Here is a 72,089-nt window from a genome sequence, read left to right as displayed (position 1 = left end):
AGCCGCCATCACTAAGGTGGACCCGTTCTTTGATTTCCTTGTTATTGTTCTTCTGTTTTTCGATTTTTATGCTTTATGTTATCCATGTTTGTGTCTTATGATCATTAGTGTCTTAGTGTCTATGCCTTAAAGTTATGAATGTCCTATGAATCCATCACCTTTCTTCAATAAAAACGTGCCTAATTGATAAAAGAAAGAATTGCATGAATTTTGAATTTTATAATAGTTTAATTATTTTGATGTGGTGGCAACACTTTTGTTCTCTGAATGTATGCTTAAACAGTGCATATGTCTTTTGAATTTGTGGTTCATGAATGTTGGCTCTTGAAAGAATGATGAAAAAGGAGACATGTTACTGAGGATCTGAAAAATCAATAAAATGATTCTTGAAGCAAGAAAAAGCATTTCAAAAAAAAAAAAAAAGAAAAAAAAAAAAGAGAAAGGAATAAGAGTTGTGATCCAAGGCAATAAGAGTGTGCTTAAGAACCCTGGATACCTCTAATTGGGGACTTTAGCAAAGCTGAGTCACAATCTGAAAAGGTTCACCCAATTATGTGTCTGTGGCATGTATGTATCCGGTGGTAATACTGGAAGACAGAGTGCTTTGGGCCACAGCCAAGACTCAATAAATAGCTATGTTCAAGAATCATCATACTTTACTAAGAGAATCATTAACACCATCTGGATTCTAAGTTCCTAAAGAAGCCAACCATTCTGGATTTCAAAGGATAGAGTGAGATGCCAAAACTGTTTGGAGGCAAAAAGTTAAAAGCCCCGCTCATCTGATTAATACTGATCTTCACAGATGTTTTTGGAATTCATTGCATATTCTCTTCTTTTTATCTTATTTGATTTTCAGTTGCTTGAGGACAAGCAACAATTTAAGTTTGGTGTTGTGATGAGCGGATAATTTGTATACTTTTTGGCATTGTTTTTAGTATGTTTTTTATAGGATATAGTTAGTTTTTAGTATATTTTTATTAGTTTTTAATTAAAATTCACTTTTCTGGACTTTACTATGAGTTTGTGTGTTTTTCTGTGATTTCAGGTATTTTCTGGCTGAAATTGAGGGACCTGAGCAAAAATCTGATCCAGAGACTCAAAAGGACTGCAGATGCTGTTGGATTCTGACCTCCCTGCACTCGAAGTGGATTTTCTGGAGCTACAGAAGCCCAATTGGCGCGCTCTCAACGGCGTTGGAAATTAGACATCCTGGGCTTTCCAGCAATATATAATAGTCCATACTTTGCCCAAGATTTGATGGCCCAAACCGGCGTTCAAAGTCACCTCAAGGAATCCCAGCGTTAAACGCTGGAACTGGCACCCAAATGGGAGTTAAACGCCCAAACTGGCACCAAAGCTGGCGTTTAACTCCAAGAAGAGTCTCTACACGAAATTGCTTCATTACTCAGCCCAAGCACACACCAAGTGGGCCCGGAAGAGGATTTTTATGTCATTTACTCATTTCTGTACACCCTAGGCTACTAGTTTCTTATAAGTAGGACCTTTTACTATTGTATAGAAATCTTTTGATCACTTTTAGATCTCTAGATCATCTTTGGACATTTCAGTTCTTAGATCACTGGGAGGCTGGCCATTCGGCCATGCCTAGACCTTATGCTTATGTATTTTCAACGGTGGAGCTTCTACACACCATAGATTAAGGTGTGGAGCTCTGCTGTACCTCGAGTATTAATGCAATTACTATTGTTCTTTCATTCAAATTCCGCTTGTTCTTTATCCAAGATATCACTTGTTCTTCAACATGATGAAGGTGATGATTGACGCCCATCACCATTCTCACTCATGAACAAGGTGACTGACAACCATTCTTGTTCTACAAGCATCTGAGGCTTAGTGAATATCTCTTGGATTCCTGATTGCACGATGCATGGTTGATCGCCTGACAACCGAGTGCTCGCCTGACAAACGAGCCAACCATTCCGTGAGATCAGAGTCTTCGTGGTATAGGCAAGAACTGATGGCAGCATTCAAGAGAATCCGGAAAGTCTAACCTTGTCTGTGGTATTCTGAGTAGGATTCAATGATTGAATGACTGTGACGTGCTTCAAACCTGTAACCTACTGGGCGTTAGTGACAGACGCAAAAGAGTTATTCTATTCCGGTAGGGGAGGGAACCACACCGGTGATTGGCAGCACTGTGACAGAGTGTGTGCATTAGCTTTCACTGCGAGGATGGGAGGTAGCTGCTGACAACAGTGAGACCCTATACGAGCTTGCCATGGAAAGGAGTAAGAAGGATTGGATGAAGACAGTAGGAAAGCAGAGAGACGGAAGGGAAGGCATCTTCATGCGCTTATCTGAAGTTCCTACCAATGAATTACATAAGTATCACTATCTTTATCTTTTATGTTATTTTCGTTCATCACCATATATATCTGAGTTTGCCTGACTAAGATTTACAAGATGACCATAGCTTGCTTCAATACTAACAATCTCCGTGGGATCGACCCTTACTCACGTAAGGTTTATTACTTGGACGACCCAGTGCACTTGCTGGTTAGTTGTGCGAAGTTGTGTAATGCCATGGTATTGAGCGCACCAAGTTTTTGGAGCCATTACCAGGGATTATGAGAGTTGTGAAAAAGTATAGTTCACAATTTCGCGCACCAAACAGCGACGTGCCATCTTTTGATCTGCCTTTATTGTAGCTATCCCTTCCGCAGTTGGGAATTTCATATATAGATGTGGAGTTGAAACTATTGCGCCGAGTTGATTTAACGTTGTCCGACCTATTAAGGCATTGTAGGCTGAGCTTACATTGACCACGATGTAGTCTATCTTGAGTGTTCTGGATTGGTTCCCCTTTCCGAAGGTTGTATGCAGCGATACGTATCCCAGCGGTTGAACTGGGGCATCTCCTAGTCCAAACAGGCTGTTCAGGTACGCTCTTAGCTCTTTTTCTTCTAGGCCGAGTTTGTCGAAGGCAGTTTTGAATAAGATGTCGGCAGAGCTTCCCTGGTCAATTAGTGTACGGTGAAGGTTGGTGTTTGCCAGTATGATCGTAATGACCATGGGGTCGTTGTGTCCCAAGATGATTCCGGATGCGTCTTCCTTGGTAAACGTGATTGCTGGGATGTCTGGGGTTTCCTTTTTTCCTTCGACGTGGCACACCTCTTTGAGGTGTCGCTTGTGGGATGATTTGGAGATTCCTCCTCCAGCAAATCTGCCGTGTATTACGTGAACGTGTCTTTCCGGTGTGCGAGGTGATCGTTCAGATCGTCCGACATCCTCATCCCTTCTTCTTTTTCTTGGTTCATCATCTCGATTGGCCAAAAACCAATCTAGCTTTCCTTCTCTTACTAGTTTTTCTATGACTTTTTTCAAGTCGAAGCATTCGTTGGTGGAATGCCCTCGAAGTCGGTGATATTCACAGTATTCATTCTGATTTCCTCCTCCTCTTTTGCCTTTAAGTGGCCGAGCTGGGGGGATTTTCTCTGTATGGCAGACTTCTTTGTAAACATCTACCAAGGATACCCTAAGAGGAGTATAGTTATGATATTTTTTGATTTTCTCTCCGGAGCGATTTTCCTTTTTCTTGGATTCTTTATCTCGGTAGGCATAACCAAACCTTGAGGCTTCGCCAAGTCGAGAATTTTCCTCCATGTTGATGTAGTTCTGTGCCCGTTCTTGTACTTCGTCTAAGGATGTCGGGTATCTCTTTGATATAGATTGGCTAAATGGTCCTTCTCGCAGGCCATTTATGAGGCCCATAATGGCAGCTTCTGTTGGTAGACTTTGTATGTCCATGCATGTTTTGTTGAATCTTTCCATGTAGTTGCGAAGGCTCTCCCAATCTCCTTGCTTGATCCCTAGTAGGCTAGGTGCGTGTTTGGCTTTGTCCTTTTGTATGGAGAATCGGGCCAGGAACTTTTTGGCCAGGTCGTCAAAACTCGAGATGGATTTTGGAGGTAAGTTGTCAAACCATTTAATGGCTATCTTGGTGAGAGTTGTTGGAAAGGCTTTGCAGCGAACTGCATCTGAGGGATCAGTGAGGTACATTCTACTTCTGAAGTTGCTGAGATGATGGTTGGGGTCCGAGGTGCCATCATATAGAGTCATATCTGGAAGTTTGAAATCTTTTGGAATTTTGGTCTTCATAATTTCTCTGGTGAATGGATCCTGATCTTTCTGAGAGCTATCCTCTGTGGATGGTCGAGTAGCTTTAGTTTTGAGATCAGCTTCGAGTTTTATAAGCTTATCTTCTAATTCTCGACGCCGCCTTATCTCCCGGCGTAGATCTTCTTCTTTTCAACGTCGATGTTGGGCTTCTTTCTTAAGTTGCTCCAATCGATTTTGAAGTGCTTCTATTACTCCTGGATTTGATGAATTTTTGTCTCCGTTGGTTTCTGAAGTATCTTTGAGTATTGTGTCCGCATTTTTATGCGGCGTTCTGTCTTCCAAACCTGAATCGTGGTCGTTGTCATGGTCATCCGCCATGTTAATGGGATGACTTCCAGGTTCCCCGGCAACGGCGCCAATGTTTCGAGGGTTACCTGAAACTGTAGGTCGATCTCGGACGAGATCTTCTGTGTTGGTCAGAGCCGATGTGTCTGGCAGGTGTACAGCGGCCGGAGCTGGTGTGTCCGACTTGTTGGACTTGGTGGTGGTGCTGATCCTTCGTCCCCGGAGGGTGGGGGGTACCTGCAAGGGACTCCGATGCTTAAGTTAGCAAGGGTATTAAGCAGCTTTATGTAGAATCAGAGTATGAGTTATACCTGGGTGCTCCAGTGCATTTATAATGGTGAGATGTGGCCTCCTGTGGATAAGATAAGTTAGTTATCTTATCTTATCTTTATCTTATCTTTAAGTGAGGTCATCTTTAAGGGAACCGCCTTTATCTCTGTGGGCTTGGGCTGCCTTTGGATTTAGGACGTGTTCCTCTATTTGGGCCCTTTGTTTAGGCTTTTCTGTGACTTGGCCGAGCTCTTTGAGAAGAGGTCGGGTTGTCCTGACCTAAAGAGGTCGGTCGCTTTGTCTGTAGAACATCCCGGGTCGGACAGCTCGACCTAGGGTATGAACAGTTGCTCAACTGAGATATACTCATTTACTCCCATCTTCACCCCAGCATCTTTACATAGCATAGAGATTAAGCTTGGATAAGCCAAATTGGCATCTTTGGAGTTCTTGTTTGCAATTGTGTAAAGTTCACAAGAGATCAGCTGATGGACTTCCACTTCTTTTCCCAACATAATGCAATGGATCATTACTGCTCTTTTGATGGTTACTTTAGAGCGGTTGCTAGTGGGCAGTATAGAACGCCCAATGAAGTCCAGCCAGCCTCTGGCGACTGGTTTGAGATATTCTCTCTTGAGTTGATTTGGGACACCCTTGTGTTGGTTGTCCACTTGGTTCCAGGGAGGCATATGTCCTCTAGAATTTTGTCCAAGCCCTTATTTGTTCTTATCATTCTCCTATTAAAGGAGTCTGGGTCATCTTTCAGCTGAAGTAGCTTGAAGATCTCCCTGATTTTGTCAGGGTGGAGGTGAACAATCTTCCCTCTGACCAAAGTCCGATAGTCATAGAAGACGGTTCCAGCTATTCTCTGCTTGTCTGTTTGCCACATATTAGAGTAGAATTCCTGAACCAAGTTTTTTCCCACCTTTGTTTCAAGATTAGCTAGGATTTCCCAGCTCCTGTTTCGAATTTGCTTTGGATCTTCGGATATTCGTCTTCTTTCAGATCGAATTTAACTTCTGGGATCACTGACCTTAGACCCATTATTTTGTAGTAATGATCTGAATGTTCTTTGGTTAAGAACTTCCCTTGATTCCAAAGTGGTTTTGGAATATTCTCTTTCTTGCCTCTTGGAGTGGTTTGTTTTCCCTTAGGAGCCATGATCTTAGTGGATATTGGTTTAGTGATCATGGATAAACACACCAAACTTAGAGGTTTGCTTGTCCTCAAGAAAAAGAAAGGAAAGGAGACGGATGGATGGAGAGCCAAGTTCGAATTGTGGAGGAGAGGAGGGAGCCGAACGTGGATTTAAAGGAAGGGGGTGGGTTTCGAAAATTTTGAAGAAGATATGATAGAAGATATGATTTGTAAAAGATAAGTATGATAGGAAAAAGATGCAATTTAAAATTGAAAAGATATGAAAGATATTTGAAAAAGGTAAATCTGAATTTTGAAAAGAAGATATGATGAGTTTAAAAAGGTTTGAGAAGAATTTAAAAAGATTTGAAAAAGAATTCAAAAAGATAATTGAGTTTTGAAAAAGATTTGAAAAGAAGTTGAAGAGGATTTAAAAAAAAGATTTATTTTAGAATTAAGATACATTTGATATCTTTGAAAAAGGATTTGAAAAATTAGGATTTGTAATATGTTTATGCAAGAAATTATGGATGGAAACATGAAAATTTGAAAAAAATCAAGTTGGAAACAAAAACTTCCTCCCTTCCACAATCCTGGCGTTAAACGCCCAACTGCTGCATGTTTTGGGCGTTTAACGCCTAGTTGGTGCTTGGTCTGGGCATTTAACGCCCAGCTGTTGCTTCTAGCTGGCGTTAAACGCCAGAAACTCCTTTATCACTGGGCATTTTTCTGAACGCTCAGGATGCTGTAAATCTGGCGTTAAACGCCCAGAAGCTGCTTCTTTTTGGCGTTTAACGCCCAGATGGCTATCTCTACTGGTGTTAAACGCTCAAAATTGCTTTCAAGATAGTGTTTGACTCTCTGTCCATTAACAATGAATTTTTTTTCGAGTCATTATCCTAAAGCTCTACATATCCATATGGTGACACACCTGTAATCACATATGGTCCTCTCCACCGGGATTTCAGTTTTCCGGGAAATAATCTGAGCCTAGAGTTAAATAGTAGAACTTTCTGCCCTGGCTCAAAGACTCTGGATGATAGTTTCTTATCATGCCATCTTTTTGCTTTCTCTTTGTAAATTTTTGCATTTTCGAAAGCATTAAGTCTGAATTCCTCTAGCTCATTTAATTGGAGCAATCGTTTTCTCTAGCTAACTTGGCATCAAGGTTTAGGAATCTGGTTGCCCAGTAGGCCTTGTGTTCCAGTTCCACTGGCAAGTGACATGCCTTTCCATACACAAGCTGCTATGGAGAGGTCCCTATAGGAGTCTTGAATGCTGTTCTGTATGCGCACAGAGCATCATCCAAGCTTCTTGCCCAATCCCTTCTACGGTTAATCACAGTCCATTCCAAGATTCTTTTAAGTTCTCTATTAGAGACTTCAGCTTGCCCATTTGTCTGTGGATGATATGGAGTTGCCATCCTGTGGCTAACTTCATATCGAACCATAGCAGAGTAAAGCTATTTATTGCAGAAATGAGCAACCCCATCACTGATTAGTACTTTAGGGACACCAAATCTGCTGAAGATGTGTTTCTAGAAGAATTTCAGCACTGTCTTAGTATCATTAGTGGGTGTTGCAATAGCCTCCACCCATTTGGACACATAATCTACTGCCACCAGAATATAAGTGTTTGAGTATGATGGTGGGAAAGGTCCCATGAAGTCAATACCCCATACATCAAACAACTCAATATCCAATATCTCTTGTTGAGGCATGGCATAACCTGAGGCAGATTGCCAGATCTTTGGCAACTGTCACAATAACGTACAAACTCTCGGGAGTCTTTATAGAGAGTAGGCCAGCAGAAGCCACATTGGAGGACTCTTGTGGCTGTTCGCCCACTTCCAAAATGTCCTCCATACTGTGATCCATGGCAATGCCAGAGGATCTTCTGTGCTTCTTTTTTAGGCACACATCTACAGATTACTCCGTCTGCACATCTCTTGAAGAGATATGGTTCATCCCATTGATAGTACTTTGCATCCGAGATCAATTTCTTTGATTGCTACCTACTATACTCTTTAGGTATGAATTTCACAGCCTTGTAGTTTGCAATGTCTGCAAACCATGGTACTTCCTGGATGGCAAAGAGTTGCTCATCCAGAAAGTTTTTAGAGATCTCAATAAGAGGGAGGGACACCCCTTCTACTGGTTCTATTCAGGACAGGTGATCTGCTATGTAGTTCTCTGTCCCTTTTCCATCTCTTATTTCTATATCAAATTCTTGCAGAAGCAACACCCATCTTATGTGTCTGGGTTTTGAATCCTGCTTTGTGAGTAGATATTTAAGAGCAGCATGGTCAGTGTACACAATCACTTTTGATCCTACTAAATAAGACCTGAACTTGTCAATGGCATAAACTACTGCAAGTAACTCTTTTTCTGTGGTTGTGTAGTTCTTTTGTGTGTCATTTAAAATACGACTGGCATAATAAATGACGTGCAGAAGCTTGTCATGCCTTTGTCCCAACACTGCACCAATGGCATGGTCACTGGCATCACACATTAACTCAAATGGTAATGTCTAATCTGGTGCAGAGATGACTGGTGCTGTGACCAGCTTAGCTTTCAGGGTCTCAAACGCCTGCAGACACTCCTTATCAAAGATAAATGGCATGTCAGCAGCTAGCAGATTACTCAAAGGTTTTGTAATTTTTGAAAAATCTTTTATAAACCTCCTATAGAATCCTGCATGCCCCAGAAAGCTTCTGATTGCCTTAACATTGGCAGGTGGTGGTAATTTTTCAATCACCTCTACTTTAGCTTGATCTACCTCTCTTCCCTTGTTCGAAATTTTGTGCCCAAGGACAATTCCTTCAGTCACCATAAAGTGACATTTCTCCTAGTTTAAAACTAGGTTAGTCTCTTGGCACGTCTTTAGAACAAGTGCTAGATGGTCAAGACAGGAGCTGAATGAGTCTCCAAATACTGAAAAGTCATCCATGAAGACTTCCAGAAATTTTTTCACCATATCAGAGAAAATAGAGAGCATGCACCTTTGAAAGGTTGCAGGTGCATTGCACAGACCAAACGGCATCCTTCTGTATGCAAATACTCCAGATGGACATGTGAATGCTGTTTTCTCTTGATCCTAGGGATCTACTGCAATTTGATTATAACCTGAATATCCATCCAGAAAACAGTAGTAGTCATGACCTGCTAGTCTTTCTAGCATCTGGTTTATGAATGGTAAAGAAAAATGATCCTTTTCGGTAGCTGTATTGAGTCTTCTGTAATTAATACATATATGCCACCATGTAACTGTTCTTGTAGGAACAAGTTCATTTTTTTCATTATGAACCACTGTCATGCCACCCTTCTTAGGGACGACTTGGACAGGGCTCACCCAAGGGCTATCAGAAATAGGATAAATAATCACAGCCTCTAGTAATTTAGTGACCTCCTTCTGCACCACCTCCTTCATGGCTGGATTCAGCCGCCTCTGTGGTTGAACCACTGGCTTAGCGTCATCCTCCAATAAGATCTTGTGCATGCATCTGCCTGGGCTAATGCCCTTAAGATTATTGATGGACCACCCAAGAGCTGTCTTGTGTGTCCTCAGCACTTGAATTAGTGCTTCCTCTTCCTGTGGCTCTAAGGTAGAGCTTATGATTACAGGAAAAGTGTCACCTTCTCCCAGAAATGCATATTTCAGGGATGGTGGTAATGGTTTGAGCTCAGGTTTAGGAGGTTTCTCCTCTTCCTGAGGGATTTTTAGAGGTTCTATTATTCTCTATGGTTCCTCCAGATCAGGTTGAACATCTTTAAAGATATCCTCTAGCTCTGATTCGAGACTCTCAGTCATATTGACCTCTTTCACCAGAGAGTCAATAATATTAATGCTCATGCAGTCGTTTGGGGTGTCTGGATGCTGCATAGCTTTGACAACATTCAACTTAAACTCGTCCTCATTGACTCTCAGGGTTAATTCCCTTTTTGGATGTCAATGAGGGTTCGTCCAGTTGCTAGGAAAGGTCTTCCTAGAATGAGAGTTACGGGTATTTAATCACGCCTGATGGGTATTTAATGGAGCCATCAGCAAGTTGGAGACATATCCAGGTTGGTTTGACTTCTTCAATCAAACCAAGCTTTTTGATAGTGGATGCAGGTATTAGGTTGATACTTGCTCCAAGATCACATAGAGCTTTCTTGGTACAAATACCCTCTAATGTGCATAGTATCATAAAGCTTCCGGGATCTTTAAGCTTCTCTGGTAAGCTTTTCAGAATGACTACACTACATTCTTCAGTGAGGTAAACTTTTTCAGTTTCTCTCCAATCCTTCTTATGACTTAAGATATCTTTAATGAACTTAGAATAAGAGGGTATTTGCTCAAGTGCCTCTGCAAACAGAAACTTGTCTCTCAACAAATTTCCCTTCGGCAAGTATACCGAATTGTCGTCAAGTAAAAACTCACAATAGAGTGAGGTCGAATCCACAGGGATTAACGGATTAAGCAATCAATGGTTAATTGATTATTCTAGTTAGACGAATCATTAAGGAGTGAAGAGCAACAGAAAAAGTAAATAGCACAAAAGTAAAGAAAGAGATAAAGTGCAGAAAAGTAAAATAGCAAGAAAAGTAAATGTAAGAACTAAAAATAAAATGAACATTGGGATCAAGAGATATTGCAATCCTTCAGATCAAGTTCATTCTCATCTCTTCCTCAATCAATGCATTCATTGATCTCCTTGGCAATCATAAGTGATTGGGTTCCAATTCCTTGGCAACCCAATCTCTCTAAGCTTGAACAATTGCCCAATTCCTTGATTTAATTGCTCATGGGAAGAGATGAAGTGTGGTCACTGATTATACCACATGTAAGTCCAAATCAAAGTGTTGGGAGGATTACATGTCACTATATCCGCCCAGACCCCAATTTGGTCCCACATGAGAAAGTATTTCTAGCATGATCTCCTCGTCCCTTTTCTAAGGCTCAGAGGAGATCCAATTATGGAGAGTTTCTTTTCCAAGACAACTAACCAATTGGATGAAGATCGAAAGCTTTCTAGTAAAATCAAGAAGAAAGAAAGAAGAAGAAGAATAAGAACTACAATTGATCCATTAAATCACAATAGAGCTCTCTAACCCAATGAAAAGAGTTAGTTGATCATTGCTCTACCAAAATAGAAAAGAAAAAAAGTGCAGAAAAGTAAAGATGAAGATTAAAACTAAAAATAAAACTTCAAAGTTCATAAATGAAAATTACAACTAAAATGAAACTACTCCTAATGAAGAAAAGAAGAGAAAAGAAAGAGTGTGTGAGGGGAGGGAGTCCGAAGACCCCTCTTCAATCCCTCAAACTTAGTATTCCAGTCTAGCCTCCCTTCAAGGTAAAAACTAAGGCCTTTATATAGGCTCTCCTAAATTACAAAATGAAATTAAAAGCAAATTACAATTAAATGAAAAGTCCTACTCTAGATGCTTCTTGTGGCCTTTGATTGGTTGACACTTGTAGGCTTGCTTCCTTGAGGATGGGTGGTCCTTGAAGAGAAGTGAATAAAGTTGAGGTCCAGGTGCTAATGTTAGTGCTACCGTTAGCCACACTAACGCTACAAGTGTGGCGTTAGTGCTGAAGTTAGTGTGGCTAACGTTACACTTGCTACCCGGTTGGTGTTTTTGGGGCTTAGAAGATGCCTATTGTGTGTGCTTCAATTTCATGCCCACTATAGAGTATTATATATCGTTGGAAAGCTCTGAATGTCAGCTTTCTAAGGCAATTATAATCACCTCAATTGGACCTCTGTAACTTAAGTTATGCTCCTTTGAAGTGGACAAGGTTGCTGGCATAGTCGCTAGTGTTACTGGAAAAGGTGAGTCACAATAACGCTAGCGATCAGGGGCTTAATATTGCCCAATTCTGGAGCTCAAACTTAATGTCTACCCCATACTATTATATATTGTTGGAAATCCCTGGATGTCTACTTTCCAACGCTATTGGAAGCGCATCATTTGGAGCTCTACAGCTCGAGTTACACTTCTTGGAAGGTGAAGAGGTCAGCTGGCCTTACTACAAGTTGATACCATGTTCATCTTTGCACTTTTGGGGCAGGTTTTCTCCCTCAAATTTAGTGTCCACCATGTAGAGACATATATGCTTGGAAATCTCTGGAATCCTACTTTCCAATGCCACTGAAATCACCTCATATGGAGCTTTGTGGCTCAAGTTATTCTTATTTGAAGAAGGCATGGTCAGGCTGCCAGGTGGGATTTTCGCCCACGTTAGTGTCCACGTTAGTGTAACTAACGTGGCCATTAACGTGGGTCTTCCTTTGCTTCACAAACGTTAGTGTGGATCACCTTTTCCACAAACGTTGGCATCTCCCCTTCCTTCAACGTTAGTTCCCACGTTAATGTAACTAACGTGGGTCTTCTTGCTTCGCAAACGTTAGTGGCACTCACTTTTTCCACTAACGTTGGCGTTTCTCTTTCCTTTCATGTCAGTTTCCACGCTAATATAACTAACGTGGATGCTAACGTGGGTCTTCTTACCCTTCGCTAGCGTTATTGGCATTCACTTTTGTCAATAACGCTGCTCCTTCTTCAAAGTTGATGCCATTAACGTTCCCACTAACGTTCCAACTTTCCTTCCTTCCACGTTAGTGCCCACGTTAGTAGCACCAATGTAGCCACTAACGTGGCTCTTCTCTGCTTCTTGTTACCTGAAATCAATCAAACAAAGTGCATCAAAGTATTGCTCTTAATCATGGGATCATGCATCATCCAATTTATCATTCAATTCATGCATAATTCTCATGAAATCATTCAAAATTCACAATGTTTGCTTGAATCATGGTATGATTGCATTTTCAACCAATACTTGCTTATTTCCTAAGAAAATGCATGAAACCAACCTAAAGCACACAAAAAATGGCTAGTAAAACTAGCCAAGATGCCTTGGCATCACAACAAGCTTGTCCCCAAGCAAGAAAAGAACTATGCACAAAGAATTCTCTTAATTGGAATGTATTGAAGAATTGCTTATGATGCCTTAGTGGGTGAAGTGAATAAGTGACAGTAGGGCGAATTCTAATTTGTATGCTTATGCAAGGATTCCAGTGCTCATTAGTCGTCACATTTTGGAAGTCTTAGATCTTAGGACTTCCATTCAAATGATATTATGGAATCCTCTTTATAGATTGTCACCTTGAAGCAGCACTTATTTTCTAGCATTTTTCTTTCTTTGTGGAATTTGGCCTCGACTCTAGGTGTCATGTATCAAAATGGCTTTTTAAGATAAGCTTTCAATCAATACTCCCAAACCAGTTGGTCTAAGGTATTAGGTATTGAAGCACCCCTTAGGATTTACTTGCTCAAGCCTCTCTCTTTGATACAAATCTACCACAAGCACTTAACTAGGACAATAACTCTTTGAGTTCTTGTTTCTTTCTTTTTTCTTCCTAGTAATTTATGCTCAGAGCCTTGGGCTTATTCTTTGTTTTTCTTTTTCTTTTGTTTTCTTTTGTTACTGCTTCTTGGATCAATAGATGTTTGAGAAATTCCATAATACTTCTCTAAACTTCATTTCCTGTCTATGAGCTCCCATGCAAGTTCTCACAAACATGCAACCTCAATACAAAATCATACAATCAGAACCTCCAGTTCTCTTAGTCTTTTGCTTGCCCCATGATTTATAAAATTCTTCAACATTTTCCTTTCAAAAGAATGATTTCTTTGTTGCATTCTTAAATATATTGGGTACAAGTAAAACTCAAGATGATAATCATTATAGCAACATGTCACAAATCAAATATCAAATTATGCTTATTCACAAGGAGTAATCACACATGCATACAAAGAAAATATAAGACAATCATGCAATTTAAAGTGCTGGAAATAAGTAAGAGGAAAAAAAGAACTTTACCACCTTGTAGTTCATCTTCATTGTTGTGGCCCTTTTCCTCCTATTCTTCCCCTTCCCACACCAAACTTAGAATGCTTGCTTATACTCAAGCAACAAGTAAAATAGTGGTGATGGGGTCTATGATTGATCATGAATGTCTTAGAATGAAGTGTGAGTATTGATAAACCCCATTTGTAGGGTTTATCTTATGCTTCATTTAAGGGATTTTATGACCTTTTACCCACATTTATTCAATGAAATAGCATGGTTTTATAACTTCTCCTTTAATTGTGCTTAAGAGTGAAAACATGTTTTTTAGGTCTTAAAATAGCTAAATCTAATTCTCCTTGATTCCATTAGATGTCTTGATATGTTTGTTAAGTGATTTAAGGTTTAGGAGGCAAAGATTGGATCAAGGGAATGAAGAAAGAAGCATGAAAAGTTGGTGAACTCATGAAGAAATCAAGAACCGGAAAGCTGTCAAGCCGACCTCTTCGCACTTAAACGACCATAACATGAGCTACAGAGGTCTAAATGATGCGGTTCCAGTTGGGTTAGAAAGCTAACATCTGGGGCTTCGAAACGACATAAGATTTGCCATAGTTGCCACACGTATTGTGGCGCGCACGCGCATAGTATGCGCACGCGCCGTTGCTGCCACCTGGTCCACTTAAAGCAAAACGTGGCCAGCGATTTTAGAAGCCTTGTGGGCCCAATCCAACTCATTTCTGATGCTATTTAAACCAAGGATTGAAGAGGAATCAACTAACTTTTAACCATTAGTCTAGTTTAGCTTAGTTTAGTAGTTAGAGTTAGTTTCTAGAGAGAGAAGCTTTCACTTCCCTCTAGGATTAGGTTTAGGATTAGTTCTTAGATCTAGGTTTTAATCTTTGCTTTCTTCTACTTCTACCTTTCAATTCTTTGTTGTTACATTCATCTTCCTCTATTCTTTTGTTGTAACTTCCTTTATGTTGTTCTTATACTTTGTTGTAGATCTACTTTTGTTCCTCTTATTCTCTTTCAATTCAATTAGAGGTAATTCATAATAATTATGTTCATTTGATTTGTTGTTGTTTAATTCCTTGCAATTTGAGTAGTGTAGATTTAATTTTCTTGCAATTTTACTATGCTTTCCTTTTATGCCTTCCAAGTGTTTGATGAAATGCTTGGTTGGATTTTAGAGTAGAATTTTATACTCTTGGCTTGGAAAGGTAACTTAGGAACTCTTGAGTTACTAATGTCCAAGTAATTGATGATTGGGAGCCATTTACTCTAGTTCTCACTAATTGAATTAGTGGAGAGTTAGGACTTATGGACTAGGATTGATATAGCTCATTTGACTTTCCTTTACTACTAGTTAGAAGATGATTTAATGAGATTAATCCTTGCCAATTCTCATATTGTGGTTAGTGATTAGGATAGAGATCCTTGACCACCAACCCTTGCCAAGACCTTTTTAGCCATTAGTTTACTTTCTTGCCATTTATCTTTCATGCCTCTTATCAAAACTCCAAAAATAATTCATAACCAATAATAAGACACTTTATTGTAATTCCTAGGGAGAACGACCCGAGGTTTGAATACTTCGGTTTATAAATTTTAGGGGTTTGTTTTAGTGACAAACAACTTTTTGTATGAAAGGATTAGCGATTGGTTTAGAAACTATACTTGCAACGAGAATTCATTTGTGAATTCTAAACCGTCAAAAATCTAATCATCAAAATGGCGCCGTTGCCGGGGATTTGCAATGGTGTTATGTTATTGGTTATTGTATATATGTGAATAGTGTGAATATGTTTGCTTTTGTTAGCTCTTGCTAGTTTTAGGATATAATTTTCTTGCTTCTTATTTGATTTTGTTTTCATTTTCTTCTTTCCATTATGAATTCTCATTTTGGCTATGAGTGTGATTACAACTATGTTGTAGGAAGTGGAGATTATAATGAAGATGTGCATCAAGAATGGGACAATCAAAGGTGGGAGGAACCATATGCATATGATCAATCTTCATGGCAATAACCTCCACCAATGCACTATGAAGAAGAGCCATTCTATGATGCATATCAATCCAATGGCTATAGTGAATCACCTTGTGACTTTCAAGAACCACCACCATATGCCTATGAACCATATCCTCAACATAACTCTCAACCATACTCACAAGCCCCTTCTTACCAACCACCTTCATATGACCTTAACCCATATCCATCCTACCAACAACCATATGAACCATATGAACCACATATAGAGCTACCACCATTCCAACATCAATATTTTCAAGAGCCACCTCCTCCACATTATTACCAAGATGAACCACCTCCAATATACGAAAATTTTCAACCACAAGATGAATACTACTTTCCACCACAATCTCCCACGGAAGAATACTCATATCCATTGAACCAAGAGCCACATGATCCTAATCATATTATCCAAGAGGAACAAGAGTCAAGGGATCATCTCAAGGAAGCATTTGATCAATTTCAAGCAACCATGGAGTGTGTTGTGCAACAAGTGGAAAGAGTGGAAAATATTGAACCACCACAACTCTACCAAGAAGAACCACCTTCCTACTATGAACCCTTTCCCCAAAATGATGAATCCTTCCACCCACCCCAATCTCTAATTGATGAAACCCTTGGTGTTCTTGTTCAAGGGCAAGAAGAGATGAAAAGGGATGTACAAAATTTCATGGTCGCCTTGGATGCGGTAACAAATCAATTAGCCTCCCAATGCTTGAACACTCAAGGAACTCCCATGGCTACATATGGAGAATCAAATGAAGAACATAGCATGAAGGAGAGATTGGAAACTCCGGTGGGAAATGAAGGAAGTTGCTTTGTATTGGAACAATTGGAGGAAGCTTTAATTGTTGAAGACAAGGAAGAAGTGGTAGAAGACTTAGGAGATGCGGAGCCTCCATGGGAACATAAAGTTAAAGAAAACCCCTACAAGATGATTGAAATTGATGCTAGGGAGGAAAGTGCACACCTTCCAAGGCATATTCCATATGAAGACTTGGATGGGATAGAGAAAGAATTGAGTTCCCTTGGAGATGAAGATCAAGCATCAAGTCTTAGTGGTGAAGAATCCTTTGAGCATGAAGAACCTTCTCCGGTTGGATTTGAAAGCGTTAAGGAGGTAAATTTTTTTCACCCTCCCTATTATGATTTGAGTAAAGGAAAAGGTTTTGATAAAATTGTTGAACAAAGGATTGAGATTAAGAGATCTTGTGTAGAGGTGGAAGTCCCTAGAAATAGAAGAACGAGGGTTGGCTATGCTTTGTCAAGATCTTTGGAAGCATCTTTGCCTAGGTTGCCATCTACACCTTCATTTGAGTGGGTGAAATTCATTTCTATTAGTTTTATTATCCCACTTGAATATGGTTTTCTTGAAACGGATGGCCAACTTAGGAAAGTTTGTGGGATGAAGCGTAAGCGAAAAAGGTTTTGTAGTGGGCGTTGCAAATCAAGGCTCATTATGGTTGATGCATCAAACATGAGATATAAAGGTTAGAGCAGTGCTCAAATAGATGGGTCTAGGAGGATTGTTGGACACTTCATAGAGAATTCATCTTGCTTACCACCCGGATTGACTAATAATGATGACCAACCTCAAGACGGGTGTGAAAACAAAGTGTGGGACCCCGGATCACAAGAAGAGGATCAACTTTGGAAGCCCCAAGCTTGTGAAGAACTCCATCAACACTTGGCTCAATCCATGAAGTATCATGGGGCACAATGGAGAACCAAGCATTGGTGGGAGTTCCAAGATGAATTCAAGCACAAGCCACCTTGAGAGGAGCTCCCCATAAGTCCAACTTAAGGACAATAAACAAAAGTGCTAGGTGGGAGACACCCCACCGTGGTAATATCTTTTCATTTTCTTTCTTTGTAAATATTGGTAGAATTAGTTTAATTTCATATTTTTATTGTTTTATTGAGTTTAGTTAGTAGTATAGTATGTTGAATAAAGTTTTAGGGTGTTTTGGTATTGAAAGGGCTTGGATTGGTACAAGAACTTAAAAAAAATAAAAAAAAAGAAAATTTTTGAAAAACAGAGCACCATCCACGCGTACGCGTACCTGGCGCGTACGCGCAATCCAGCATTTTCAACCATCCACGCGCACGCGCACAATACGCGTACGCGTGGATGCACAATTTCACTTCCAGCCAAAAAACCCGAGAGTTGGGCATGCACTGTGCAAACATTGGGCCTAAGGCACAAGTCTGTGCATGTGTGCGCGCACCTGGCGCGTACGCGCACACGATCTTAAGTTCGCAATGCACGCACACGCACGCTGTGTGCGTGCGCGTCGATTGCACAATCTGCACCCCCGGTACTTTTACCAGAGAGTTGTGCCAGACTTGGGCCGACACTATACCTCCGGCCTAACTCGACGCACGCGTGCGCGCACCTGGCGCGTACGCGTCCTTTAACCAATTTGCCCATTGACGCGTAAACGTGCATGACGCGCACACGTCGGTAAAAAAAAAGAGTTTTTTTTTTTCTCATCTTCCATTTTCTTTTGTTTATTACATTCGCATACTTCTACTCTTTCCATTTTCATTTTGTTTCTATAGCATGTTTTCAGTTTTTTTTTTCTAAGTGTCATTTCAATAATGGTGTTGAACTTTCCTACTCAATTGTTGAGACTTTCTTGCATTATTTTGATGCTTCTTGACTTGTTTGATATTGTTGGGTGATGAAACTTTTAAATCAATGCTTCATCTTGAATGACTCTTGTGTCTTTGTGCATTGATATGACCTCATATTGTCTTTCATGACCCACTTCTTCTCATTTGAACTTGATGCTCAATACACTCTTCATGCTTTAACTTTACTCTTGCATTGAGCTTAATGATATGCCCTAGCTTACATTGTTTTCTCACTCACATGCCTAGCTAACATGTAGTAGGGAATCATACTCTTATTTGGCATTAGCCCCCGCCTATGTTCTAATTGCCTTGATATCTTTGTTATAGGCTTAATTTTCTTTCTTTCTTTCCTTTTGGGTTGGCCACCAATACGGCGGAGAAAGGGAAAGCTTTTAAATGGGGCAACAAACAAGTCATCCGCACAACCTTTTGAAGGAGCTCATCAATTATAGCAACCCATCCACCTTGCTCTTCTTTGCATGCACCGAGGACGGTGCAATCTTCAAGTGTGGGGAGGTCGTCCGACCGATCTCCATGGGTAACAATTTCCTTTTCAACACCAAATTTTTATTTTCTTTGTTAGATTAGCTATTGCATTGCATGATAGGTTGCATGTTAGTTAGAATTTGTACATATTTTTACCACTTCTTTTTATTAGGACTACTTGGTTAGGATGATGATTTCTTTCCCAAAAAACCGTTTTAGGGCACCCTACCAATTTGAAAATTTTTTGTTGAACTTGCTTGAAAGAATGTATTTTGGAACATGGTTTTTGAGCTAAGAACACAACCTTGCGAGATTCGAGCCTAATGGTGTGGTTACATCTTATAACCACTTATTCTTCTTTCTTGTGTGCATTATTCTCTTCCTATGATTGTAATCTTTGATTTGTTTGATTCTTTATGTCCATTATTTTGTGTATTCATGTATTTATATGATTGAGGCCATCATTTCATTAGCTCACTTACCCAAATGGCCTTACCTTTTATCTTCCTTTGTTAGCCAAATTTGAGCCTACGATTAACCCACTTTGTTCTTAATTTAGCACATTACAAGCCTTAAAGCAAAAAACAATAAAAGTCCTTATTTGGATCTTTGATTAGCTTGGGCCAGTGTATGTGAGTATCATTCAAGTGTGGAAACTTTGGGACATTGGTTGGGATAAGAGGGTGTTTGTGTTTTGTATTTTTATATTGGGGAATTTGGTACATACTCATGTATTGATTAAATGTATAGACCTTATGCATTGATGTTCTTATGTATAGTTTGAAAAAAAAAGAAAAGAAAAAGAAAAGAAAAAAATAGAAAAGAAAGAAAAAGAAAAAAAAATAAAAAGGGGACAAAATGCCCCAAAGTGAAGCTCAAACAATAAAGAATCAATGCATATGGAATGTGAATCAAAAAAAGGAAATGCATGAGTATGTGAAAAAGTGAGAAATGGGTAGTCAGATTAGTACTTAATTGTATTAGGTCATTATATAGGTTATGTGGGAAAGTCTAGGTTAATCAAAGATTCAAACCCTAGTCCACTAGCCAAATATGACCCTACCTTAACCCTAGCCCCATTACAACCTAAAGAAAAGACCTCATGATAATTGTATGCGTGCATTGAATAATTGTTGATTGTTAGATGAAAAAAAACAAATCTTGGAAAGCATGATCAGGGGAGAATTGAGTGAATCAACCCCAAACACCGAGCGACTAGAGTGCAAACACTTCCGGTGAGGGTTCGATGCTCAATACCTTGATTCTCGGCTTTCACGAGCGTTCTTCTTGCAAATCTATGTGAACTTCATGTTTATACTTCAATTGGTAGGACTCATGAATCGTTATATGATCTTAAGCCCTACTTGTGCATGTATGTCTTGGAGATTGATTTATTTTAGCCAAGTAGGTAGAATCATTTTGCATTTAGTTGCATTCATGTAGATAGATGCATATAGTTTATTTACATTAAATAAATGTTGATATCCTTTGTTTCTCTCTTGGCTTAAGCATGAGGACATGCTTGGTTTAAGTGTGGGGAGGTTGATAAACCCCATTTGTAGGGTTTATCTTATGCTTCATTTAAGGGATTTTATGACCTTTTACCCACATTTATTCAATGAAATAGCATGGTTTTATAACTTCTCCTTTAATTGTGCTTAAGAGTGAAAACATGTTTTTTAGGTCTTAAAATAGCTAAATCTAATTCTCCTTGATTCCATTAGATGCCTTGATATGTTTGTTAAGTGATTTAAGGTTTAGGAGGCAAAGATTGGATCAAGGGAATGAAGAAAGAAGCATGAAAAGTTGGAGAACTCATGAAGAAATGAAAGAACCGGAAAGCTGTCAAGCCGACCTCTTCGCACTTAAACGACCATAACTTGAGCTACAGAGGTCCAAATGATGCGGTTCCAGTTGGGTTAGAAAGCTAACATCCGGGGCTTCGAAATTATATAAGATTTGTCATAGTTGCCACACGTATGGTGGCGCGCACGTGCATAGTACGTGCACGCGCCGTTGCTGCCACCTGGTCCACTTAAAGCAAAACGTGGCCAGCGATTTTAGAAGCCTTGTGGGCCCAATCCAACTCATTTCTGATGCTATTTAAACCAAGGATTGAAGAGGAATCAACTAACTTTTAACCATTAGTCTAGTTTAGCTTAGTTTAGTAGTTAGAGTTAGTTTCTAGAGAGAGAAGCTCTCACTTCCCTCTAGGATTAGGATTAGGATTAGTTCTTTGATCTAGGTTTTAATCTTTGCTTTCTTCTACTTCTACCTTTCAATTCTTTGTTGTTACATTCATCTTCCTCTATTCTTTTGTTGTAACTTCCTTTATGTTGTTCTTATACTTTGTTGTAGATCTACTTTTGTTCCTCCTATTCTCTTTCAATTCAACTAGAGGTAATTCATAATAATTGTGTTCATTTGATTTGTTGTTGTTTAATTCCTTGCAATTTGAGTAGTGTAGATTTACTTTTCTTGCAATTTTACTATGCTTTCCTTTTATGCCTTCCAAGTGTTTGATGAAATGCTTGGTTGGATTTTAGAGTAGAATTTTATACTCTTGGCTTGGAAAGGTAACTTAGGAACTCTTGAGTTACTAATGTCCAAGTAATTGATGATTGGGAGCCATTTACTCTAGTTCTCACTAATTGAATTAGTGGAGAGTTAGGACTTATGGACTAGGATTGATATAGCTCATTTGACTTTCCTTTACTACTAGTTAGAGGATGATTTAATGAGATTAATCCTTGCCAATTCTCATATTGTGGTTAGTGATTAGGATAGAGATCCTTGACTACCAACCCTTGCCAAGACCTTTTTAGCCATTAGTTTACTTTCTTGCCATTTATCTTTCATGCCTCTTATCAAAACCCCAAAAATAATTCATAACCAATAACAAGACACTTTATTGTAATTCCTAGGGAGAACGACCCGAGGTTTGAATACTTCGGTTTATAAATTTTAGGGGTTTGTTTTAGTGACAAACAACTTTTTGTATGAAAGGATTAGCGATTGGTTTAGAAACTATACTTGCAACGAGAATTCATTTGTGAATTCTAAACCGTCAAAAACCCAATCATCAAGTATGCATGTGTTTCAGCAAGCAAGATTAAGGATGCAATAAAGGCACAAGAGATACAAATAGAGACATTTTGATTGCATTAATAAGTGGTGTGCGTGGTACCTTGCATGAAAGATAAGTAGCAACACCAAACTTAGTGTGACACTCTCAATTTAGAATGTTGCAAGTACCCAGTGAAGATTGAAATTCAAATTGTTGCATGGCAACACCAAACTTAGAATGCAATCATATACCAAATTATTGAAAGTAAACTAAGCAAAGCAAGGAAATGTTACCTACGGTTGGGTTGCCTCCCAACAAGCGCTCTTTTAATGTCATTAGCTTGACATGTTGTTCATGACTTTCTTCCTCTTTTTCCAGTTTGTTAGGAGGAATGACCTCAAGAGAAAAGAGGAGCCAGTTAATGCCCCTTGTTTAGAGTGCCTCTCCCCAACAAGCTTTCTTTTGTTGTTAGCTTGAGTAAACTTGCTTGTTGGGGTAGGGGTGGGATGGCTTTTGGTTGACCTTTTCTTCTTTATGGATATTGTCCTTCTTTTCTTGGTCACCATCCTCCTTTTAGTGCTCATGTTGATTGCCTTCACCTCCTTGATTCCAGAACTTGGGTATTGTATGATGGTTGGAGTGTCTTCATCATCAGGAGCTTCTTGAATTGGTGGTTCAATGAACTCACCCTTTATGCAACTCTCTATGTCATTAGAGTAATGTGGACTCCCTTGATTGACTTCCTCCCTTTCTTCTACATGGTGTTGCATTGAGCCTTTTGGGAGTGAGTTTGCATGTTCCTTTGTCACCACTAGTAACCTCTGTGGTATGAAGCCTTAGGCTTATATATTCTCACAACCTCTTTTTTCTTCATATGAATCTCACTTGGTATGTCTGCCTCTTTTTCTTGTTCTTCTGATTCCTCCCTTGCTCTTGACCGTTGAATGAACTCCTCTGTTTCTAGAGAGAGTGAAGTGGTCTCTCATTGTGATCTCAGATCTTCAATGAATTGTTCTTCAAAATAGAGTTGTGCATTCTGTCTCAATTTTTCTTCATGGTCCCTTTTTGCTATTTTCTCCTCTTCGATTGTCTTTATTATTTCTTCAAGGAGGAGTTCTATCCTAGTGTGTCTATCTTCTTCTCTCCTTTTTTTGAGTTCTTCAATGATGAGTTCCATCCTGGCAAGTCTATCTAAAGGAGGTTGGGTAGGTTGTAATGGTTGGTTGGGGTTGGCTTGTGAATGGAATTGGTTGTTTTGTGGTTGTGTGTTCTGAAAGTGGTATGACTCTTGTGGGTAGTGGATTGAGTTTTGTGGATGGTGAAATGAATTGTATGGATTTGGGATAGACTTTTGTGCTGAGGCATACTCAAATGATGAAGAATTTAGTCATGTGAAACTTGGATGTGAGGTTGTATAATTGAGAGGTGATGGCTCTTGATGAATGGGGTATGAATGAGTGAAATCTCTTTGATTTTGAACTTCCCAGCCACAACTTGAGTAGTGATCAATTTCATCAAAATATGGACCATTTTGTGGCTCTGGAAAGTACTCCATTTCATGTTCTTGATACTCCCACCCACCATGAGCATGGTAAAGTGAATCATTCTGTGGTGGTGGAGAGTTTCCCATGAAATTTGATTGACTACCATATGATGGATGCTCCTTTCTTTCCTGCAAAAAGCTCTGTCTCAAACAATAATCACCAAAAGAAATTGGAATCTCCATTGTCACAGATGAGAAAATTCCCAGTGAGGCAATATCACAAACAGTTGGTTAGCAAAAGAAAATAAAGAAACAAAAGTAGACAAAAGTAAAAGAAAAGTGTCTAATCTAGTAAATTAATCAACCGGTAGTTTGTTAATCACAATTAATCCCCGGCAACGGCGCCATAAACTTGATGCACGAAAACTTGTCTCTCAACAAATTTCCCTTCGGCAAGTATACCGAATTGTCGTCAAGTAAAAACTCATAATAGAGTGAGGTCGAATCCACAGGGATTAACAGATTAAGCAATTAATGGTTAATTGATTATTCTAGTTAGACGAATCATTAAGGAGTGAGGAGCAACAGGAAAAGTAAGTAGCACAAAAGTAAAGAAAGAGATAAAGTGCAGAAAAGTAAAATGGCAAGAAAAGTAAATGTAAGAACTAAAAATAAAATGAACATTGGGATCAAGAGATATTGCAATCCTTCAGAACAAGTTCATTCTCATCTCTTCCTCAATCAATGCATTCATTGATCTCCTTGGCAATATTAAGTGATTGGGTTCCAATTCCTTGGCAACCCAATCTCTCTAAGCTTGAACAATTGCCCAATTCCATGATTTAATTGCTCATGGGAAGAGATGAAGTGTGGTCACTGATTATACCACATTTATTTCCAAATCAAAGTGTTAGGAGGATTACATGTCACTATATCCGCCCAGACCCCAATTTGGTCCAACATGAAAAAGCATTTCTAGCATGATCTCCTCATCCCTTTTCCAAGGCTCAGAGGAGATCCAATTTTAGAGAGTTTCTTTTCCAAGACAACTAACCAATTAGATGAAGATCGAAAGCTTTCTAGTAAAATCAAGAAGAAAGAAAGAAGAAGAATAATAAGAACTACAATTGATCCATTGAATCACAATAGAGCTCTCTAACCCAATGAAAAGAGTTAGTTGATCATTGCTCTTCCAAAATAGAAAAGAAAAAAAAAGTGCAGAAAAGTAAAGGTGAAGATTAAAACCGAAAATAAAACTTCAAAGTTCATAATGAAAATTACAACTAAAATGAAACTACTCCTAAGGAAGAAAAGAAGAGAAAAGGAAGAGTGTGTGAGGGGAGGGAGTCCGAAGACCCCTCTTCAATCTCCCATACCTAGTATTCCAGTCTAGCCTCCCTTCAAGGTAAAAACTAAGGCCTTTATATAGGCTCTCCTAAATTAAATATAAAATTAAAAGCAAATTACAATTAAATAAAAAGTCCTACTCTAGATGCTTCTTGTGGCCTTCGATTGGTTGACACTTGTGGGCTTGATTCCTTGAGGTTAGGTGGTCCTTGAAGAGAAGTGAATAAAGTTGAGGTCCAGGTGCTAATGTTAGTGCTACCGCTAGCCACACTAACGCTACAAGTGTGGCATTAGTGCTGAAGTTAGTGTGGCTAACGTTACACTTGCTACCCAGTTGGTGTTTTTGGGGCTTAGAAGATGCCTGTTGTTTGTGCTTCAATTTCATGCGCACTATAAAGTATTATATATCGTTGGAAAGCTCTGAATGTAAGCTTTCTAACGCAACTAAAATCACCTTGATTGGACCTATGTAACTCAAGTTACGCTCCTTTGAAGTGGACAAGGTTGATGGCATAGTCGCTAGCGTTACTGGAAAAGGTGAATCACAATAACGCTAGCAATCAGGGGCTTAATATTGCCTGGTTCTGGAGCTCAAACTTAATGTCCACCCCATACTATTATATATTGTTGGAAAGACCTGGATGTCTACTTTCCAACGCTATTGGAAGCGCATCATTTGGAGCTCTACAGCTCGAGTTACGTATCTTGGAAAGTGAAGAGGTCAGCTGGCCTTACTACAGGTTGATACCATGTTCATTTTTGCACTTTCGGGGAAGATTTTCTCCCTCAAATTCAGTGTCCATGATGAGCGGATAATTTGTATACTTTTTGGCATTGTTTTTAGTATGTTTTTGATATCTTTTAGTTAGATTTTAGTACATTTTTATTAGTTTTTATTTAAAATTCACTTTTCTGGACTTTACTATGAGTTTGTGTGTTTTTCTGTGATTTCAGGTATTTTCTGGCTGAAATTGAGGGACCTGAGCAAAAATCTGATTCAGAGACCAAAAAGGACTGCAGATGCTGTTGGATTCTGACCTCCCTGCACTCGAAGTGGATTTTCTGGAGCTACAGAAGCCCAATTGGCGCGCTCTCAACGGCGTTGGAAAGTAGACATCCAGGGCTTTCCAGCAATATATAATAGTCCATACTTTGTCCAAGATTTGATGGCCCAAACCCGCAAAGCAATCCGGCCTCAGGAATTCCAGCGTTAAACGCCGGAACAGGAATAAAAGTTGGAGTTAAACGCCCAAACTGGCATGGGAGCTGGCGTTTAACTCCAGAAAAGTTCTCTACACGAATTTCCTTGATTGCTCAGCCCAAGCACACACCAAGTGGGCCCGGAAGTGGATTTTTATGTCATTTACTCATCTTTGTACACCTAGGCTACTAGTTATCTATAAGTAGGACCTTTTACTATTGTATTTGTATCGAGACTTTGGTAGCTATCTTTGTTTTATGCTATCTTAGACCTCTGGGAGGCTGGCCATTCGGCCATGCCTAGACCCTGTTCTTATGTATTTTCAACGGTGGAGTTTCTACACACCATAGATTAAGGGTGTGGAGCTCTGCTGTACCTCGAGTATTAATGCAATTACTATTGTTCTTCCATTCAATTCCGCTTGTTCTTTTACCAAGATATCACTTGTTCTTCAACATGATGATGGTGATGATTGACGCCCATCACCACTCTCACCTATGAACAAGGTGATTGACAACCATTCTTGTTCTACAAGCATTCGAGGCTTAGTGAATATCTCTTGGATTCTTCGGAGTCTTCGTGGTATAGGCAGGACCTGATGGCAGCATTCAAGAGAATCCGGAAGGTCTAACCTTGTCTGTGGTGTTCTGAGTAGGATTCAATGACTGAATGACTGTGACGTGCTTCAAACCCTGAGGGCGGGGGCGTTAGTGATAACGCAAAAGAATCACTGGATTCTATTCCGCGCCTGATTGAGAACCGACAGATGAATTCCGCTATGCCGTGACAGGACATATGCAATCGCTTTCACTGAGAGGATGGGAGGTAGCTGCTGACAACAGTGAGACCCTATACGAGCTTGCCATGGAAGGGAGTAAGAAAGGATTGGATGAAGGCTGTAGGAAAGCAGAGAGACGGAAGGGAAGGCATCTTCATACACTTGTCTGAAGCTCATACACCAATGATATACATAAGTATCACTATCTTTATCTTCTATGTTATTTTCGTTCATCACCATATATATCTGAGTTTGCCTGACTAAGATTTACAAGATGACCATAGCTTGCTTCATTACTAACAATCTCCGTGGGATCGACCCTTACTCACGTAAGGTTTTATTACTTGGACGACCCAGTGCACTTGCTGGTTAGTTGTGCGAAGTTGTGTAATGCCATGGTATTAAGCGCACCAAGTTTTTGGAGCCATTACCAGGGATTATGAGAGTTGTGAAAAAGTATAGTTCACAATTTCGCCGACCAAGTTTTTGGCGCCGTTGCCGGGGATTGTTCATGTTTTGAGCAAGCTTTTGGTAACATCAGAGCCAAGATCCGGCAACAACATCAAATTTTTGGTGTTATTGCCCGGGATTGTTTAGGCTGGACAACTGACGGTTCATCTTGTTGCTTAGATTAGGTATTTTTTTTCGAAATTCTTGAAGGTGAATTCTAGAGTTTCATGATGATTTGTTGAAATCTGGCTGGCTGAGAAGCCATGTCTAATCTGATTGGACCGAGGTTTCAACTTATCACCACAAGAGCTTGTTGATTTCGTATCAATCTTGCTGTTGGAGCAGTGATTTGCTAAGGCTTGGCTGACCTTGGTCATGTCTAGTGTTTTGGACCGAAGCTTTCTTTGAAAGCTTGGCTGGCTGTGAAGCCATGTCTAATTCCTGGACCGGAGCCTTAGACTAGCATTGCACTGATTCCTGGAATTCTCATTAAGAATTTTGATACTTTTTTTTCACTTAATTTTCGAAAAATACAAAAAAATTTGCAAAACCATAAAATCCCAAAAATATTTCTTGTTTGAGTCTAGAGTCTCATCTTAAGTTTAGTGTCAAATGCATGTTTTTGTTATATTTTTCGAATCCATGCATATATTTCTTTGTTTTGATCTTTGAATTCTATTGACTTGAAGTATTTTGTGTGTCTCATATGCATTTTCATGTTGTTAGTGTCAGTAGTACACAAACTGCTAAGTTTGGTGTCTTGCATGCATTGTTAATTGATTCCTTTTGCATTTTGATTATCAAAAATCCAAAAATATTTTTAATTTGTGTCCTTTCAAGTCAATGATACAAAGAATTGAAGATTCAAAACATGCTGCAGAGGAATTATACAGAAAAAGCTGAGCATTCAAAAATGCCCAGTGAAGAAGGCAGACTGGCGTTTAAACGCCAGCCAGGGTACCTGGTTGGGCGTTTAACGCCCAAAGAGGTAGCATTTTGGGCGTTAAACGCCAGAATGTATACCATTCTGGGCGTTTAACGCCAGGATGGTGCAGGGGGAAGATTTTGTTTTCAAATCAATTTTTTTCAAATTTTTCAAAATCAAATCTTTTCAAATCAAATCTTTTCAATCAAATGTTTTCAAAATCAATTTCTTTCCTTTTTAAAAGATACTTACTAACAATTAATGATTTGATTGAACATCACAAGATTGTTACCTTTTCTGTTGAGAAAGGTTTGAATGTTTCAAATCATATCTTTTCTTGTTAAGCAAGTCATTCATTTTTAAAATCATATCTTTTCAAATAGTTTTCAAATCATATCTTCTCAATCACATTTTTTTTAATCTTTTTAACCACATCTTTTTCAAAACAGTTTTCAATCAAATCTTTTTAATTTCTAATTTCAAAATCTTTTTCAAAAATCACTTGGTTTCTTTTCCACTTTTATTTTCGAAAATTAATTAATGTTTTTCAAAATAACTTCAAAATTTTTCACTTGATTTTCGAAAATAAACTTCCCTCCTTCCCACATCCTTCTATTTATGGAGTGCCACTCCTTCTCAATGCACAATTCGAACCTTATCTAACTAAAGTTCGAATTTATCTTCTCCTTCTTCTTTCTATTTCTCTTTTCCTCTGACACTTAAAGGAATCTCTATACTGTGACATAGAGGATTCCACATTTTCTTGTTCCCTTCTCTTTCATATGAGCAGGAGCAAGGACAAAGGCATTCTTGTTGAAGCTGATCCTGAACCCGAAAGGACTTTGAAGAGAAAGCTAAGAGAAGCCAAAGCACAACTCTCTTTAGAGGACCTGACCGAATTCTTCAAGGAAGAAAACATGGCAGCAGAAAACAACAACAATGCAAACAATGCAAGGGAGGTGCTGGGTGACTTTACTGCACCTACTCCTGATTTTTATGGGAGAAGCATCTCTATCCCTGCCATTGGAGCAAACAACTTTGAGCTTAAGCCTCAATTAGTTTCTCTAATGCAACAGAATTGCAAGTTCCATGGACTTCCAATGGAAGATCCTCATCAGTTTTTAGCTGAATTCTTGCAAATCTGTGACACAGTCAAGACTAATGGGGTTAACCCTGAAGTCTATAGACTGATGCTATTCCCTTTTGCTGTAAGAGACAGAGCTAGAATATGGTTGGACTCTCAACCTAAAGAAAGCCTGGACTCATGGGAAAAGCTAGTCAATGCCTTCTTGGCAAAATTCTTTCCACCACAAAGATGGAGTAAGCTTAGAGTGGAAGTCCAAACCTTTAGACAAAAGGATGGAGAATCCCTCTATGAAGCTTGGGAAAGATACAAACAATTAATCAGAAAATGTCCTTCTGACATGCTTTCTGAATGGAGCATCATAGGTATTTTCTATGATGGTCTCTCTGAACTATCTAAGATGTCCTTGGATAGCTCTGCAGGAGGATCTCTTCATCTGAAGAAGACGCCTGCAGAAGCTCAAGAGCTGATTGAAATGGTTGCAAATAACCAATTCATGTACACTTCTGAAAGGAATCCTGTGAACAATGGGACTAATCAGAAGAAAGGAGTTCTTGAGATTGATGCTCTGAATGCCATACTGGCTCAGAATAAGATATTGACTCAACAAGTCAATTTGATTTCTCAAAGTCTGTCTGGAATGCAAAATGCACCAAACAGTACTAAGGATGCTTCATCTAAGGAAGAAGCTTATGATCCTGAGAACCCTTCCATGGAAGAGGTGAATTACCTAGGAGAACCCTATGGAAACACCTATAATTCTTCATGGAGAAATCACCCAAATCTCTCATGGAAGAATCAAGAGAGACCTCAACAAGGTTTCAATAACAATAATGGTGGAAGAAACAGGTTTAGCAATGGCAAGCCTTTTCCATCATCTTCTCAGCAACAGACAGAGAGTTCTAAGCAGAATACTTCTGACTTAGCAACAATGGTCTCTGATCTAATAAAGACCACTCAAAGTTTCATGAATGAAACAAGGTCCTCCATCAGAAATTTGGAAGGACAAGTGGGTCAGCTGAGCAAGAAAGTTACTGAACTCCCTCCTAGCACTCTCCCAAGTAATACAGAAGAAAATCCAAAAGGAGAGTGCAAAGCCATAGACATGGCCGAATTCTGGGAGGAAGGAGAGGCAGTGAACGCCACTGAGGAAGACCTCAATGGGCGTGCACTGGCCTCCAGTGAGTTCCCCAATGAGGAACCATGGGAATCTGAGGCTCAAAATGAGACCATAGAGATTCCATTGGACTTACTTCTGCCATTCATGAGCTCTGATGAGTATTCTTCCTCTGAAGAGGATGAGTATGTTACTGAAGAGCAAGTTGCTAAATACCTTGGAGCAATCATGAAACTAAATGACAAGTTATTTGGAAATGAGACTTGGGAGGATGAACCTCCCTTGCTCACCAAAGAACTGGATGACTTGTCTAGGCAGAAACTACCTCAAAAGAGGCAGGATCCTGGGAAGTTTTCTATACCTTGTACCATAGGCACCATGACCTTCAAGAAGGCCTTGTGTGACTTAGGGTCAAGTGTAAACCTCATGCCCCTCTCTGTAATGGAGAAATTAGGGATCCTTGAGGTGCAAGCTGCAAGAATCTCATTAGAGATGGCAGACAATTCAAGAAAACAAGCTCATGGACTTATAGAGAATGTTTTGGTGAAGATTGAAGACCATTACATTCCTACTGATTTCATAGTCCTAGAGACTGGGAAGTGCATGGATGAATCCATCATCCTTGGCAGACCATTCCTAGCCACAGCAAAGGCTGTGATTGATGTTGATAGAGGAGAGTTGATCATTCAAGTGAATGAAGAATCCATGGTGTTTAAGGCCCAAGGATATCCCTCTATCATCATGGAGAGGAAGCATGAAGAGCTTCTCTCAAAACAGAGCCAAACAGAGCCCCCACAGTCAAACTCTAAGTTTGGTGTTGGGAGGCCACAACCAAACTCTAAGTTTGGTGTTGAAACCCCACATTCAAACTCTAAGTTTGGTGTTGGGAGGTTTCAACACGGTTCTGAGTGTTTCTGAGGCTCCATGGGAGTCCTCTGTCAAGCTAATGACACTAAAGAAGCGCTTGTTGGGAGGCAACCCAATGTTTTATAATTAATTATTTTCTTTTGTTATTTTATCTTTTTTTTGTAGGTTGATGATCATAAGAAGTCACAAAAACAATGAAAAAAGCAAAAACAAAATGAAAAACAGGAAGAAAAACAGCACACCCTGGAGGAAGATGCTGCTGGCGTTCAAACGCCAGTCAGCCTAGCAGTTGGGCGTTTAACGCCCAGTCTGGCACCTTTCTGGGCGTTTAACGCCAGAAAAGGGCACCAGACTGGCGTTAAACGCCAGTAAAGGGCAACAACCTGGCGTTAAACGCCAGGAATGGGCACCAGCCCGGCGTTTAACGCCAGAAATGGCTCAAAACGTGATTTTGAGCAACTTTTGGTGCAGGGATGACTTTTCCTTGACACTACAGGATCTGTGGACCCCACAGGACCCTACCATCACTCTCTCTCTTCTTCCCCATTCACCAATCACCTCAACACCTCTTCCCCAAAAACCCTTCACCTATCAAATCCCATCTTTCTCTTCACCACTCACATCCATCCTTCATAAAACCCCACCAACCTCACCCTTCAAATTCAAACCACTTTCCCTCCCAAACCCACCCTCAAATGGCCGAACCTTTACCCCCCTCTCTCCTATAAATACCCTTCTTCAACCCTTCATTTTCACACAACCTAAAGACCACTTCTTCCCCCTTTGGCCGAACACACTACCCTCCCCCTCTTCCTCATTTCTTCTTCTTCTACTCCTTTCTTTCTTCTTTTGCTCGAGGACGAGCAAACATTTTAAGTTTGGTGTGGTAAAAGCGTTGCTTTTTCGTTTTTCCATAACCATTATGGCACCAAAGGCCGGAGAAACCTCTAAAAAGAGGAAAGGGAAAGCAAAAGCTTCCACCTCCGAGTCATGGGAGATGGATAGATTCCTCTCAAGGGTGCATCAAGACCACTTCTATGAAGTTGTGGCCTTGAAGAAGGTGATCCCCGAAGTCCCCTTTTTACTCAAAAAGGGTGAATATCCGGAGATCCGCCATGAGATCCAAAGAAGAGGTTGGGAAGTTCTCACCAACCCCATTCAACAAGTTGGAATCTTGATGGTTCAAGAGTTCTATGCCAATGCATGGATCACAAAGAACCATGACCAAAGTGTGAACCCGAATCCAAAGAATTATCTTACTATGGTTCGGGGGAAATACTTGGATTTTAGTCCGGAGAGTGTGAGGGTGGCGTTCAACTTGCCTATGATGCAAGGAGATGAGCATCCTTTCACTAGAAGGGTCAACTTTGATCAAAGGTTGGACCAAGTCCTCACAGTCATATGTGAAGAGGGCGCACAATGGAAGCAAGATTCAAGAGGAAAGCCGGTCCAATTGAGAAGGCATGACCTCAAACCCGTGGCTAGAGGATGGTTAGAGTTCATACAACGCTCAATCATTCCCACTAGCAACCGGTCCGAAGTTACCATAGACCGGGCCATCATGATCCATAGCATCATGATTGGAGAAGAAATAGAAGTTCATGAGGTTATAGCCCAAGAACTCTATAAGGTGGCGGACAAGACCTCCACTTTGGCAAGATTAGCCTTTCCTCACCTCATTTGTCACCTCTGTTATTCAGTTGGAGTTGACATAGAAGGAGATATCCCCATTGATGAGGACAAGCCCATCACCAAGAAAAGGATGGAATACACAAGAGACCCCTCTCATCAAGAAATCCCTGAGATTCCTCAAGGGATGAACTTTCCTCCACAAAACTATTGGGAGCAACTAAACACCTCCCTAGGAGAATTAAGTTCCAACATGGGACAACTAAGGGTGGAGCATCAAGAACACTCCATTCTCCTCCATGAAATTAGAGAAGATCAAAGAATCATGAGGGAGGAGCAACAAAGACAAGGAAGAGACATTGAGGAGCTCAAGCACTCCATAGGACCTTCAAAAGCAAGGAAGAGCCGCCATCACTAAGGTGGACCCATTCCTTGATTTCCTTGTTCTTTATTCCCTTGTTTTTCGAAATTTTTAGTGCTTTATGTTATCCATGCTTGTGTCTTATGATCATTAGTGTCTTAGTGTCTATGCCTTAAAGTTATGAATGTCCTATGAATCCATCCCCTTTCTTGAATAAAAATGTGCTTAATTGAAAAAGGAAGAATTGCATGAATTTTGAATTTTATAATAGTTTAATTATTTTGATGTGGTGGCAATATTTTTGTTCTCTGAATGTATGTGTAAACAGTGCATATGTATCTTGAATTTGTGGTTCATGAATGTTGGCTCTTGAAAGAATGATGAAAAAGGAGACATGTTACTGAGGATCTGAAAAATCAATAAAATGATTCTTGAAGCAAGAAAAAGCTATTCAAAAAAAAAAAAAAAAAAAAAAAAAAAAAAAAAGAGAAAAAAACCGAAAAAAAAAAAAAAAAAAAAAAAGAAAGAAAAGAAAGAAAAAGAAAAGAAATAAAGTTGTGATCCAAGGCAAATAAGAGTGTGCTTAAGAACCTTGGACACCTCTAATTGGGGACTTTAGCAAAGCTGAGTCACAATCTGAAAAGGTTCACCCAATTATGTGTCTGTGGCATGTATGTATCCGGTGGTAATACTGGAAGACAGAGTGCTTTGGGCCACAGCCAAGACTCAATAAATAGCTATGTTCAAGAATCATCATACTTTACTAGGAGAATCATTAACACTATCTGGACTCTGAGTTCCTAAAGAAGCCAACCATTCTGAATTTCAAGGGATAGATTGAGATGCCAAAACTGTTCAGAGACAGAAGGTTAAAAGCCCCGCTCATCTAATTAATACTGATCTTCACAGATGTTTTTGGAATTCATTGCATATTCTCTTCTTTTGATCTTATTTGATTTTCAGTTGCTTGAGGACAAGCAACAGTTTAAGTTTGGTGTTGTGATGAGCGGATAATTTGTATACTTTTTGGCATTGTTTTTAGTATGTTTTTGATATCTTTTAGTTAGATTTTAGTACATTTTTATTAGTTTTTATTTAAAATTCACTTTTCTGGACTTTACTATGAGTTTGTGTGTTTTTCTGTGATTTCAGGTATTTTCTGGCTGAAATTGAGGGACCTGAGCAAAAATCTGATTCAGAGACCAAAAAGGACTGCAGATGCTGTTGGATTCTGACCTCCCTGCACTCGAAGTGGATTTTCTGGAGCTACAGAAGCCCAATTGGCGCGCTCTCAACGGCGTTGGAAAGTAGACATCCAGGGCTTTCCAGAATATATAATAGTCCATACTTTGTCCAAGATTTGATGGCCCAAACCCGCAAAGCAATCCGGCCTCAGGAATTCCAGCGTTAAACGCCGGAACAGGAATAAAAGTTGGAGTTAAACGCCCAAACTGGCATGGGAGCTGGCGTTTAACTCCAGAAAAGTTCTCTACACGAATTTCCTTGATTGCTCAGCCCAAGCACACACCAAGTGGGCCCGGAAGTGGATTTTTATGTCATTTACTCATCTTTGTACACCTAGGCTACTAGTTATCTATAAGTAGGACCTTTTACTATTGTATTTGTATCGAGACTTTGGTAGCTATCTTTGTTTTATGCTATCTTAGACCTCTGGGAGGCTGGCCATTCGGCCATGCCTAGACCCTGTTCTTATGTATTTTCAACGGTGGAGTTTCTACACACCATAGATTAAGGGTGTGGAGCTCTGCTGTACCTCGAGTATTAATGCAATTACTATTGTTCTTCCATTCAATTCCACTTGTTCTTTTACCAAGATATCACTTGTTCTTCAACATGATGATGGTGATGATTGACGCCCATCACCACTCTCACCTATGAACAAGGTGATTGACAACCATTCTTGTTCTACAAGCATTCGAGGCTTAGTGAATATCTCTTGGATTCTTCGGAGTCTTCGTGGTATAGGCAGGACCTGATGGCAGCATTCAAGAGAATCCGGAAGGTCTAACCTTGTCTGTGGTGTTCTGAGTAGGATTCAATGACTGAATGACTGTGACGTGCTTCAAACCCTGAGGGCGGGGGCGTTAGTGATAACGCAAAAGAATCACTGGATTCTATTCCGCGCCTGATTGAGAACCGACAGATGAATTCCGCTATGCCGTGACAGGACATATGCAATCGCTTTCACTGAGAGGATGGGAGGTAGCTGCTGACAACAGTGAGACCCTATACGAGCTTGCCATGGAAGGGAGTAAGAAAGGATTGGATGAAGGCTGTAGGAAAGCAGAGAGACGGAAGGGAAGGCATCTTCATACACTTGTCTGAAGCTCATACACCAATGATATACATAAGTATCACTATCTTTATCTTCTATGTTATTTTCGTTCATCACCATATATATCTGAGTTTGCCTGACTAAGATTTACAAGATGACCATAGCTTGCTTCATTACTAACAATCTCCGTGGGATCGACCCTTACTCACGTAAGGTTTTATTACTTGGACGACCCAGTGCACTTGCTGGTTAGTTGTGCGAAGTTGTGTAATGCCATGGTATTAAGCGCACCAAGTTTTTGGAGCCATTACCAGGGATTATGAGAGTTGTGAAAAAGTATAGTTCACAATTTCGCCGACCAGTCCACCATGTAGTGCTATATATTCCTGGAAAGCTCTGGAATCCTACTTTTCAATGCCACTGAAATCACCTGATTTGGAGCTTTGTGGCTCAAGTTATTCTTGTTTGAAGAAGGCATGGTCAGGCTGCCAGGTGAGATTTTTGCCCACGTTAGTGTCCACGTTAGTGTAACTAACGTGGCCATTAACGTGGGTCTTCCTTTGCATCGCAAACGTTAGTATGGATCACCTTTTCCACTAACGTTGGCATCTCCCCTTCCTTCCACGTTAGTTCCCACGTTAATGTAACTAACGTGGAAGCTAACGTGGGTTTTCTTGCTTCGCAAACGTTAGTGGCACTCACTTTTTCCACTAACGTTTGCATTTTCCTTTCCTTCCACGTTAGTTTCCACGTTAATGTAACTAACGTGGAATCTAACGTGGGTCTTCTTGCCCTTCACTAGCGTTATTGGCACTCACTTTTGCCAATAACGCTGCTCCTTCTTCAAAGTTGATGCCATTAACGTTCCCACTAACGTTCCAACTTTCCTTCCTTCCACATTAGTGCTCACGTTAGTAGCACTAACGTAGCACTAACGTGGCTCTTCTCTGCTTCTTGTTACCTGAAATCAATCAAAGTCCATCAAAGTATTGCTCTTAATCATGGGATCATGCATCATTCAATTTATCATTCAATTCATGCATAATTCTCATGAAATCATTCAAAATTCACAATGCTTGCTTAAATCATGGTATGATTGCATTTTCAACCAAATACTTGCTTATTTCCTAAGAAAATGCATGAAGCCAACCTAAATCATACAAAAAATGGCTAGTAAAACTAGCCAAGATGCCCTGGCATCATCTACAAAGCGGGCATATTGCTTATCCTGTTCCGCTTGGCGGAGTTTCTGAGGATAAGGCATTTTGGCTTTGTATTCCTCAACCTTAGTTACTGCAGGTTTATTTCCTACAGATGTCGTTGGAGAAGCCTTTTTAGAGGGGTTGCTATCAGCACTTGTATGTGTCTGATCCCCCACTGGAATTTGAATGCCAGGGTTGGAAGCTGGATTGGCGTTGGACGCCAACTCCTTACCTGTTTCTGGCATTTGAACACCAGAACTGAGCTTCCATTGGGCATTCAACGCCAACTCCTTACTTGTTTCTGGCATTTGAACGCCAGAACTGAGCATGGGTTGGGCGTTTAACGCCAGCTCTCCATCCTTTTCTGGCGTTTGAGCGCCATAATTATTCCTCTATGGGCTCTTACTATCCTCAGAGGGATTTTGGGTAGCAGTTTGTTCATTTCTTGGCTTCCAGCTGCCTTGAAGTGAGGTATTTAATGTCTTCCCACTTCTTAATTGAATTGCTTGGCACTCTTATGTTATTTGTTTTGATAACTGCTGTTCTGTTTGCTTCAACTGTACTTCCATGTTCATATTAGCCATTCTTGTGTCTTGTAATATCTCCTTGAATTTGGCTAGCTGTTTTGTTAGAAAATCTAATTGCTGATTGAATTCAGTAACTTGTTCTGCAGGACTGAGTTTAGCAGTTACTGTTTTAGCCTCTTCTTTCATGGAATGTTCACTACTTAGGTACAGATGCTGATTTCTGACAACTGTATCAATGAGCTCTTGAGCTTCTTCAATTGTCTTTCTCATGTGTATAGATCCACCAGCTGAGTGGTCCAAAGACATCTGAACTTTCTCTGTAAGCCCATAATAAAAAATGTCTAACTGCACCCACTCTGAGAACATTTTAGAGGGGCATTTTCTTAGCATCTCTCACAGCCATCATAAAGAGATTCATTATCTCCTTGTTTAAAGCCTTGAATGTTCGGCCTTAGCTTTGTCATCCATTTTGGAGGAAAATATATTCAGGAATTTTTTTGACAGTTGTTTCCATGTCATTATGCTAGCCTTAGGTTGGTTATTTAACCACCTCTTAGCTTGGTCTTTTATAGCAAATAAAAATAGTAATAATCTGTAGACATTCTGATCTACTTCCTTATCATGTACTGTGTCAGCAATTTGTAAAAACTGTGCCAGAAACTCTGTAGGTTCTTCTTGTGAAAGACCGGAATATTGGCAACTTTGCTGCACCATGATAATGAGCTGAGGATTCAACTCAAAACTACTGACTCTGATGGAGGGTATACAGATACTACTCCCATATGAAGCAGTAGTGGGGTTAGCATATGACCCCAGAGTCCTTCTGGACTGTTCATTTCCACTTAGCTCCATGATGGAGAAAGGGAGATGATGTGGATTTATTTTATTATAAAAAAAATAATTTTGAAATACTAAAATAAAATAAAATAAAAACTAAAATAAAAATAAAAATAAATTTAAAAATATTTTATGAAGATTTTCGAAAAAGTGAGGAGAGAGAAAGTGGTTAGGATATTTTTAAAAAAGATATGATTTTTAAAAATCTTAAAAGGATAAGATTTGAAAAATTTTGAAATTGAAATCTGAATTTTTATAAAATACCTGAATCCTACTCGGAATACCACAGACAAGGTTTAGACTTTCCGGATTCTCAAGAATGCTGCCAATGTATTCTAGCTTATACTACGAAGATTCTGATTAAGGAATTCAAGAGATACTTATTCAATCGAAGGTAGAATGGAGGTGGTTGTCAGGCACGCGTTCATAGATTGAGAATAGTGATGAGTGTCACGAATCATCACATTCATCATATTGAAGTGCTAATGAACATCTTAGATAGAAACAAGCGTGTTTGAATAGAAAACAAAAATAATTGCATTAATTCATCGAGACGCTGCAGAGGACCTCACCCCCAACAATGGAGTTTAGAGACTCATGCCGTCAAAAAGTACAAAGTTCAGATCTAAAATGTCATGAGGTACAAAATAAGTCTCTAAAAGTTGTTTAAATACTAAACTAGTAACCTAGGTTTACAGAAAATGAGTAAGCTAAGATAGATAGTACAGAAATCCACTTCTGGGACCCACTTGGTGTGTGCTGGGGATGGACTTGAGCTTCTTACGTGCCTGGGCTGTTTCTGGAGTTAAACGTCAGGTTGTGACCTGTTTTGTGCGTTTAACTCCAACTGGTAACTTGTTTCTGGCGTTTAACGCCAGAATGGAACATGGAACTGGCGTTAAACGACAGTTTACATCGTTTATCTTCGAGCAAAGTATGGACTCTTATATATTGCTAGAAAGCCCTGGATGTCTACTTTCCAACCTAATTGAGAGGCGCTACTTGGACTCATGTAGCTCCAAAAAATTCATTCCGAGTGCAGGGAGGTCAGAATCCAACAGCATCAGCAGTTCTTTCTCAGCCTGAATCAGATTTTTGCTCAGCTCCCTCAATTTTAGCCAGAAAATACCTGAAATCACAGAAAAACACACAAATTTATAGTAAAGTCCAGAAATATGAATTTTGCCTAAAAACTAATAAAAATATACTAAAAACTAACTAAAACATACTAAAAACTACATGAAATTATCCCCAAAAGCGTATAAAATATTCGCTCATCACAACAAAGATTTCGAAATTTATGAGAGAAAAAAAAGAAAAGATTTTTTTGATTTTTGAATTTTTAATGATGAGAGAGAAAAACACAAAAATGACTCACAACATGAAAATTATGAATCAAAACACATGATGCATGCAAGAACATTATGACTATCAAGATGAACACTAAGAACACTTTGAAGATCAAGATGAACATCAAGACTTATTTTTGAAAATTTTCAAGAAAAAAAAACATGCAAGACACCAAACTTAGAAATTTTTAATGCTTAGATACTATGATTGCAAAAATGCATATGAAAAACAACAAAAGACACAAAACAAGAAAATATGAAGATCGAACAAGAAGACTTACCAAGAACAACTTGAAGATCATGAAGAACACATGCATGAATTTTTTAAAAATGCAAAAGTTTTTAAAACATGCAATTGACACCAAACTTAAAAATTGACACTAGACTCAAACAAGAAACACAAAATATTTTTTATTTTTATGATTTTATAAAAAAAAAATTTGAATTTTTCGAAAATTAATTTTGGAAAAACGCAAACAAATAAAAAAAAATTTTGAAATATTTTTGAAAATTTTTTTGAAAAGAAAATTACCTAATCTGAGCAATAAGATGAACCGTCAGTTCTCCAAACTCAAACAATCCCCGGCAACAGTGCCAAAAATTTGGTGCACGAAATTGTGATCATCAACAATGGTGCCAAAGACTTGGAGCTCTCAAACGTGAATCACACTTTGTCGCAACTTCGCACAACTAACCAGCAAGTGCACTGGGTCGTCCAAGTAATACCTTACGTGAGTAAGGGCCGATCCCACGGAGATTGTTGGTATGAAGCAAGCTATGGTCATCTTGTAAATCTCAGTTAGGCAGATTCAAATGGTTATAATGGTTTTCCAAAATATAAAGATAAATAAAGCATAAAATAAAGATAGAGATACTTATGTAATTCATTGGTGGGAATTTCAGATAAGTGTATGGAGATGCTTTGTCCCTTCTGAATCTCTTCTTTCCTACTGCCTTCCTCCAATCATTCTTACTCCTTTCCATGGCAAGCTGTATTTTGGGTTTCACTCTTGTCAATGGCTACCTCCCATCCTCTCAGTGAAAATGGTCCAAATGCTCTGTCACAGCACGGCTAATCATCTATCGGTTCTCGATCATTTCAGAAAAGAATACAGTGATTCTTTTGCATCTGTCACTACGCCGAACACTCGCGAGTTTGAAGCTCGTCACAGTCATTCAATCCCTGAATCCTACTTGGAATACCACAGACAAGGTTTAGACTTTCTGGATTCTCAAGAATGGCCACCAATGGATTCTAGCTTATACCACGAAGATTCTGATTAAGGAATCCAAGAGATACTCATTCAATCGAATGTAGAATGGAGGTGGTTGTCAGGAACGCGTTCATAGGTTGTGGATGGTGATGAGTATCACGGATCATCATATTCATCAGGTTGAAGTGTGAATGAATATCTTAGAATAAGAATAAGCATGAATTGAATAGAAGAACAATAGTAATTGCATTAATACTCGAGGAACAGCACAGCTCCACACCTTAATCTATGGTGTGTGGAAACTCCACCGTTGAAAATACATATGAACAAGGTCTAGGCATGGCTGAATGGCCAGCCTCCCCAAATGACATATGAATTGGAAAAAATAGGGAAAAAGACCCTGAATACAATAGTAAAAAGTTCTATTTATACTAAACTAGCTAATAGGGTTACAGAGATAAGTAATTGATGTAGAAATCCACTTTCGGGGCCCACTTGGTGTGTGCTTGGGCTGAACTTGAGCTTTACATGTGCAGAGGCTTCTCTTGGAGTTAAACGCCAAGTTGTAACACGTTTTTGGCGTTTAACTCTGGTTTGTGACGTATTTCTGGCGTTTTACTCCAGATTGCAGCATGGAACTGGCGTTGAACGCCAGTTTGTGTCGTCTAAACTCGAATAAAGTGTGGACTATTATATATTGCTAGAAAGACCTGGATGTCTACTTTCTAACGCAGTTTAGAGCGCGCCATTTGGAGCTTTATAGCTCCAAAAAATATATTTCGAGTCCAGGGAGGTCAGAATCCAACAGCATCAGCAGTCCTTTGTTAGCCTCCTATCAGATTTTTGCTCAGGTCCCTCAATTTCAGCTAGAAAATACCTGAAATCATAGAAAAACACACAAACTCATAGTAAAGTCCAAATTGATGAAGTATCAGTGACAAATTGATGAAATTAATAGATCGAATGAAGATAGTACCTTCAAAACAATAACGGCAATGACACCACAGACAATTAGCACCAGAAGCAACATGATGCACTTATCAGTAGCTACCTGATAACAGGAGGTAACATAGAGTATAAGTCATGGCCAATGTTTAAAAAGTTTATATTGCATACAAACAAACAAAAATAAAATCAACCTGTCTGCCAATCTCCTTCACAAGCTTCAAGGCCTTCTTAATTGAAAATTGAATTGAATCAAGCTCATTAACAATCCGACCCATTTGTTCAGTCTGCACAATTTGATGACAAGACACATCAAATGTTTGTTAGGATATGATTTCCCCTTTCCTAAAGTGAATTTGACATAGAACACATACTTGGCCCTTCAAGGTAGTAGCAGTTTGGGTGCTTACTTCGATTGTTTGATGAACAACCTACATTTTGTATAAATTTAAGAATGAACATAAACAAACAACAAAGTCTAATTTTGAATCTGATGTAAGTCACACCTGTTTAGATCTTTCAATAGCATGATCAGTTTCATCCATTTGCTTCATCCCAGCATTGATAAGTTCTTGATTAGACATTTATATACAATAAGACAAATGGGTCAATTTGGTGAGATATATTCTTCGCTCACTACACAAGAGAACAAAAACATGCAGAGAAAGGGCAAGTCCCCAACCCCTAACCCAAAAATTCAAGTATTATGCCAATAAAGATGATGCCTGCTATGCCGATGCAAAAATGAGCATACATATACAATGAAAAGATGATATGGAGACAGGTTACAATGGGAAAAACACAGATATGAATTCTAACTCAATGGAGAGTTTAGATCATCTTATTTATACACCTTCCATTGCATTAGGCATACATCCAGTAAATCCATTTGCCTTTAAGGATGCCACCATGAATAATCATGAAATTGATGAACTTCAGTGAATAAGGTGTATAGTCTCGGCAACTGTTTGTCTATAATTCCTCCCTCTTAAATACTGTGTGAGGCCATTAGAACAGTCAAGAATTTGATGCACTTGAAATAAGAATAAACTAAGTTTTGCAAATAAACTATAGCTTAAATATCAAATATCAACTATCAACACTCCAAATAATAGAACACAGATACATATTTTTAACCAAAATAATAGAACACAATAATAGAACACAGATACAGATTTTTATGGGCATTCTTAAATTAAAATCATTTAAGTTAAACCCCCTACCTCGATATCGCAATTAAAAAAAACCGAAGGCGAGGTTACGACGAGGCAGCAGCGATAGCATTGATTTCCACAGAAGCAATAACAGCTCCGACGCCTCGTACAGCAACTACGTCATTATAAAATTGCAGTGGCTGTAACAGTGTCGAGAAACCGAAGACAAGGACATATACAAAGATCTAATCAGAATAAGCGTGGCAAAGACAAGAAAACATGTAAATGAACTAAAATCGAAGAAAATATCAGACCAAAACTATTAGCAATAGCTCTAGTATTGGTTCCAAGTGGCGACAGAGGGCTCTAGTGATGGCTGAGCAATAGGCAAAAATAAATGGAGACGTGGCGAGTTGTATGGAACCCAGTTAGTAACCCCCAGTAGCCCTCTTTAGCAGTAGCAACAATCACAGTTTCGGTAACTAACAAACAATGGAACGGAAACAACATAGCAAAAGTAGGATAACAGTAGAGTAAAACTGGAAGTAGAACAAGTTAAAGGAGCGGAGGACCTAAACCAAAATAGGGGCAGCAAAGGCACCTCCATCGGTGATTCTAGCGTGGAGCTCAGTGGTGGTCATGGCAGCTTCCGACGATCCCAGTGACGGCAATAGCAGCGGTGGTGGCCTTTGGCATCCTCCTTCGCGTCTCTCTCTATCTCGTCCTGCTTCTCGACAGTGACAACGCAGGGCAGCGGCGAAAGCGCAAACAGCGCCCTTCCTCCTCTTCTTCGCGGCTGGGACGAGGTCTACAGCGGCAACGGCAGCACTGGAGGCTTCAGTGGTGACCGAAACGGCCCTCTCCTCCTCTCCTCGTTACGTCTCCTTCCTCTGTCCCTCTTCCCTCTTCTCTGTTTCTTCCCCCTTTTCCTTCTATTCCCCCCCCCTTTCGAGCTTCCCTTTTCTGAGTGTGTGTGTGTGAAAGAGACTAATTTAGGGTATAAATTAGGAAATTTGTGATTTTAAGTTAAATTAGGTTTTGATTTGATAAATTAGGAAAAAATATATACAAGTAATATAACAATTTTACAAAATATTCATAATAGATATAACAATTTAGAATTCAAAAATAATAACATAAAAATTACTTTCAAAACGTATAAGATTTTATCTATCAATCTATTAATGAATACATACATTGTATAAAAAATTTTAATTTTTTGAAACAAAATAAAATTATTTTAAAAAATATATATACAAAAATTTTTTTACTCTTAAAGTATTTAACATTTTAAAAAAAGAAATTGTTATAAAATATACTTATATTTTGTGACAAATAATTAACTTGTTACAAACAATATTAAATTTTGTGACAAATTAATTTTTTGTCACAAAACAATTGGGAATTTTGAAATAAAAAGTTGTTTTGTTACAAAACAATTGGAGTTTTTGAAACAAAAAAAATTTGTTATAAAATATTTTGAATTTTTACAACTTATTTTTTTTTTGTTACAAAATATTGTAATATTTTGTAACAAAATACCATCTCGTTACAAAAACTAACATAATTTGTAACAAAATAAAATGGATTGTTACAAAATATTATCATATTTTGTAACAACTTGTTTCCTTTGTTACAAAACATTATTCTTTTGTAACAATCACTAATTATTATTACAAAATACTTATTTTTGGTAACAATTTTAAATTTGATACAAATTTTTTGTTACAAATGTTCCATTTTCTTGTATTGCCTCCATACGAAATCAAAACAACGAAAACTTCGGAGAAACTTTTTGATCGAGCTGTTGAAGAAGAAAATGTCAAGATCGGCTACTCCACCTTCAAGGCTCCCTCGGCCAAACTTTGCATGGAAAGGAAACAACTCTACCATCGATTTCTCCCAAACAAAAGTAATGTCAACATGAAGAGGAGGAAGCTACAAACACTTTAATCGGATTAGATTTTTTATTGGAGTTATGAATCTCAAGAAATCGAGCGCCAAAAGTCGAAAGTTCTATGGCCCCACATTCCCTCACTCACGGTCACTCTCTTTCTTTCTTTTCCTTAATGGTTTGGCTGATCATAATTAAATTAAACTTCAATAATCATAAAATTCTATTTAATTATTTTGGGTAAAATAATTTTTTTAAAAACAAAATCTCAACAAATATAATGACTCATAAATAACTAATTATTTAATTTTTAAAAATTCGGGGCCTTACACCATGCACCACTTGTACAATTTGATTTTAATGCAACCACTACATAACAAACTATGGAGTAGGAATTGCACCACCCGAACTCAACCCGGGACGATGAGGGAATCAACTGCAGCTATAGCCCTTGCCCCTATAGAGATTGCATTGCCGCGGGCACCGCATTTGGCGAGCATCCATTTCATTCAAATATTGGGTTGATTTTGGTCTACCTTTACCACCTTGCTGGAGTGCAGCATTAAGGATCAACCGTGGTCTAGTGTCAGCTGGTCATGTGCTTGAATCCCCCTATCGGTACAAACTCGTGCTAGTAAACTCTACGAATTTCATTCATTATGTAGATATCATGAACAAAAGTTCGCCAATCGAGATGCCGGTTAGCACAAGACACAAAAACATGGCGACATGGGAGTCAGGTCACCTGGAAATTACCACAACCGCAAACTCTGCTTCTGAGGTCAACAATGTATTCAGCACCACTAGGCATCTCTAGAACCTTGATAAACACCATTTTTAGGGTCTATCTTGTGCTTAATTTAGAGAATTTTATCAACTTTTTTCACATTTATTCAATGAAATAGCATGGTTTCATGACTTTCTCTTAATTTGTTCTTAACTGTAAAAACATGCTTTTTAGGCCTTTAATTTGCTAATTTTAATTCACCTTTGATTCCACTAGTGCCTTGATGTGTTTGTTAGTGATTTCAGGTTTAAGAGGCAAGGAATGGATCAAAGGAGTGAAGAGAAAAGCATGCAAAGTAGAGAATTCATGGAAAATCAAGGATTTGGAGTACATATATCGATGCGCACGCGTGACAGATGCACACGCGTGAAAGTGAGGTTCTCCAGGCGACGCATACACGTGACATGATGTGTACGCGTGAGAACTAAAATGCCAGACGACGCGTACGTGTGGTCCATGTGTATGCGTCGCAACTCGTATGTGACCTCATTAAAGTAAAAACGATGGGGGCAGTTTTTGAGCTTCCCAGGCCAAGATCCAACTCATTTCTGAGGCTATTACATGCAGAATTCAAGAGGGGTCATGGGAGGAGCAATTTGTGGAGTTTTCACCATGCTTTAGGTTAGGATTCTAGAGAGAGAAGCTCTCTCTTCTCTCTAGAATTAGGTTAGATGTAGATTAGGATTTCTATAGATCTAGGTTTAATTCATGCTTTGATTTACTTTTTGATGCAAATTTTTGTTCCTCTACCTTTACTTTCCTAGTTTAGTATTTTACTCCTTGTATTTGTTTACTTTGTTGTTAATGCACTATTGTTCATTTCATTTTCCTTTAATGCAATTTATGTTTGATTTCCTTTAGTTCGTTAATTGCTTTGTTATTGTTATTTCCTTGCATTTGATATTGTTAGATTTATATTTGTTTTCATTTTATCTTGCTTTCCTTTTGTGCCTTTCAAGTGTTTGATAAAATGTTTAGAAGGACGTTAGAGTAGATTCTTGTGTTCTTGGCTTAGGATGGTAACTTAGGTGAACTTGAGTTGCTAATATCCAAGTGGTTGATGATTGGTATCCATTGACTCTAGCTTCTACTAAGTTAATTAGTGAGGTGGCTAGGACTTATGGATTAAGATTAATGTAGCTCATTTGACTTTCCTTCACTTGTTTGAGGATGACTTAATGAGATTGATCCTTGCAATTATCATGTTGTGATTAGTAACAAGGATAAAGATCCTTAACCATCAACCCTTGCCAAGACATTTTCATCATTTAGGTTTCCTTTACTTTCTCGCAATTTCCTTTTCTTGTCTCTTATTCCAAAAACCCCAAAATACTTTTCCCATACCCAATAATTGAGCACACTTCCCTGTAATTCCTTGAGAGATGACCCGAGGTTTAAATACTTTGGTTATTTTTATTGGGGTTTGTACTTGTGACAAACAAATTAAATTTTGATTGGGGATTTTTGTTGGTTTAGAACTATACTTGCAACGAGATTTCATTGAGAAATTCTTTACAGACAAAATTCTTTTATCAAATTTTTGGCGCCGTTCCCGGGGAATCGCAAATGTATGCCTTGTTATTGGTTATTGTATATATGTGAATATTGTGAATATGTTTCTTTGTTAGTTGTTGCTAGTTTTAGGAGTTTGCTTTTACTATTTCTTAGTAGCTTTTGATTTTATTTTGTCTCGTCACCATGAATTGTCACTTTGGCTATGAGTTTGGTTACAACTATGTTGTAGGAAGTGGAGATTACAATGAGAATATGCATCAAGGATGGAACAATCAAAGGTGAGAGGAGTCATATGCTTGTGATCAATCCTCTTGGCAACAACCTCCACTAATGCACTATGAACAAGAATGATACCATGATGCATACCAATCCCATGGCTATGGTGGACCTCCTTGTGACTATCAACAACCACCACCTATGCCTATGAGCCTCATCCTCAACATAGCCCTCGACCATGCTCACAAGCCCCTTTTTACCAAATACCTTCCTATGACCTTCATCCATCATATAACCAATCACCCTTACCTCATCCTTGTGACCATCATGAGAGAAAACCTATAGAACCACCCACATTCCAATACAATTACTCCCAGGAACCACCTCAATACACACCATCTCCATGCCTTTACCAAGAAGAACCACATTTCTATTATGAACCCTTTCTCCAAAATAATGACCCCTTCTATCCACCCCGAGCTCCCATAGATGATACCTTTAGTGTTATTCTTCAAGGACAAAGAGAGTTACAAAATTCAATCCAAGATCTTATATCTCGTATGGATACACCTCCTACCTCCAATACTCAACCCTCAATCTCTAGTGCACTTCCTTTCCAACCACATAATGATCTCTCCATCCTACCACCACCCTCCATGAAAGAACATCCATATCCATCAATCCAAGAGCAACATGATCCCAATTATGTGATTGACATAGAACAAGAGAGAAGGAATCGTCTTAGAGACTTAATGGATCGAATTCACGCATCTATACTTTAAGAGAAACAAGAGGAAGCCCAAAAGGTTGTAGTCATCAAGGAGGAGTTTGATTTTGTACTGGAGCAATTGGAGGAAGCTATGATTGTTGAAGAAGAGGAAGAAGTGGTTGAAGATTTAGGAGATGTTGAAAGTCCATGGGAATATAGCATCATGAAGTCCTCTTCCAAGAAGCTTGAATTTAATGTTGAGGGGATAAACAACCTCCACGTCATATCGTGGTTGAAGACTTTGAAGAGGTTGATCAAGAGATGGATTTAATCATTGATGAATTCTTTTCTACAATTGAATCTTCTCCCATTGGACTTGACATGGAGATTAAAGAAGAAGAGGCACAACCTCTCATGCCCTTGGTAAGCAATGAAGAAGAGACTGAATTGGAAGAAAGCTACCAAGAGGAAGAGGTTGAAATTGAAGATGCTTGTAAAGAGGTGGAAGTTGTGAAGGAAGAACACAAGGGAGTGGAGCTAGAAATCGCCTTGCCAAAGTTGTTGGTTACCTCTCCCCCTAAGTCACAATCATCCTTCACAACATTTAAGTGCGTATAATTCATATCCCTTAGCATTCTCATTCCACTGGAATATGGTTTGCTTGAGACGGATGGCCGCCTTAGGAATATTTGTGGCTTTAAGAGTAAAAGAGAGAGGGTTAGTAGTTGGAAACAACAACCAAAGCTCATTATGGCTGGACCATCAAGGTTGAATTGTAAAGGTTGGAGTCATGCTACATTGAATGGGTCTAGGAAGTTGTTTGGAGGCTTCATTGAGAATTCATCTTACTTACCACCCAAGTGGAGTAATGATAATCAACCTGAAGATGGATGTAGAAACAAGATTTGGGATCCGAAAATACATGAGGATCAATTTTGGGAGCCCTTAGCTTGTGCGGAACTTCATCAAGGCTTGCTGGTGTTACTTTTGAAGAATAGAGCTTATTGGAAGTCCAAGCATTGGTGAAAGTTCAAAGATGAATAAAAGCACAAGCCACCATGACAAGGAGCTCCCCATACGTCCAACTTAAGGACATAAACTAAAAGTGTTAGGTGGGAGACACCCCACCATGGTAACATCTTTTCATCTTTCCTTATTGTAAATATTGGTAAAATAGGTTTAACTTCATGTTTAGTTTAGTTAGTTGAGTTTATTTGGTAGTTTAGTATGTTAAATAAGGCTTGATAGTGTTTTGATAGCTGTTTGGAGGCTTGGAATGCTTGGTTTGGGGCATGAACTTGGAAAAATTTTGAAAAACACAGCACCATGCCACGCGTACGCGTCGCCCACGCATACGTGTGATCCTAAGTTTTTCGACCATCCACGCGTATGCATCACCCACGCGTACGCGTGGATCCAAAATTATCACCTCCTATACAAATTCCAGAGAGTTGTGCGAGTTTTGGGCTAGAATTGTGCCTTTAGCACAAAATCCACCCACGCGTACGCGACACCCACACTTACGCGTCGCGCCTCTGAATAATCCATCACGTGTACCCGTGACCCACGCGTACGCGTACGCGTGGAATGCTCTGTTTCACTACTCTTCTTTTCTCCTCTTCTTTCTATTTCTTTCTCTCTTCTCTCTTCTCTTTTTTTCTTTCCACCCCTCAACCATCATCCAACACTACCAATCACCGTCCATAACCATTTCTTTTAGTTAGTTATTTAGTTAGTAATTTAGTTAGTTTAATTTTTGTTTAATTTTTTGTTTTTCATTATAAGTGTTGGATTATTATTCTTGTTTACTGTTTATTGCTACTGATTACTGATAGGATGTTAGTTTAACATCATTTTTATTTATATTCCTTGTTGGATTCTTTGTTGAGTTTATATTTGGTTAGTTGGTTTTGAATTTTTCTTGTTTAACAACTGTGAATACCAAGTGAATGAGAATTGCCCTCAAGCTTCTTAAATCTTTTTGAATTGCATGATTTGGCCACCATTTGATTTGAATCCTTTTCTTTGATTAGGCAAATTTTTTTATGGATGTTGTGCAGTTATCTTAATGCATTGTGTTTCTTGATCATATGCATCCATATGTTATGCTTATGCCTTAATGACATGATTGACCATTAATTGTTTACTTATGTTCTCTACACATATTTGAAACTAGCCAGTTTTGCATAATGTTTCTTTTGTGAAATTGGATTGGAAGCTCACCTAGGGACATCCTTTTGAAATTCTCAAGTTATATGGACCATGCTTGCTATGTGATTGACTTTTCACCTTTAGTATCTTTTACTACTTTTCATAGCAACCATGTTTCCCATCTTATGTCCACTAGGTAATGTGAGTCCAAATTCAAAGTGTGTCATTGATTGATGTGAAAGTTTCATATATCATTTGGTCCATTAAGTTCTCTCTCACATCAATCAATGTCCATTCATTATCCAATTCACAATTGCTTGATTCTTGAATGCTTTCATGCTTCTTTATCACTTGTTTGGTTATCTTAACCTATGAGTTTAGAGTATCTCAAGCATACTAGAATGGTGAAGTGCTTACTTCTTTTGTATAATTATGACATAGCTCTTTATGCTCATACGTGTATTCTAAACGGCGCCCAATTTAGAATTCACACACTTATTTTCACTCATGTCACACTTTGAGTCACTCACTTCATTCTAGTCATTATTACCTTATTCCAACAATATATGCTTCCGTGCTTTTGCTCTTATCTGGTTTTCTATTTTTCATTGAGGATGCACCATAAGAAACAACGGAAACGGGAGAAAGAACATGCAGCAGCCGGTTGATCCACCAGTTGAAGGTGACAACCTGTGTAGTCGCTGTATCCCCTTGCTCATCTTTGAATGCACCGAGGACGGTGCAAAATTTTAAATGTGGGGAGGTCGTCCGACCACTCGGTGTTTTTAGGTGACAAATTTCTAATCCCAACACTTTTGCATTTCAATTTTTTTTATGTCTTTTAGGATTTTTTGTTGCATATATATATATATATATATAATAAGCTTAATTAAAATAATGAAATTCTCAAGAAAAAACATTCTTAATAGGGCATTGGCATCCCAATTGATTCGAGTAAAAATTTTTCATCGAAATTGCTTGAATTATATATTGTGGAACATGTTTTTGAGCTAAGAACACTCAACCATGTGAGTTTTGAGTCTAAATTGTGTGGTTATATCATATAACCACTATTTTCCATTCTTGTGTGATTATTCTCTTTCTATGATTGTAATCTTTGATTATTTTGTGTATATATGCATTTATATGATTGAGGCCATTGTTTTAATTAGCTCACTTACCCAAATAGCCTTACCTTTTATCCTTCATTGTTAGCCAACTTTGAGCCTGTGACTAACCCACTTTGTTCTTTAATTTTGCACATTACAAGCCTTAAAAAGAAAAACAATAAATGTCCCTTATTTGGATCTTTGATTAGCTTAAACTAGTGAGTGTGTGTATCATTTAAGTGTGGGAAAGTTGGGACATTGGTTGAGAAAAAGGGTGTGTTTTGTATTTCTATTGAAAATTTTGGGAATTGGGTACATAATGCATTAATATTCTTGTATATATTTTAGTTTAAAATAATATATATATATATATATATATATATAAAAGAAAAAAAACAGAAAAAGAAAGAAAAAAAGAAAAGCAATAAAAAGGGGATAAAATGCCCCAAAGTGAAGTAGTAATAACCAATGCATGTGTGTGGTGATAAAAAGAGAATGCATGAGTGTGTGAAAAAATGAGAATTATGGGTAGTTAGGTAAGAATTTAAATTGTATAGGTTGTCATAGGTTAGGTGGGAAGTTTAAGTTAATCAAAGATTCAAATTCTAGTCCACTTAGCCAAATACAATCCTACCTTGACCCTAACCCCATTACAACCTATGGATAAGTCCTCATGATATTTGTATGCATGCATGAAATAATTGTTGATTGTTAGATGAAAAACAAATCTTGGAAAGCATGATTAGGAGAGAATTGAGTAAATCAACCTTATACACTTGATTGGCTAGAGCGGATACACATCCGGTGAGGGTTCAATTGCTCAATTACATGTTTTCACCTAGAATCATCACTTTTCTTGCATGTTTGTAAAAATCTTTAATAACTCAATTCAATTGTGGTTTGACTTGGTTGCTAATCCCCTTAGCCCTCATATCATATATGTTTTCTTGGGAATTGATTTATTTTGACCAAGTAGTTGCATTCATTTAGATAGATTGCATTAAGATAGGTTGTATTTAGGTAGTTTGCATTGAATAAATGTTGATACCCTTTGTTTCTTTGTTGAGTTTAGCATGAGGACATGCTTAGCTTAAGTATGGGAAAGTTTGATAAACACCATTTTTAGGGTTTATCTTGTGCTTAATTTAGAGGATTTTATCAACCTTTCTCACATTTATTAAATGAAATAGCATGGTTTCATGACTTTCTCTTAATTTGTGCTTTAAGTGTAAAAATATGCTTTTTAGGCCTTTAATTTGCTAATTTTAATTCACCTTTGATTCCACTAGATGCCTTGACGTGTTTGTTAGTTATTTCAGGTTTAAGAGGCAAGGAATGGATCAAAGGAGTGAAGAGAAAAGCATGCAAAGTAGAGAATTCATGGAAAATTAAGGATTTAGAGTGCATACATCGACACGCATGTGTAATAGAAGCAAAACGCCAGATGATGCGTACGCGTGGCCCATGCGTACGCGTCGCAGCTCACACGTGACCTCATTAAAGTGAAAACGTTGGGGGCGCTTTCTGAGCTTCCCAAGCCCAGATCCAACTCATTTCAGAGGCTATTATATGCAGAATTCAAGAGGGGTCAGGGGGGAGCAATTAGTGGAGTTTTTGTAACAACCCCAATTTTCGAGTACGCGAGATCTTTATTGAAGATACGGATTTTTCTGGAAGATCAGTAAAGGGAACACTTCTGATGTATCATCAAGCATCTCAATCCTCATTGTCATTATGTCATCTTTAAGCTATGACCTCTTTCGGGGCAAGCCTAATAACGCAATTGATGACATGTCATCATGTCATGTTTTTCTATGCCTTTTCATACAAAAATTGATAATTAGTGCTTAAATATTGCATTCCTTTGTGCTTAAATGGTATATTTTCTTGATCTTTTGATTTTATAAATTTTGTAGGAAATAAGTGGAAAAAGAAGCAAAATAGCACAAAATCAGTTCAAAAGAAGAAAAGAAAGATTTTGGAACACACTTTGAAATTTGAGCACGCTTGTAACTTTAGGCCACGCTTTTAAAAGCGTGGCCCATGACCATGAAGCCTTGGCCTTATTATCATGAAATATCATGCGTGCATGCATTTAATGAATTAAATGGATGAGCTTTACGGCATTACTAAGTAATTAAAATTAATGAAAGCATGCATGCATTTGATTAATTGATATCATCATGAACCATGCATTGGCATTGAAGAATGAATGAAATGAATGCATTATTAATTAAAGCGAATGCAAGAATGCATGAAGTACATTATTAAAGCAAATTGCTTTAACGTAATGCATTGGCATTAATTAATGAATGCATGCATGATTATTAAATGCCAATGAATAAATAAATGAACACTAGCGTTCATTAGGAAATGAGCACTAAGTTGGCAATGAAAAAAATGAAGCAAGCGTTCATTATGCCAAGGAAGTAGCGTTTCTTAAAGCAACGGAACGCTACAAGCATGGGAACATCAAGCAAGGCATAGCGCTCATCATACAAGGCCAGCGCTCAAATCAAAGGAGCGCTACGTTAACTCTTTCAACGTTTTCGTGGCCCATTTGGAGAAAAACAAGGCGCGGCACTCCAAAAGTGAAACAGCCAAGGTTCGAAGAGGTAAACCAAGGCATAAAAGTAGCGCTACGTTGCATTACTCAACTGAGCGCTATGACCAAGAGGCTTGTCATAAGGAAGGCCACCTACGTGAAGCACGTACCAAGGGGCCAGCGCTCACTAAAGGAGTGTGGCGTTCAAAATCTGAACGCTGGGAGAGGCCAAGCAAGGGAAGCATGCACAAGGAGTGAACGCTATGTTCACTTACCCAGCGGAGAGCTCCACTGGAGCCTTACCAAGCAACCCTGACTCACCTATGCAAGGCCAAAATCCAAATCAACCCATTTCATTGAAGCCCCAAAGCAAGCAAAGCCCATTGACATGACTCAAAGGCACAAGAAACAATTAGATTAAGAATTTCATTTTAATTGTAATTTGTTTTTAATTTCAATTTCATTTTAATTTTGTAAAAGCCTATAAAAAGGCATCTGTTCCATTTTAGAAAGAAGGCTGGCTCTGCTAGAGAACATTAGGAGTAGGATAGAGAGCTCTTTGTTTAAATTTTCCTTTGTGAACTTGAGAAGTGGAAATCAGATCTGGGTTTTTTTTCCTTTCTGTTTCATTCTCTTTCCTCTGCAATTTCCTTCCTGTTTTGATCGAGAGAGCAAGTGACCTCTTGGCTTTCCTTCTGTTTTTACTGTTTCATTGAAATTGTTAATTTCTCTTTGAGATTTCAAAGTTGATCTAAGTCTTCTTGTTGATTTCCTCTTCTGCTACTTTTACTTTTCTGCAATTATACACTTCATTTTACATTGAGCCTGAATTTAAATCTTCTGTTCCATTTACCTTGAATTTACTTTCCTGCAATTTAAATCTTTCTCTAAGTGTTCTGAGTTCTGATCTATTGCTTCCTTTAATTTCCAGCACCCAGCCCCCCTTTACATTTAATGCAATTTACATTTCTTGTCATTTAAGATTCTGTCAATTTACATTTCTTGCTCTTTAAGATTCTGCTCATTTATTTTCTGCAACTTTAAATTTCTTGTCATTTATATTCTGTTGGTCACTCTTCACCCAAATCACCAATGTTAGCTTGACTAAACTAATCACCCACTAAAGTTGCTTGATCCATCAATTCCTGTGGGATCTACCTCCCTCTTGTTAGTTATTACTACTTGATGCGACCTGGTACACTTGCTGGTGAGTTTTGTGTGGAATCTCTAATTTCCGCTTATCAAGTTTTTGGTGCCGTTTCCGAGGATTGATTCAGATCAACAATGATTAAGTGGGTGAGAAGTTTAGATTAAGCATTTTCTTTGTTTTGGTTTTTTGTTTTAAGCTGATAGCAAGGTGTTTGAGTTATTGCCTCACTAAGAAATTCCTCTCTTAGACATGAATTTTAATTTTCATTGGTGTTGTGTTTTACAAAATTCAAATGGAGTTCAACTCATCTTATGATCAAACAAATTTTATGGGATATTACCCACCATCACCAATCTCTAATGGTGGTTAGGAATATCACCAAGAAAATACAAATTCTGAGCACTCCATTCCATGGAAATTTGCTTCAGAGACACAAGATGAGCAAGAGAATCATATGGGATATTTCCCTCCACCACAAAATGATGCAAGTCATTATTCTAATGGTGGTTTGGAGTATCACGAAGAAATGATAAATGAACAAGCAAATCACATGAGATATTGTCCGAAATCACAAAATGATTTATGTCATTATCCTCATGGTAGCTGGGCATATCAACAAGAGTATGAACAATCAAGTGAATGAACTATTTCCCAGAGCCACAAAGTGACTCATATTGCTGATACTGACATAAATTGTGGCTGGGAAGAGAATTTCAACGTTTCATCTTCTGTTCATCAAGGAACATCATCATTTGATTGTGCTGTCAATGCATACATGGAAAATTGTTCCCTAATGCCACAAGATGATTCATACCGTGATGAATTCAACAATTCTTCAAGTTGTGCTTGGGAGAATCAAAATCAGAAAGTATTTGACAATTCATACTCCACTTATCAAGAGCTATCATCACTCGAGTGAACCTTCAATTCATTCATGGAAAGCTGTCAAACCTCACCTCCCAATTTTTCATCTGAAAATTCTTCATCACTTAACTATCTTTTGACACAAAATCTCTTTCAAAACTCACAGTCCACACAAACTGCCATGAACCAAAGCCTCTCAAGGCTTGAAACCATGCTTGAAAGATATGAAAGGGAAGCATAGAGGTCCTGGAATGACCAAGAGAACTCCCTCAAAAATATGGAAGTGATGCTAAACCAAATGTTAAGTGTGAAGGAGGAAGTGGAAGAGCAAGAAGATGAGGAAGACAATCAAGGAGATCCAAACTCAAGTGAAGCAGAAATTTGCATGGAAGAAGAGCTCATTGAACCACCAATGCAAGAAGCTTTTGATGAAGAAATCACTCCAACAATCACACAACCACCAAGTTTTGATATCCAAGAAGTGAAGGCAACTAACAAAAGCACCTATCCTACCCCTGATCCAGCAAGCAAGCCCAATCAAGCCATTAAAAAAATGAAGCTTGCTGAGAGGAGTCCAAGAAAGGGGACACTAGCTGGTTCATCTCTCCCCTTGAGGTCATTCCTCTTAACAAACTGGAAGAAGAGGAAGAAAGTGAAGAACAACATGTCAAGCTAATGACACTAAAAGAGCGCTTATTGGGAGGCAAACCAACCTTAGGTAACATTTCATTTCTCTGCTTGGTTTATTTTCTTTCTTTGCTTTGTTTAAATTTCAATAAATTGGCATATGATTACATTCTAAGTTTGGTGTTGCCCTGTAACAATTTGTTTTCAATCCTTCTGAATAATTGCATCAAATCAAAAATGAAAGTGTCACACTAAGATTTTAAGTTTGGTGTGCCACTTATTTTCTATGCAATCTATTCAACAACACCACTTGTCTGCATAATCATAATGCTTTTGTAGTTTTATCTTTTCTTTTGGTTTGACACTTTGTTATTCTGTTCACTTTAGTTATTTTTTGTTTTTAATGCTTTCATTTATTTTGCTTCTTGACTGTTTTTGTTAAATACCTCACCAAGAAAATTTTACTCGTGACAAATTCTTGGCTTGGTGATTGTATTTACCACATAACAGTCCCTTGTGTTTAGTTTTAGTGTAAATAAATTGACATATGATTGCATTCTAAGTTTGGTGTTGCTATGCAACAAAATTTGCTTCCAACCTTTACTAGATACTTGCATCAATTCCAAGTGAGAGTGTCACACTAAGTTTGGTGTGCCACTTATATTTTTATGCAATGTATCATGCACACCCTCTTATGTTTGCAATCACAATGTCTCTGTTTCCTGTTGATGACAAGTCATCATATACCCATTTTTCAAGCTAATTTCACTTGTTTTGTTAGTCTTTATGCACTTTCTTGCTTCTTAAGTAAGTGATTTGGAGTGAAAATGCACAACTTCTTTAAATCAAGCAACCACCATGAAATTAATGTTAATCCATGAGGTTTAAGCTAATTTTAATTGAATTTTAATTGATTTATAAGCCTCTTGAATTTAGTGATACTTTGAGTGGTTGTTTTGGTTTATTGTAGGTGAAGAAAAGGAAAAAAGGAAAAAGCGTAGCCTAAGGAAGTGTGGCCCAAGGAAAAGAAAGTGTGGTCAAAGAGAGAAGAAGTGTGGCGCACAACATGAGGAGAGGCAAGCATTGCCCTCCACAAGGGCACACTGCCCTCTAGGAGGGCAACATAAGGGAACTAAGCTAAGAAGGCAACTCTGCCCTGCCCACTACAAGGGCAGAGCACAAATTGGTGCCTTGGAATCAAGAGGAATAAAATGTTGCCCTGCCCTCCACAAGGGCAGTATCGGGCTCACCAAGGGAGAAATTCAAATGAAATTGTCTCCAAATGCATGCCACAAGAATCGAACACGGAACAAGGAAGAAGCAAGGAACTAAGGTTGAGTGCCGTGCCAAGAAACCAAGGAAATTAATTGAGCGTGTGTTCCAGCCGTGTTTCGAACACGAGACATCAAAGTGGAAACACTGCCCTGCCCTCCGCGAGGGCAGGGCAGCATTTTGTTGGTGCATGGATCTGGCGCACCAAGGCTCAAATCTGGCGCACCAAGGCTCATTCCTGGCAGCACCAGCACGCACCAAGCTCGATCCTGGCAGCACCAAATTTTCCTGTCCTGCCCTCCGCGAGGGCAGGGCAGCATTCTGCGCACCAAGGCATGTTCCTGGCAGCACCAGCCCGCACCAAAGCTCAAATCTGGCGCACCACAGCTTGAATCTGGCGCACCAATTTTTCCTGCCCTGCCCTCTGCGCGGGCAGGGCAGCGTTTTGCGCACCAACATGCACCAGGCCGCACCAAAGCCGCACCAACATGCACCAAATCCTGCCCTGCCCTCCACAAGGGCAGGGCAGCCTCCTGGGAGCAACTTCTCATGGGCCGAAAATTCAAATTAAATCCCCATTTTAATTCATTTCTTCACCAAATCAAGAGCCCATCCAAATCCCAAAATCCAAGAATAGAAAGTGTATAAATAGGAGCTAGTTTGATGTAATGAGGACTTTTTACCATTTACCTTAGCTTGACTTTTGAATTTTGCACTTTCCTTGAGTTTTGAATTTCTTGTAATTGTTCTTGAGAGACTGGACCGAGAGTTCAGAGGATTAAGGGAGAATTGATTGATCTCCTTCCTTGTGTTTATTCGGGCAATTCCACTCTTCTCTTTCTGAGTTTTGGGTGTGTGAAATTGAGGAAATTCTGTCTCAATTCACATCTAAAATCTCTTTAAATCCTTTTATGCACAATTGAATTTCATTTTCTGTTCCTCTACTGCTTCTTCTTAAATTTTCTGTCAATTGCTTTGATAACTCGGATCTGGGAAGGAAATTGGGTTTTAGGCTCTGCTACCTAAGCTCTTGAGTCCTGAGATCACAATTTACTTGGGTTCTTCTGTGAACCTTGCTGCACTTAACTTTAATTTCTGTTTAAGCTTTCATTGCTTCTGATTCAATTTCTCCTCTCTTAATTGTTGCAATTTACTTTTTCTTTGTTTATATTCTGCAATCCCAGTCCTCAAATCCCTTTTACATTCAAGCAATTTACATTTCTTGCCATTTAAGTTACTGCAATTTATATTTCTTGCACTTTAAGTTTCAGTCATTTACTTTCTTGTTCTTTAATTTTCAGTCTATTTTACTTTCCTGTTCTTTAATTTACTGCAATTTCCCCTCTCCCTTTACATTCCAAGCAATTTAGTTTCTGTCAAATACAAACCACTCAACCAAAACTTGATTCGCTTGACTAAATCAACCACTAAACTAAAATTGCTCAATCCTTCAATCCCTGTGGGATCGACCTCACTCATGTGAGTTATTATTACTTGATGCGACCCGGTACACTTGCCGGTGAGTTTTGTGTTGGATCGTTTTCCACACATCAAGTTTTTGGCGCCGTTGCCGGGGATTGAAATAGATTGACAATGATTAAGTGAAGTGGAGGTCTAGATTAAGCATTTTTTTTCTTTTTAACTAAGCACATTAACTGTTTGACACATTGTGTCACCTAACCCTCTAACCACATTCTAGCATTAGAATGTCCATGTTTCATTTGGTTTGTTTGTGATTCTTGCAAGTCATGGAGGCTGAGGTGCGTGAAGAGGGAGTGAGCAACAATACCCAGCCTGCAAGAAGGGTGTTGGCCTCTTACACTATCTCCAATGCAAGAAACTGCGGGAGTAGCATACTCACTCCCAATGTTCATGCAAATAATTTTGAGTTGAAGCCTCAACTTATCACTCTGGTGCAGAACAATTGCTCCTATGGAGGAAGTCCACTTGAAGATCCAAACCAACACTTATCCATCTTCCTCAGGATTTGTGAAACTGTCAAAACAAGTGATGTGCATCCAGACATCTACAAGCTACTGCTGTTTCCATTCTCTCTGAAGGGTAAGGCCACTCAATGGCTAGAGACATTTCCCAAAGAAAGCATAAATAATTGGGAAGACTTAGTGAGCAAATTCCTAGCCAAGTTCTATCCTCCCCAAAGGATTATCAAGCTGAAAACAGAGGTGCAAACATTCATTCAAATGGATGGAGAGTCGCTGTATGATGCCTGGGAGAGATACAAGGCCTTAATCAGGAAATGTCCCCCAGAAATGTTTAGTGAGTGGGATAGACTCCAAAACTTCTATGAAGGATTGACCCAGAAAGCTCAAGAAGCATTAGATCATTCAGCAGGAGTCTCATTGCAGCTAATGAAGACAGCAGAGGAAGCCCAAAACCTCATAGAGATGGTGGCAAATAATCAATATTTCTTTGCTCATCAAAGACAACGCCAACCAGCCCAGAGAAGGGATGTGCTGGAGCTCGAAGGTGTTGACGTTCTCTTGGCACAAAACAAACAGATGCATCAACAACTTCAGCAACAAATAGAAATGATGGCCAAGAAAATTGATGGACTGCAAGGTGTTGCAATAAACACACAACACCAACCTCAAACCTCACATGGGTGGAATCAATCTGAAGAAAGTTTTGGGACATTCAATTTTGAGCAACAAAGCCCTGAGCAGGTGCAATGCATGAACAACACTTCAAGTTCATTTCAACACAATTTTCATGGTGATGCGCACAAGACACCATGGAAGACTCATTCTAATTCAAGGTGGGGTGAGCATCAAAATCAAGGACAAAGAGACTTCAACTCTGGCAGCCTCAGTAACACAAGCAACCATAACCATCCATCCAATAATACTAACCAATTCAAAAATTCACAAAACACATATCACCAACCCCATAATAACTCACAAAACCATCAGAATAACTTTTCCACATCCACATCCCACCCACAAAGTACCCCCACAATTAATTCAAACAACTTCCAACAACAACCATCTCATTTCACACAACCACAACCAAATTCAGACTCTCAAAGAATCTCAAGTCTAGAGAAAATGATGGAGAAACTCATGAAAAATCAAGAGATGGCAAGACAAGATCAGGAAGCTGCAAGGAAAGATCAGACCCTGGCATTCAAAAACCAAGAAACCTCAATCAGAAACCTTGAGAGACACATGGGGCAAATGGCTAAGCAAATTTCAGAAATGGATGAGAAGAGAGCAAATGCCTTCCCCAATGTCACTGAAGAACACCCAAGGGACAAAGGAAAAGCCATAAAATGGAAGGAGTGCAAAGCAATCACAGTGGGAAGTGAGAAGACTATGAAGAAGAAAGCCATCAATCAGGACAAACACAACAGAGAAGTTCCACAAGAAGAGACAGAAGGGAAAAGTAAAGAGGATCTAGAAACCAAAAATGCAAAAATTTCTAAGGGATACAAGAACACCCTTGAATCACAACTACAAGAGAAGAGGGAAGGAGTGAATCCTTGTGTCCCCAAACTTCCATATCCTCAGAGGTTTAAAAAAGAAAATGAGGATAAGCAATACTCAAAATTCCTGGACATATTCAAGACACTTAGCATCAATATTCCTTTCTTGGAAGCACTTGAACAGATGCCACTATATGCCAAATTCATGAAGGAAGTGCTGACAAAGAAAAGATCCCTGAAGGAAGGACAGATTGTTGAGATGACAAAGGAATGTAGTGCTATCCTCCAAAGAGAGTTGCCAGAGAAGAAAGATGATCCTGGGAGTTTTTACATACCTTGCACCATAGGGGACATAACAATTGAGAAGTCATTCTGTGACCTTGGTGCAAGCATAAACTTGATGCCTTTGTCTCTAATGAGAAAACTCCGAATTTGTGAGCTGAAATCCACCCGAATACTCTTGCAAATGGCTGACAAATCCATCCAGCAAGCACTTGGAGTTGTAGAGAATGTACTGGTAAAGGTGGGGAAATTCCTTCTCCCAGCTGATTTTATCATCCTGGATATGGAGGAGGACCCTAACACTCCCATCATTCTGGGGAGGCCTTTCCTGGCTACAGGCAGAGCATTGATAGATGTTGAAAAAGGGGAATTGTTGTTGAGAGTGCATGATGAGCACCTAGCATTCTATGTTTTTAAAACCCTGCATGAACCCACTCAAGAAGAAGACTATACAGAGGATAAAGGCAGGGATCATAGCTTGAAAGAGGCATTCAATGAGTTAACTCCAAGACTTCCAAATCCATGCTTCAAAGAAGTAGAGATGGTGCAACAGACCAAAGAAATCAAGGAGGAACTAGATCCAAAACCCCCAGATGGGAGCCTCAACACTCCAGATAAAGAAACACCAAGGCATGAATTATCTCCTGAGAAAGAAGAAAAGAAGAAGAGGCCAAAAGGGTGGAGAAATAAGAAAATTCCCACTGAAGGCTTCTCACCAGGGGAAAAAGTGATGTTAAACACCCAACCAATGAAGGTGTCTCCACAATCATCTGAGTGCTATACTGTGAACCGGATCCTTTCACTTGAACACCTAGAGATCATCAAAGAGGAGACTGGAAGGAAGTCCACAGTAAGAGGAGAAAAGCTGAGGCACTATGATTTTCACCCCCCATGATCAAAGAGTAAGATGTCAAGCTAGTGACAATAAAAGAGCGCTTGTTGGGAGGCAACCCAACCTGAGGTAGTTTTCTTTTTATAGTTTTTTTTCAATAAAAATGTTGAATAATTGATATGCATTGCAAGGAGCTAAGTTTGGTGTTGCACACCAAAACAATTTAAGGGAGAATGAAAGATTCTAAGTTTGGTGTTCCACCAAAAATATCATTTAAAAACACATTCTCACCTCTTGCATGATGCTAGCTCCAAGCAACCAAACACATTATTCGACTGTTTAATTGCTTTCTAGCTTTAATTTCATTAACCTTTAGCAAAGACACAAGGTTTCACATATGGTTAAAATTGTTGCATAAGAGGTAGTGGCAAACAATTAAGTTTGGTGTCCCCACACCAAAATCAATCCAGGAACCACACTCAGTTTATGCATACTAACCATATAATTAAGGGCTTGAGAAGCAAGCAACTTTGAGAATTATGCAAGACATGAGTCAACAATTGAAGACATTATGCATCTTAACTCAAAGAGAACACAACAGAAGGAAGAATCAAAGGGCTGCAACTTCAAAGGTTGTATCTAAACTTAATCCTTACTGCTGTGAAATGTTTTGAATCTGGAAACCATTGTATGACTTGCTAAAGTGTTTATATAGTTGCAAGTGAAATTGTTTGTTAAAAATGCTAAACCTGCATAATGCTTGTTATCCATCACTTAGATTTAAAAATTGTTTTGTTTCCCATATGCTTAAATAAAAGAGTTTGGTTTGAATTGAAAAGTGAAATATCCAATGTTGCATAAGTATGAATGGAAGTTGGTGGTGGTATATGTGTTTGATTAAATGCATAACTCATGAAATAATTGTTGCATAATATCATTCTCATTCAATTGTGAGTTAGCTTGCTGTTACAAAGACTCTTCTCAAGAATGAAAAAGCCTTTGGTAACAAAAACAGAAAGAAAAGGGAAAGAAAAAGCCAAAATGGCAAGAAAAACAAAGAATAAAGGTTGGACACCAATAGCTTGGACCCTAGGGCATATGCCTGTGGTGTTCTTGTACTAAGATCTGCTTGGATGAGTAAATTCTAAGGGGTATTTTAAAACCCGGTCACTTAGATCAACTGATTTGGGATGGCCAATTGAAAATCCACAATAAGGAGCAACTTAGATACAGAACATTTAGCTATCCAAAGAGATGCTGGGCATCAATGATCCTAGGAAGAATTAGTGAGCCATGTGTCTGTGGTGGAAAGATGTTGAGTAAAAAGAAAAAGAAAATAAAGCCAAAGGCTAATACTGCAACATTTAACACCAAACCTCCAAAAGAATAATAAGCTTATTAAGCATTATAAGCCAAGAAAAGTTAGCAAGGGAGTAATTAAAAAGTAAGTCTTCTAACAGCAAGTTTAGCAAGCCTTTGAGGAAAGATGTGTATTATGTAGCAGCAACAATAATTGAGTTATCATTGTCTGCATAATGACCCCATAGATCAAGTTCTGCTATATGCCTAATAAGGATATGTGTTCTTTTCTTATTCATGTCATTTACTCTTATTTTTGATGCTTGCTTGGGGACAAGCAAGATTTAAGTTTGGTGTTGTGATGACAAGTCATCATATACCCATTTTTCAAGCTAATTTCACTTGTTTTGTTAGTCTTTATGCACTTTCTTGCTTCTTAAGTAAGTGATTTGGAGTGAAAATGCACAACTTCTTTAAATCAAGCAACCACCATGAAATTAATGTTAATTCATGAGGTTTAAGCTAATTTTAATTGAATTTTAATTGATTTATAAGCCTCTTGAATTTAGTGATACTTTGAGTGGTTGTTTTGGTTTATTGTAGGTGAAGAAAAGGAAAAAAGGAAAAAGCGTAGCCTAAGGAAGTGTGGCCCAAGGAAAAGAAAGTGTGGTCAAAGAGAGAAGAAGTGTGGCGCACAACATGAGGAGAGGCAAGCATTGCCCTCCACAAGGGCACACTGCCCTCTAGGAGGGCAACATAAGGGAACTAAGCTAAGAAGGCAACTCTGCCCTGCCCACTACAAGGGCAGAGCACAAATTGGTGCCTTGGAATCAAGAGGAATAAAATGTTGCCCTGCCCTCCACAAGGGCAGTATCGGGCTCACCAAGGGAGAAATTCAAATGAAATTGTCTCCAAATGCATGCCACAAGAATCGAACACGGAACAAGGAAGAAGCAAGGAACTAAGGTTGAGTGCCGTGCCAAGAAACCAAGGAAATTAATTGAGCGTGTGTTCCAGCCGTGTTTCGAACACGGGACATCAAAGTGGAAACACTGCCCTGCCCTCCGCGAGGGCAGGGCAGCATTTTGTTGGTGCATGGATCTGGCGCACCAAGGCTCAAATCTGGCGCACCAAGGCTCATTCCTGGCAGCACCAGCACGCACCAAGCTCGATCCTGGCAGCACCAAATTTTCCTGCCCTGCCCTCCGCGAGGGCAGGGCAGCATTCTGCGCACCAAGGCACGTTCCTGGCAGCACCAGCCCGCACCAAAGCTCAAATCTGGCGCACCACAGCTTGAATCTGGCGCACCAATTTTTCCTGCCCTGCCCTCTGCGCGGGCAGGGCAGCGTTTTGCGCACCAACATGCACCAGGCCGCACCAAAGCCGCACCAACATGCACCAAATCCTGCCCTGCCCTCCACAAGGGCAGGGGAGCCTCCTGGGAGCAACTTCTCATGGGCCGAAAATTCAAATTAAATCCCCATTTTAATTCATTTCTTCACCAAATCAAGAGCCCATCCAAATCCCAAAATCCAAGAATAGAAAGTGTATAAATAGGAGCTAGTTTGATGTAATGAGGACTTTTTACCATTGACCTTAGCTTGACTTTTGAATTTTGCACTTTCCTTGAGTTTTGAATTTCTTGTAATTGTTCTTGAGATACTGGACCGAGAGTTCAGAGGATTAAGGGAGAATTGATTGATCTCCTTCCTCGTGTTTATTCGGGCAATTCCACTCTTCTCTTTCTGAGTTTTGGGTGTGTGAAATTGAGGAAATTCTGTCTCAATTCACATCTAAAATCTCTTTAAATCCTTTTATGCACAATTGAATTTCATTTTCTGTTCCTCTACTGCTTCTTCTTAAATTTTCTGTCAATTGCTTTGATAACTCGGATCTGGGAAGGAAATTGGGTTTTAGGCTCTGCTACCTAAGCTCTTGAGTCCTGAGATCACAATTTACTTGGGTTCTTCTGTGAACCTTGCTGCACTTAACTTTAATTTCTGTTTAAGCTTTCATTGCTTCTGATTCAATTTCTCCTCTCTTAATTGTTGCAATTTACTTTTTCTTTGTTTATATTCTGCAATCCCAGTCCTCAAATCCCTTTTACATTCAAGCAATTTACATTTCTTGCCATTTAAGTTACTGCAATTTATATTTCTTGCACTTTAAGTTTCAGTCATTTACTTTCTTGTTCTTTAATTTTCAGTCTATTTTACTTTCCTGTTCTTTAATTTACTGCAATTTCCCCTCTCCCTTTACATTCCAAGCAATTTTGTTTCTGTCAAATACAAACCACTCAACCAAAACTTGATTCGCTTGACTAAATCAACCACTAAACTAAAATTGCTCAATCCTTCAATCCCTGTGGGATTGACCTCACTCATGTGAGTTATTATTACTTGATGCGACCCGTTACACTTGCCGGTGAGTTTTGTGTTGGATCGTTTTCCACACATCACCTGTGCCTTGATTGTTATCTTTAATTTTCCTTGCTTAAAACACATGCACTATTAACATTTCATTGTGTAAGACATTCATGATCCATCTTAGCCCCATAGCCATTGTTCTAATTGTTGCTTGAGGATGAGCAAGCATTCTGAGTTTGGCAAGGGAGAGGGGAGAATGGGAGGAAAATGACAACAAGAGAGAAGATGAATTACAAGGTTGTAAAGTTCCTTTTCCTCTCATTTGTTTCCAACACTTTAAATTGCATGATTGTCTGTATCTTCTCTGTATGCATGTGTGGTATGAATAAGCATAGCCTAAATTTTGATTTGCAACATGTTGCTGTGACATTATGACTACCAACTTGAGTTTTGTGAATTCAAAAGCAATAAAGCATCATGATCATAAACAAACAAGGAATTAAAGAAAAACTTAGCATGTGCATACAAGTATTGGAAGGCTAGTATGATTAATTATTGCTCAATTGTATTAGATTTTATTTAATTAAAGTTTTTATCTATGACATTTTGTGAAATCTTTTGAAATCATGAAAACCTTGAAGAAGCAATTGTAAATTAAGAAAAGCAAAAGGAAAAGAATGAGAAAGCTGAAGGCTCTGAGTACCAATGACAATTCCATTGTTAAGTACTTGTGGTGTTTAAGTATCAACTAAAAAGCTTGAAAACAAAACACTTAGAGTCAAGGTTAGGCTCAAGTGCAAAAGCACTCCCTCAAAGCTCAAGGCTCTGAGCATCAATGATTAGAGAGTCAAGAAAAGAAACAAATGAGCTTAATGAAGTCCTCTAATTAAATGCTTGTGGTGCTAGTGTATCAAGTGGTAATACTTGAAAACAAAGCATTTAGAGTCGTAGCATTGTTATCAACTCATGGGGCAAAGCACCCAAAAGGAGAAGCTAATAAGAAAATCAAAATCTTGTTACAAGGAAAAAATATAAGGAAAAGATTTCATAAATTGAGCTAGATTGAAGCATCAATCATTTACCTTTCTTTTGTGATTGTGGCATGCATAGAAAACTAGCCTACCATGAACATTAACTTGCTATTCTTCTCACCTTGGTTTGTCAAAATGTACTACATGATTCTTTTCTTGCTTAGGGACAAGCAAGGTTTAAGTTTAGTGTTGTGATGGCATGTCATCATGTCATGTTTTTCTATACCTTTTCATACAAGAAATTGATAATTAGCGCTTAAATATTGCATTATTTTATGCTTAAATGGTATATTTCCTTGATCTTTTGACTTTATAAATTTTGTAGGAAATAAGTAGAAAAAGAAGCAAAATAGCACAAAATCAGTTCAAAAGAAGAAAAGAAGGATTTTGGGGCACACTTTGAAGTTTGAGCACGCTTGGAACTTTAGGCCACGCTTTTAAAAGCGTGGCCCATGACCATGAAGCCTTGGGCTTATTATCATGAAATATCATGCATACATGCATTTAATGAATTAATTGAATGAGCTTTACGGCATTACTAAGTAATTAAAATTAATGAAAGCATGCATGCATTTGATTAATTGATATCATCATGAACCATGCATTGGCATTGAAGAATGAATGAAATGAATGCATTATTAATTAAAGCCAATGGAAGAATGCATGAAGTACATTATTAGAGCAAATTGCTTTAACGTAATTCATTGGCATTAATTCATGAATGCATGCATGATTATTAAATGCAAATGAATAAATAAATGAACACTAGCGTTCATCACGAAATGAGCACTAAGTTGGCAATGAAAAAAATGAAGCAAGCGTTTATTATGCCAAGGAAGTAGCATTCATTAAAGCAACGGAACGCTACAAGCATGGGAACATCAAATGGGCGCTACGTTAACTCTTTCAACGTTTCGTGGCCCATTTGGAGAAAAACTAGGCTCGACACTCCAAAAGTGAAACAGGCAAGGTTCGAAGAGGTAAACCAAGGCATAAAAGTAGCGATACATTACCAAGAGGCTTGGCACAAGGAAGGCCACCCACGTGAAGCACGCACCAAAGGGCCAGCGCTCACTAAAGGAGCGTGGCGTTCAAAAAGTGAATGCTGGGAGAGGCCAAGCAAGGGAAGCGCACAAGGAGTGAACGCTACGTTCACTTATCCAACGGAGCGCTCTACTGGAGCCTCACCAAGCAACCCTGACTCACCTATCCAAGGCTAAAATCCAAATCATTCCATTTCATTGAAGCCCAAAGCAAGCAAAGCCCATTGACATGACTCAAAGGCACAAGAAACAATTAGATTAGGAATTTCATTTTAATTTTAATTTGTTTTTTATTTCAATTTCATTTTAATTTTGTAAAAGCCTATAAAAAGGCATCTGTTCCATTTTAGAAAGAAGGCTGGCTCTGCTAGAGAGCATTAGGAGTAGGATAGAGAGCTCTTTGTTTAAATTTTCCTTTGTGAACTTGAGAAGTGGAAATCAAATCTGGGTTTTCTTTTCCTTTCTGTTTCATTCTCCTTCCTCTGCAATTTCCTCCCTGTTTTGATCGAGAGAGCAAGTGACCTCTTGGCTTTCTTTCTGTTTTTACTGTTTCATTGAAATTGTTAATTTCTCTTTGTGATTTCAAAATTGATTTAATTCTTCTTGTTGATTTCCTCTTCTGCTACTTTTACTTTTCTGCAATTATACACTTCAGTTTACATTGAGCCTGAATTTAAATCTTCTGTTCCATTTACCTTGAATTTACTTTCCTACAATTTAAATCTTTCTCTAAGTGTTTTGAGTTCTGATCTATTGCTTCCTTTAATTTCCAGCACCCAGCCCCCCTTTACATTTAATGCAATTTACATTTCTTGTCATTTTAGATTCTGTCAATTTACATTTCTTGCTCTTTAAGATTCTGCTCATTTACTTTCTGCAACTTTAAATTTCTTGTCATTTATATTCTGTTGGTCACTCTTCACCCAAATCACCAATGTTAGCTTGACTAAACTAATCACCCACTAAAGTTGCTTGATCCATCAATCCATGTGGGATCGACCTCACTCTTATGAGTTATTACTACTTAATGCGACCTGGTACACATGCTGGTGAGTTTTGTGTGGAATCTCTGATTTTCTCTCATCAGCAATCACAAAGAACCTAGATTTTGAACCGTATCGGTTAGGAGTTTTGATTCTGATTTTCGTATGTAGTCTCAGTTTGACAAACCAGACTCGTTTCATAAGAGAAGAAAGATAATATTATAATGTTACCATTATATTAGTATTAGAAGGTGCTTGAATGATATTTTAAGGTTACCTGGTCTATTTTAGTTAAAAATAGGAAATCGGTTTAACCAGGTTCACAGTTTACTGGTGCAGCTTAGCACCAGCACTCTCTGATGATTTTAGCAATGCTAAGGCCTCATCATACATGTTCTACTCTCATAATAAATATGTTGCTTGTGTCATTTATGCTAGTAGCTCAGAAATGAACTTTTAGAGATGTTTTTACAAGTGTTCCGATACATTTAGTTTTAGTAGCTATACACCTGAGATATTTTAATATTATTTTAACCCACCTCCAAGCCAACCAATCACAACTCACCTTACACCCCTAAGACCTCCAAGTCTGTCTCATTTCTTCATTTTGGCCGAAAATAACAAGAGAGAAAAGAGAGAAACTTTCATGAACACTTAATCTTTAAAGTTTGATTTCCTCTGAACTAAAACTCAAATCAAAACTCCGATTTCATCAAAATGATCCTCTCTTATTCCTCTACATAACCATATAACATATCAAGGCTAGAAATAAGGTGAGATGGCTGTCTCCCTCCCTCTTCAATTCGGTTTGAAGGAAACATGCTTAAACAAGTGTTTTCTTGATGTTCTTCCTTAGATCTCTTGCTTAGCTTGACTTGTGAGTCAAGAATCTTCAATTCCTAGCACGTTTAAGGTGAGAAATCCCTTCCTAAATATTGATTAAGGTTTGGTCAGTTGAGGTTTTATGGATTCAAAGTTGTTCTTGATGTGTTTTAGGAGGAAAAAGTGCTTTAAGAACACTTCAAAGAGTAACCGGATTTGGAGCACCAAATCAAGGTAGGGTGATGACAAGTCATCATATACCCATTTTTCAAGCTAATTTCACTTGTTTTGTTAGCATTTATGCACTTTCTTGCATCCTAAGTAAGTGATTTGGAGTGAAAATGCATAACTTCTCTAAATCAAGCAACCACCATGAAATTAATGTTAAATCATGAGGTTTAAGCTAATTTTAATTGCATTTTAATTGATTTATAAGCCTCTTGAATTTAGTGATACTTTGAGTGGTTGTTTGGTTTATTATAGGTGAAGAAAAGAAGAGAAAAGGAAAAGCGTGGCCTAAAAAGTGTAGCAAAAGAAAGAAAAGCGTGGCCGAATCAAGATGAAGCGTGCCGCAACTAATGGGGGAAGCAACATTGCCCTCCACAAGGGCAGACTGCCCTCTAAGAGAGCAACATTGGGTGACCAAGAGGAAAAGGCAATTCTGCCCTGCCCACTCCAAAGGCAGAGCACAAAATGTGCCTTAGAACCAAGAGAAAGCAAATTCTGCCCTACCCTTGTGGAGAGCAGAATCGGGCACCTCAAGGAAGAAAATCAACAAAAAAATATCAACTATGCAAGCCACAAGGTTCGAACAAGGAACCATGAGGAAGCCAAGCTCCAAGACCCATTGCCGTGCCAAGAAATCAAGCAAAAAAATGAGAAGCGTGCGTCCGCCCAGGTTCGAACACGGGCGTGCAATATGGCAACACTGCCCTGCCCTTGGCACGGGCAGGGCAGCAATTGGACTGGCGCACCACACAAGAATTTCTGGCGCACTAACTTTGCTTCCTGGCGCACCAAATTATCGTCCTGGCAAGCATCTGACGCGCGCGTTCCTTCCCTGGCACACCAAAGCCTTCCTGCCCTGCCCTTGGCGCGGGCAGGATCTTATGTAGCGCACCAATTTTGATTTGCGCGCACCAATTTCCCCCTTGCCGCACGAACTTGGCGCGCAACGCTCGTCCAAGGCATGCATCAGCGCGCACCAAACTTCCCGCCCTGCCCTTGGCGCTGGCAGGGCAGCCTCTCAAGCACCAAACTCGCGCCAGACGCGCACCACGCAGCACCAACTTGCACCAAGGCCGCACCAAGCTTGTGCACCATGCATCAATTTTCTGCCCTGCCCTCCACAAGGGCAGGGCAGCCTCCTGGGAGTGAATTTCATGGGCCGAAAATTTAAATTAAAATCCCATTTTAGCTCATTTCTTCACCAACTCAAAAGCCCATCCAAATCCCAAAATCCAAGAATAGAAAGTGTATAAATAGGAGTTAGTTTGATTGAATTAGGACCTTTTTTAGCTACCTTGAACTTTTACTTTGAGCTTTGAATTTTTATTTTGGAGCTTTGGCACTTGTTCTTGGTGACTGAACCGAGAATTCTGAGAATTGGGGAGGGAATTGATCTCTCTTCTCCCTCGTTCTTGCCTTAGCAATATTAATCTTCTGTTTTCTGAGTTTTGGGTGTGTAAAATTGGGGAAATTCTGTCCCAATTCCCATTCAAACTCTTTTCACTTTGTTTTCTGCATAATTCAATTCCAATTCTGTTCTTCTATTGCTCCTTCTTTAATTTTCTGTCAATTGCTTAGATAATTCAGATCTGGGAAGGAAATTTGGTTTTAGGCTCTGCTACCTAAGCCCTTGGGATCCTGAGATCATAATTCACTCTTGGTTCTTCTGTGAACCTTTGCTGCATTTTATTTTCTCTCTGTTTGAATGCTCTTTGCTTCTGATTTGAATTCTGCTCAATCAATTGCTGCAATTTATTTCTTCTTTGTTTAGATCTTGCAATCCCATTCCTCAATTCCCTTTTATATTCAAGCCATTTATCTTTCTTGCCATTTAAGTTACTGCAATTTAAGTTTCTTGCCTTTTAAGTTTTAGTCATTTACTTTCTTGCTCTTTAAGATTCTGCAACTTTACAATTCTGTTCTTCAGTTTACTGCACTTTTCCCTTCCCCCTTTACATTTACTGTCATTTAATTCTTGTTAAACACAAATCACTCACTCAAAACTTGGTTCACTTGACTAAATCAACCACTAAACTAAAATTGCTCAATCCTTCAATCCCTGTGGGATCGACCTCACTCATGTGAGTTATTATTACTTGATGCGACCCGGTACACTTGCCGGTGAGTTTTGTGTTGGATCGTTTTCCACACATCAAGTTTTTGGCGCCGTTGCCGGGGATTGAAATAGATTGACAATGATTAAGTGAAGTGGAGGTCTAGATTAAGCACTTTTTTCTTTTCTGTTACTCTAACTCTTACTAAC

At 38.8% G+C, this 72,089-nt stretch overlaps 1 protein-coding gene and 1 non-coding gene across 2 annotated transcripts; both read right to left on the bottom strand.

Moving 5' to 3' along the window:
- Window positions 1–29,399: 29,399 nt before the first annotated feature.
- Window positions 29,400–29,507, bottom strand: LOC130978599 (small nucleolar RNA R71). The gene has a single exon (XR_009086221.1). It is a non-coding gene; the product is annotated as a small nucleolar RNA R71 (small nucleolar RNA).
- Window positions 29,508–41,491: 11,984 nt separating this feature from the next.
- Window positions 41,492–42,089, bottom strand: LOC130975047 (novel plant SNARE 12-like). The gene is made up of 4 exons (XM_057899881.1): window positions 42,012–42,089; window positions 41,880–41,936; window positions 41,700–41,792; window positions 41,492–41,611 (listed from the first exon to the last, which is right to left on the bottom strand). Exons 1-4 carry the CDS (start codon window positions 42,087–42,089, stop codon window positions 41,492–41,494), a joined length of 348 nt encoding a protein of 115 aa, XP_057755864.1.
- Between the last annotated feature and the right edge of the window lie 30,000 nt (window positions 42,090–72,089).

Source organism: Arachis stenosperma, chromosome 4 (assembly GCF_014773155.1).
Source record: "Arachis stenosperma cultivar V10309 chromosome 4, arast.V10309.gnm1.PFL2, whole genome shotgun sequence".
Classification (NCBI taxonomy): domain Eukaryota; kingdom Viridiplantae; phylum Streptophyta; class Magnoliopsida; order Fabales; family Fabaceae; genus Arachis; species Arachis stenosperma.
The sequence above is the reverse complement of the archived record's forward strand: the minus strand, read 5'-3'. Positions and strand labels throughout refer to the sequence as shown.

Coding starts and splice junctions, on each gene's coding strand:
- LOC130975047 (XM_057899881.1), bottom strand. CDS start 42,089: ATGTCTAATCAAGAACTTATCAATGCTGGGATGAAGCAAATGGATGAA. Junction 41,937..42,011: donor CTATTGAAAGATCTAAACAG/GTGTGACTTACA, acceptor TACAAAATGTAG/GTTGTTCATCAAACAATCGA. Junction 41,793..41,879: donor CTACTACCTTGAAGGGCCAA/GTATGTGTTCTA, acceptor CAAATTGTGCAG/ACTGAACAAATGGGTCGGAT.